The sequence below is a fragment of the Miniopterus natalensis genome, chromosome 13 (genome assembly GCF_054644295.1).
Source record: "Miniopterus natalensis isolate mMinNat1 chromosome 13, mMinNat1.hap1, whole genome shotgun sequence".
Taxonomy (NCBI): Eukaryota; Metazoa; Chordata; class Mammalia; order Chiroptera; family Miniopteridae; genus Miniopterus; species Miniopterus natalensis.
The window spans coordinates 63,013,766-63,084,987 of record NC_142093.1 but is presented as its reverse complement, the minus strand read 5'-3'; the positions used below and the strand labels follow the sequence as shown (position 1 = coordinate 63,084,987).

The 71,222-nt window shown below is 48.1% G+C and overlaps 1 protein-coding gene across 1 annotated transcript; it reads left to right on the top strand.

Moving 5' to 3' along the window:
- The first annotated feature begins 11,108 nt into the window (after positions 1-11,108).
- Positions 11,109-70,465, top strand: SLC9A4 (solute carrier family 9 member A4). Its single transcript, XM_087823798.1, has 13 exons — positions 11,109-11,394; positions 16,416-16,879; positions 34,218-34,477; positions 35,665-35,882; positions 38,589-38,791; positions 39,757-39,843; positions 43,164-43,234; positions 44,520-44,681; positions 51,839-51,935; positions 56,074-56,205; positions 56,913-56,997; positions 63,044-63,315; positions 69,602-70,465. The coding sequence occupies exons 1-13, from the start codon at positions 11,109-11,111 to the stop codon at positions 70,463-70,465; spliced, it is 3,201 nt and encodes a 1,066-aa protein (XP_087679924.1).
- The last annotated feature ends 757 nt before the right edge of the window (positions 70,466-71,222 follow it).

Sequence of the window (71,222 nt, the reverse complement as noted above, 5' to 3'; positions counted from 1 at the left end):
TGTAGGGCCCAGTGACTCTGTCTCACCAGTCACTTGAGCTGGGCTCCTATGTGCTCCCCTGTGTGGGCTGTGTGCACTGTCCTGTTGTAGTTGAGCCTTGGTTGTTATTGGTGTCCCTGGGAGGAATTGACGCCCAGGCCTATTGGCTGTGAAAACCAGCTGCAACTACAGCTGAAGAGCTGCTGTGCTGGAGACTCCCCTATGGAGTAGGATTTACTTCAGTGTAGCTTTGGTGTTCACCCAATGTGCCCCTTGAGTGTGTCACTTGTGGATGTGGTAGGGTTGTAATCCAGCATGGTTGAAGTTGACCACTGGGTGCACTGTCTCTGGGGCTTCCCAGGAGGTGCAAAGTCAGCCTCTGCCAGTGCCCTGTCCAGGGCCACCCAACATGAGCTACTCAGCAAACAGTAGATGGCTACTACTTGTGCTGGGCTTGGAGGTGTCCAGGAGAGGACAAGCTATGAATCAATGAAGGTTGCCACTAGTGCCAGGCCTGGGGCCAGTTATCGAGAGGTATGGGGCACACTGAGGCCAGCTCCTGCTTGCTTGAGAGGTTTTAGGAAGCATGAGGCTAAAGAGGCTACTTGCATAGAAAAGCCACTGGAAATGGCTTGGATGAGCTTGCAAGTAGGGAGGGGCAGGGTCTTTGGGAATCACCAGGGTGGGGTGAGAGGTGTGAGTCAGGTTGATGAAGATTCAGAGAAGGTGCTTGCCTGCTGGACCTGTTGGGGGAAGGCTCTTCAAAGACCAATGGCCTCTGCCTGCCCTTCTGTCTGGGAGAATGCTGCCCCTCCAGTTCTCACCCTGATTCCAGGCAAGTTAGTTCTTCCCTGAATGTCCCAGTTTCCTTTTAAGCTGCTGCCCCAGCACTGGTGCTCAGAGGGAGTGAGTCTGAGTAAGTCCATGCAATGGCCCTTTAAGAAGAATTGCCTGGGACTCCAGCAGCCTCTGCTCAGTAAACCAGAATCCCTGCTGGCTTTTACAGCCCAAAGCTGTGGGGACTTCTCTTCCCTGCATTGGAACCCTGGGCTGGGACCCGTTGCTCCTCTGGGAAACAACCATCAAGATATCTCTTCTGGTTTTAAACCATTGCACCAGGTATGGGACAGGGGTACGTCTCTGCAATTTAGCCCAGATTCTGCCCTGTGTCTCTGCCCCTCCTACAAGTTTGAATGTGTGTCTTCAGTTCCCTAGTTGTAGGACTTCTGTTCAGCTAGATTTCAAAAGGTTCTGAGTGATGGTTGTTCTGTATTTTAGTTGTAATTTTTATTACAACTAAATTTTAGTTACCTGCACAGTTATCTGTTGTCTCCCTCACAAACCTCTTTTTCTATGAACAACTATAGACAGGTAAGTGCCTAACATCCTGTGGTGCCTTGAGGCCTCATCAACTGATCTTTGTCAAGGAATTAAGTTAACCAATAAATATAATTTAGATCTTTTTACAATGTGGACATGTCAGGAAGAATTTGTTTTAATTAAACTATGAGGGTCTAACTAAAAGGCCCTTGGACCTCTCTAAAGGTCTGCATCTTCTTGGTCTAGTCAGGGAAACCTGCACATCCTAAAAAGTGTTCTTGAAACATTATATTCTCTTCCTGGCATATCTCTTCCTTCCTGTCATGCCCAGAAAATATGACAGTTAATGTTTCCTGTTTGTTGAATGAATGAGTAAAGACCCTCATCATCATCATTCTATCTTCTCTCCCTTTTCTTAAACAAATTCTTACTTAGTGTTTCTTATGTACCTGGAACTGTTCTGAGCACTTTATGAATATAAAGTCATTTAATTTTCAAAACACTTGTTTATTATTTTCCTTATATTACAAGTAAAGAAACCAAAGCACAGAAAGGTTATGTACATTTGCCAAGGTCACACAGACAGTAAATAGTACAGCTGGATTTGAACCTAGGTCTTCTGGCTCTAGAACCTGTGTTCTTAATCACATTTTGGTACTGTCTCACTAAGAAGCTTTCTCAAGATACAGCTTTTCCAGCAGGACTTATTAACTTGTCTTCCTTAGTTTTGACCCTCTGAAGAAAATAAGTTTGCTGTGAAACTTTGAAGTAGGAGTTTAATGTTTCCATACTGAGGAAATCAGATTGTGGGACAACTGAGGCTGGTGAGGAAAACTTTATTTCTGCATCTACCAGTCCAGGGCTGTCCTTTTGTGCCAGGCACTTCCTGGACACTGAAAATTTGAAGATAAGCATGATGGCTATGCTTTATGAGCTCACCACCTTGTGGGTAGAGACAGGTTAACATAAATTTGAGAAGCACTCTTCTGAGTGAAAGAAATTGAGATGCCTTTTTCCCAAGTCTCAAAGAACAAGAATGTATTGCACTGATGAAGGGCAGTGATAGGAGATAGAATTGGGCTATTCCGGTCAAAAGGAGCTGCATTTAAAATTGCGCAGGTTTAAAAAGGCTTCTCCCAGGAGGATTGGGAGAGTAGGTGGATCTCACCCACAGTGCCTCCCAGAACCAAACTGGAAATTACAACTAAATTGGGGAACAATCACCCTGAATTACCAAATGTAGACTATCTGAATAGGAGACTTTTAACCAAGGACTGGCAGAAGCCACCTTGAGACTGCTTCAGACAGGTTGCCAAGGGCAAGGTGTGGACAGCGTCTGGCATTGGCTTGCACCAGGGAACTTCACAGGAGGACTGGAACCAGCACACCAGGTGGTGGGCTTTGAACAGAATTGGGCAGGATCCAACAAGCTTCACAAACAGCATGCCCAAGGGGAGATCACAGCAGGCACTAAACTCTGCTGAGGCAAACTCAACCTTTTTTGAAAATTATTATTTTCTTTATCTTTTTCTTTTCAACTTTTTATGTGTTTTCTCTTTTTTCTTCTCTCTTTTGCTTCGTATTTATTTCTCTCATTTTCTAATTCCATTTTTTCTTTTTTATCTTTTTTCCCCATTTTCCTTTTCCTATTGCTTATTTCTTCTTCTTTTTTTTTTTTCCTTTTATATTCTTTTTTCCTTTTTTTCACTTATTCTTTTTTCTTCTGTCTTTTATTATTCTTTTGTTCTTTTTAATTTTCTTACTATTTGTTTGTTTGGTTAGGGTTGGTGTTTTTTTTTTTTTTGTTCTGTCTTGTTTTGTTCTATCAGCATCTGTATAACAGTTGGCACAAAGTGGTTAGGGTTGAACCACACAGTCAGCCTGAGAGTGAACCACAAGTCAGACAACAGCAATTAGGGCCCAATTACAACGTAGTGCACACAAAAGACTTTTCTGGAGCATCCAGTTCAGGAGATCAAGGAGACTGCATCACTGGGTCCTGCAGCACACCTACCTATGTACCTCTAAAGACATAAGGTCACACCAAGAAGCCTGGGAGTCACAGCACTTCTATCTAATGCATAGAAACAAACACAAAGATACAGTTAAAATGGGGAGACAAAAAAATAAGCTACAAATGAAAGAACAGAAGGAATCTCCAGAAAAAGATCTGAATGAAATAGAGGTAAGAAATTTATCAAAATAGAGTTCAAAGTAATGGTTGAAAGGATACTCAAGAACTGAGTGAGAGCTACAAGAAACTTAATGGGGCCAACAACAGCATGAATAAGAACATAAAACCATAAATAACAACCAGTCTGAAATGAAGAATACCATATTGGACATCAACAATACACTGGAAGGAACTGAAAAGCAGGTTGGATGAAGCAGAGGATTGAATCAGTTATTTGGAAACTAGGTAAAAAACCCACCCAATTAGAGTAGGAAACATGAAATGTAACAACATCCACATCATAGGGTTCCCAAAAAGAGTGAGCAAGAGATAGAGAGCAAGTTTGAAGAAATAATGGAAGAAAACTTCCCTAACATAGTAAAGGAAAATGTTATGCAAGTTCAGGAAGCACAGAGAGTCCCAAGAAAGATGAACCCAAAAAGATCCACACCAAGATACATCATAATTAAAATGGCAATGATTAAGAACAAAGAGGGACCCCTAAAGGCAGCAAGGGAGAAACAGTTATCTACAAGGGAGTTCCCACAAGGCTGGCAACTGATTTCTCAACAGAACCACTTTAGGCCAAAAGATATTAGCAGGAAGTATTTAAAGTAATGAAAAGCAAGGATATGAAACCAAGATTACTCTACCCAATGAGGCTATCATTTAAAATCGAAGGAAAAATCAAAAGATTCCTAGACCAAAAAAAAAAAAAAAGGCTAAAAGTGTTGATTACCATCAAATCAGCACTGCAAGAAATGTTAAAGGACTGCTTTAAGAAGAAGAAGAAATATATAGAGAGAAAAATATAGTTATAAAGAAAATACAGTAATAAATAAGTACCTATAATAATAACCTTAAATGTAAATGCTACAATCAAAAGACATAGGGTAGTAGGATGGATAAGAAAATATAACCAGTATATTTCTTGTCTACAAGAGACCCACCTAAGAACAAAAAATTCAGACAGGCTGAAAGTGAAAGGATGAAAAAAAATATTCCATGCAAATGGAAACAAAAAAGAAGCTGGAGTAGCAATACTTATACCTGACTAAATAGACTTCAAAACAAAGGTAATAACAAGAGACAAATAAGGTCACTACATAATACTAAAGGAATCTATCCAAGAGGATAGAACCCTGATAAACATATATGCACCCAATATAGGAGCACTTAAATATATATTTTTAAAAAACTCTTGGTGGATTTTAAGGGAGAGATTGACAAGCAATAAAATCATAGTAGGGAACTTTAACACCCCACTGTCATCACTAGGTAGACTTTCCAGACAAAAAGTCAACAAGGAAACAGAAACATTAAATGACACACTAGATCACGTGGATTTAATTAATATTTACAGAATATTTCATCCCAAAGTGGCAGAATATACATTCCTCTCAGTGCACATGGAACATTCTTAAGGATAGATCACATGTTAAGACACAAAATAAGTCTTAACAAATTCAAGAGGACTGAAATCATATCAAGCATCTTTGGATCACAGTAGCATAATTCTAGAAATCAACTACAATTTAAAAAATTCAAAAACATTCAACACATGGCAGCTAAATAGCATGTTATTAAACAATGAATGAGTTACCCATGAGAGCAAGAAAAAAATAAAAAATTACCTCGAAACCTATGAAAATGATCACACAACGACCCAAAATCAATAAAACACAGTGAAAGCCGTCCTGAGAGGGAAGTTCATAGCATTACAAGCCTACCTCAAGCAAGAAAAATCACAAATAAACAATCTAATCCTACACCTAAAAGAACAACAAGAAAAGCCCATAGTAATAGAAGGAAAGAAATAATGAAGATCAGAGCAAAAGTAGCTGACATTGAGACTAAAATGATATATGAAACATCAATGAAATCAAGAGCTGGTTCTTTGAAAAGGTAAACAAGATTGATGAACCTTTAGCCAGACTCACCAAGAAACAAAGAGAGAGGACCCACATAAATAAAATCAGAAATAAAAGAGAAGTAACAACTGGCATCACAGATATACAAATGATAGTAAGAAAATGCAATGCTGGGAGATTCCAAGATGGCAGCAAACAAATGGAAGCTACACCAACACTCTCCTGGGACCAAACTGGAATTACAACTAAAATATAGAAAAGCCATCCTGAATAATCAACTGAAGAGGAGCTGGAGAGCATCCTTATAACCAAGGATCTAACGTGAAGACCACGTAGAGACTGGTAGGAAGTGCAGGGCTGCGAGAGGTCTGGCTGGCCTCCCACAAGCAGCAGCTGAAGTTCCAGAGGAATATCGCAGCTGTGGGGGGTTCCCACTGAGAACTCTGGGGTCTAAACTCCTAGCTGGGCTCCCCAGCTCAGAGCACCAGAACTAGAAAGGTGCCCATATAACATCTGGCTGTGAAAACAGTGGAGCTTCTGTCTGCTAGGGAGAGATGGCTGGAAAGGCAGAAACACTCTTAAAGTGCCAAAGCACAAATTTTTGTGTGCAGTCACTAACTTTGAGCTCCTGAGGAAGGAGGGCAGAGTGGAGGAGAATCCAGGGTTGGAGGCTTTTGGGTAGAGCTCAGAATTCTGTGTTGAGTCATTCCCCTAGACTGCAGCAGACACCTTTCTTAGGCAGACCTTTATCATATAGGCAGCTTTGTCTGGTGAGGGGAGGGGGGAATTGCCTGACTCATTGAAAACCTCTCACCCCATGCTGTGGAGTTTACACCTTGCTGTGGTTTACAGCCTGAGGAGACTGTAAATCACAATCAGCCTCCAGATGTTTTGAGTCTTTGCCTGATCTTGCTTCTGGACCAGGGCTTGGAAAAACAGAACTTGGTGAGCATCTTAGTCCTTTCCAAATGCACCCATCCCCAGAGAGCAAGCCACAAGCTGTGGATCACTGGTAGCTCCAAACAGGATACTCAAGGCCAGTCACAAATGGCATCTGACATTGGCCTGAACCAGAGACCCTCCAAAAGGACTGAGAGCCCTAGCAGATCTACCTAATACATAGAAACAAACCCAAATAGGCAGCCAAAATAGGGAGACAAAAAGCAAGCCCCAAATGAAAGAACAAGAAAATTCTGAAATAAATGAATTTGAAGAGATCAATAAATTGGAGATAAGCAATCTATCAGATATAGAGATCAGAAACTGATTGTGAGAAGGCTCAACAGCATGAAAAAAGATATAGAAACTATGAAGGGAATTAAGAATGACATACCAAAAATAAATAATACATTGGAAGTAATAAACAGAAGATTAGGGGAAGCTGAGGATAAGATCAGCAAATTAGAAGACAAGGTAGAAAAAATCACTCAATCAGAGATCCAAAAAGAAAAACCAATTTAAAAACAAGCTGGACAGCTTAAGGGAGCTGTGGGACATAAAATGTAACAATATTCACATCATAGGTGCGCCAGAGGAAGTCGAAAGTAAGCAAGGGTTAGAGAACCTGTTTGAAGAAATAATGGCAGAAAACTTCCTGAACCTGGTGAAGGAGGCACAGAGAGTCCCAAGCAAGAAGAACCCAAAGAGGCCCACATCCAGACCCATCATAATTAAAATGCCAAGAATTCAAGACAAAGAAAGAATCTTAAAGGCAGTAAGAGAAAAGCAATCTGTTACCTATAAAGGAGCTCCCATAAGGCTGTCAATGGGCTTTGCATCAGAAACTCTACAGGCCAGAAGGGAATGGCATGAAGTATTCAAGATAATGCAAAACAAGGATCTGAAACCAAGACTACTCTATGCAGCAAGGCTATCATTCAAAATAGACAGTGAAATAAAGAGCTTCCCAGACAAAAAAAAAAAGGAGGGGGGGGGGCTAAAGGAGTTCATCATCATCAAACCAGGATTGCAGGAAATGTTAGAGACTGATATCACAAGAAGTTGAAATAAAGAGAACCAGAAACATAGGCATAAAGAAATAAAATGGCAATTGATAAGTACCTATTAATAATAACCTTAAATATAAACAGAATAAGTACCCCAATCAAAAGACATAGGGTAGCTGAATGGATTAGAAAACAAGATCCAACTATATGCTGTCTACAAGAGACCCACCTCAGAACAAAAAACTCACACAGGATGAGAGTGAAGAGATGGAAAAAAATTTTCCATGCAAATGGAAATGAAAAAAAATGAAGGCCACAGAAGAGACAAAGTAGGTCACTATATAATACTAAAGCGATCTTTCCAACAATAGGTAGAACCCTGGTAAACATATATGCACCCAATATAGGAGCACCTAAATATATTTTTAAAAGACTTCTGGGGGACTTTAAGGGAGAGACTGACAGCAATACAGTCATTGTAGGGGACTTTAACACCTCACTCACTTCCCTGAATAGATCTTCTAAACAAAAAAATCAACAAGGAAACAGTAACTCTAAATGACACACTAGATCAGATGGATTTATGAACTGCCATATGACCCAGTGATCCCACTTCTGGGAATATATCCTAAGAACCCCGAAACACCAATCATAAAGAACTTATGCACCCCTATGCTCATAGCAGCACAACTTATAAACAGCTAAGATCTGGAAACAGCCTAAGTGCCCATCAGTAGATGAGTGGATAAAAAGCTGTGGGACATTCACACCGTGGAATACTATGCAGCTGTAAAGAAAGGTCCCTTATCCTTTGCAACAGCATGGATGGACCTGGAGAATATTATGCTAAGTGAAATAAGCCAGGCAGAGAGAGACAAATATCATATGGTCTCACTTATATGTGGAATCTAGTGAACAAAATAATCTGACAAACAAAATAGGTCCAGAGACACAGAAGCATGGAGCAGACTGACAGGCAGAGTGGTGGATGGGTGGGAAGAGATTAACCAAAGAACTTATATCCCATGTGCCTTCTTATGAAGCCATGGCTGAGTCATAACAAATTATGACTGTCCTCTCTCACTTCCTAGTTTTTTAAACAGCTTTATTTGGATATAATTCTCTACAATTCACCCACTTAAAGTATACAATTCAGAGGTGTTTAGTATGCTCATAGAGCCGTGCAACCATAACCATGAATTTAGACTATTGCATCAACCCAAAGAAATCTTCCGAACAACACGTAGTCACTCTGCATCCCTCCCTCACTTCTCTGCCCCACCCCCACCCCAGGCCTAGACAACTAATCTCCATTCTGCTTCTAGAGATTTGCTGTTCTGGACTTGTCACAGAATTAGAGTCTTGCCGATGGTGGTCTTTTGGGACCATCTCCTTTCACTTAGCGTAAGTTACCATTGCTTTTCAAGTTCCCCCTTGTGGTGGCGCACATGCTTCCTCTCAGGTGTCGACGGTTCGCCTGCATTTGTCCATTCACCAGGCAGCGGGCGTATGGGTGGGTTTCACTTTTTGGCTGTTATGTATGATGCTACTGAAAGTAATCATGTACAGGTTTTTTCTTTTTCTTGGGCATAAATATGTGCAGATATACATATATATACACACACATGTATATAAGATTGCTGGGGTATGTGTTAATTCTTTCTTTAATATTTGAGAAACAGCCCAACTGTGCCATTTCGATTTCCACTGGCGTTTTAGAGTCCCAGTACACTCTTGCCTGCGTTGGTAGGATTGGTGTTTCCTGTCCTTTCGTTTGCTTGTTTGTTTGCTGCTTTAGCATCTTAGGATGTGAAGCAGTGTCCTGCTGTGGTTTTGATTTGCATCTCCTTAAGGACTAATGATGTGGAGCTTTTTTCATGTGTTTATTGACCATTTGTATATTTTTTGAGAAATGTCTGTTTACATTCTTTACTCGTTTTTTAATTGGGTTATTTATCTTTTGATCATTGAGTTGTAACAGTTCTTCATATATCCAGGATATTCATCCCTTATCAGATGTGTGATTTTCAATTTTTTCTGTTCTGTGGGGAATTTTACTTCCTTAATAATATAGTTTGGAGCAAAAATTTTTTTATTTTGATTTATCTATTCTCCCCTTTATTGGTTGTGGTTTTGTTGTATATGAGAAAAGGTTTTGACTAATCCATTTGTGAGCTTTTTAAAAAATATATCTTTATTGATTTCAGAGAGAGGAAGGGAGAGAGAGAGAGAGAAACATCAATGATGACAGAGTCATGGATCAGCTGCCTAGTGCACGCTCCCTACTGGGGATCAAGCCCTCAGCCCAGGCATGTGTCCTGACCAGGAATCAAACCTTGCTCTTCTGGCTCATAGGTTGATGCTCAACCACTGAGCCATGCCAGCCGGGCCCATTTGTGAGCTTTTAATTCTATTTTAGCCCCCTTAACCCTGCCTGCCTCGTTTTTCTAATGCTCTTTGTTGAGTTTGTTGAGGGGGAGTTATCTACACTCACTAATGTAAACTAAGAAAAGAAATGCAAGTCACCCTGCAGTCTGATATGAAGAGTGTTGAGATAGTGACACTGAATAAAACTTCTCATTTTCTATTGAGCACTCTTTGTCATCACAAGGGAGTTCTTATTTCTCATATAGAAAATGTGATTTAAAACAATAAAAGTTACCATTTATTAAGTGCCAGATAGGATGCCTGCATTACCTCATTTATACTGCTAGTCACCTGCTGAGGCAGCTATTACCCTACCCTCTCCACAGGAGGACACTCGGAAAGGTCGGGGACTGGCCATGTCACCTGGCTAGACACAGAGATAGCCAGGAGAGGGCCCAGGGGCCACACCTCAGCCTTCCTTCATAGACTTGCACTTCTTTTCAACAAAGAGACTTAGTAATAAAATCCTTTAAACTGAAACTTTGGACGTGCCGTGGGGTTTTTCAAAACTGGTTTTTACGTCTGTTCGTGGAGCTTGTGCTTCTGCTTATTTGTTTGTTTGTTTAATACTGTGAAAAGGTGACGGGGAACTAGAGCTTCACTCTTTCTTTGGGCTACTGCTCGCAGAACCCAGGGCTGAGCTATGCCTCCTCCTTCCCCCTCCCTCCTCTTCCTTCCCCACTTGGGGGTCCCATAGGACCCCGGGCGCAGACACTCCTGCTTTACACCGGTGGTCTGGCGCGTAGCGATGGCTTTTCCTCGCTCAAAAGTGCCCTGGTTCAGATGACGGCTACATGGTCGCCCTAGCGGCTTGTCACTGAGCCTGCCAAGGTGTCCTGTTGTGGCTGCCCACTAGGTGTCAGTCGTGTGAGCCCCAGAGAATCCTCGGGAGAGTCAAATCAGGGCAAATAATTAAGTGTGTTCAAGAGCAACCTGCAGCCTCGGGCACTGAGCGAGCGAGAGAGCGGGGAGGAGGGGGCAGGTGCAAGGCAGGCCCCGCGCTGGGCCGGCAGAGCGGGGAGGCCCCTGGGGGACGGCCTCCAGTGAGACCTGGGAAGGCACGTGGCGTTCGCACCCGCAGGATCAGCCCGGGTGCAGGGCAGTGAGGAGGCAGCTTTGACTTCAGGCGTATTTCGCCTTCACAATTTGCTCTTCAAATCCCAGCCACGTAAAGGTCGCACAGGTAGCTGAACAAACGCAGCGAATGACTGCGCCTGAGCCAGAAGCGGAGCTGCCTGAGCCCGAACCCTTCCAAGGCCGCCTGGAAGCATCTGCGTTCAGACCTCCATGCCCCACTCGGCCTCTGGGAAGGCCCGCGGGCCGCGCGCGTGTCGCTGCTGACCCGGTGGGCGCCTGAGCTCCGGGCCCCCCTCGCTGTGAGCGGTGCCCACAATGGCCCGCGGGGCGGGAGGAGCCCGCAGCGTGGCTTCTGCAGTGTTCGAGCCTTTTTGTCCTTGGAAGTGGCTGCTGTTGCTAGTAGCTGTCAAGTGCTCGGAAGCAACCTCTGATTTGAACAAACCCGCCAATTTCACCGCCCAGCATGGACCTGATGTTCGGCTCGCTGCTGCCGCCAGCTCAGGGCTAGAGGAGATCACCGTTTTCACGCTGGATTATGACTATGTGCAAATTCCTTACGAGGTCACCCTCTGGATACTTCTAGCATCCCTTGCAAAAATAGGTAAGTCCCAAACCCCGGGTTGTGCAAGGTGTTTTCCACATGAGATGCTGTATGTGGAAGCTCCTTGTAGAAAACGCCGTGAGCCAAGTGGATTGTGACTGTTACTGCTACGGCATCTACAGTCCTGTCCCTGGCTCCCGGGAAAGCCAGGCAGCTTCTTATAAAGCCACTTAAGGCTTCAGAAGTGTGCTTTGAAATTTAAAAGCATACCTTGGGTCCTCGGTTGTTTTGATGTCTTCTTATTTCAGTGTGACAACCATGTGACATTATTTGGTGTGCAAAAATCTCAAGGCTCTGTGCTTTAAAAATACTATAGAGTGAAACATGTAGACCTCAGCATGATGGCCATTGGGAATATCGGGAGCCATATAATGATTTTTCTGTAAAATATTTTTCCTTTATTCTTAGCCATGTAGCCAAGGGTTTCATCAATGGTTCCCACTGTTAATTCCTTAAAAGTGCTTGTCCTCCTTGAAAATTGACAGAAAGCAAGGAACAAGACAATCACAGGCGACTCCTATGTACCTGGGGGGTGGGGGGTGGGGGACATATGGATGATATCCGTCAGTAAAGTAATGCTTTACAACTGAGCCTAAAGAAGCCAGTGGGGCACCAGTGCTTTCCTTTGTGAAATAAAATGAATTCAAATTAACAATTAAATTCTGATCAAGGTCCTTCGTGCCAAAACCAATGTGACGGTTTACACTCTGAGACCATTTAATTCCTAACCTATTTGGGCCCTGGCCAGGTGGCCCAGTGGGTTGGAGCACCATCCCCTGCACCAAAAGGTTGCAGGTTTCACTCCCAGTCAGGGCACATGCCTAGGCTTCAGGTTCAGTCCCGGGTCAGGGTTCGTATGGAGGCACCTGATCAATGTTTCTCTTTCACATCAATGTCTCTCTCTCTCTCAAATCAATAGAAGCATATCCTCAGGTGAGAATTTTAAAAAGTAAAATAAAACCAGCTTATTCTAAAGTGCAAAACTGATACAATTATTTCAGTTATTGTGTATAACCTATACTTTGCCTTAGTTATGAAATTTGTTGAGTAGATAAGTTGCTGTATTAAAATCTATGGTGCTCATTTAAATTCTCCCTCTAAGGTGGTGTGAAATGTGGGTTGAGCCATGAGATCTGCCAAATGATCCTTGGGACTGTGGCATGTTAGGATGCCAGTGTATTAATCAGGTGCTCCTTCATAACCGCTATTCCTCTTGAGCTGGTAAGGTATGAAGATTAAACGGAAATTGTTAGCTTGAAGAAGCCTTGAGTCGTCTGTCAAATGATTAAATTATACAAAGGGTCTCACATCATCTCTAAGAACTGCTCAAGTAAAAATGGCTTTCTAAAGGGCTAATATTCTCAGTTCAGAGCTAGGGTCTAACACCTTTCAGACCACCACATGGACACGGAGAACTTTCCCGGTGGTCTTGTGTGGATCTTAGGTTATCCACTGTAAACGATGCTGGAGATCCTCCCTGCCTCGCCCCTTGCTCCTCGCGGGAACGGGTGGAGTTGTTCTGGGGTCAGGAGCTGGACTGCCAGTGGCTGGCGAGTCACTTTGTCTTTCTAAGTCTCAGTTTGTCTGTGAAATTATTTTTAAGACATCTTTTTGGTGCAAATAAGGAATTTTTTATAAAAAAGAGGCTTATGTTCTATGTCAGTAAACATCTCAATGCAGAAAGGATATACTTTATCTCAGTTTGATTTTAGCATAAAACAGATTTTTCTTTAGAGGTATCATCTGTGACCAGACTCACTATGTCTAGAAGTGTAGAGTGTTGTAGTGGTTTAAATGTTCTCGATTTTCAAGTTGATAGAATTCAATGTACTTTAGAAGAAGAAAATAACTTAAGTAGGCTTTTAGATGGATGATGAACATTCAAGTGCGATTTCATATTTGCTAGTCTTTAGGAATTCAGGTCATTTTTACATCGCACATGACAGGAAGGCCATGTTTATTGAATATATACTCGGTGCCACATACTGGGCTTGTAGGTTTATAGATAGTGGCTCATTCACCTGGGCCAAAAAAAAAAAGACATAAAACTTTAAGACAAAAAACCCATATAGATTCTTTTAGGTTCTATATTATGAAACTGGAATCAAAATATAATTAATAATTATTATTCATTCTTTTATTCAGTCATTCTGCCAAGCCACATTTATTGAGCACCCATGCAATATGTGGAAATGACCATGAGTCCCAGTGTCAAGGGATTTAGTTTAATGGGGAAGACAGGCACTGTGACAGAAAACATCACGACTCTCCCCAATCCTTTTTGTTTATTTATTTTTTTAAATATGTTTTTATTGATTTTAGAGAGAGAGGAAGGGAGAGGGAGAGAGACAAACATCGGTGAGAGAGAGAAACATCGATCAGCTGCCTCCTGCACAACCGCTACTGGGGATCGAGCCCAAAATCCTGGCATGTGCCCCGACCAGGAATCCAACAGGCGGCCTCCTGGTTCATGGGATGACACCCAACCAACTGAGCCACACTGGCCAGGGTTCCCCAATCCTTTTACAAAAAACACCCGCTGTGCATGTTGTAAGAGAATGATATTTTAGAACAAAGATAACACGAAGTCACTTCAGACTTTGCTATTTATCTTTTATTTCAGTTCCACTTCTTTTAACTTTCTAGAAGGATGTTCCTGAATCATTGGGCAGATGGAATGGAGGACTGTCTTTGATCTATAGGTAGGACTTGGTTATCTGTGGCCCTTTAAGTTTCAGTCACTGAAACTAAAAAATCTCTAAGTGGCTGACTCTTGCCCATCACGAGAGGGGTGAATAGCTGTGAGCATGAAGGGCGGCGGCACTGCCCTCTGTGGTGCCCTCCTCGCAGGCACGGGGCCTGTTTCTGCTGTTGCTACGTAGGCACAGCCTGGCACGTGGTGGCACATGTACGCATTTCAGGAAACTGGGTTCCGGGGAGCAGCTCCAAACTGGGGAGACACAGGGCCTGGTAAAAGTCTACTAAGGGCTCTTCCCCCTCTTTTACATTTTAAAAAGTTCAACGTGGTTGAAATAAGCACCACAAGGTGAAGACGAAGGTGGGGGAGGAGGAAGGGGAAGGGAAAGTTCTCGTTCAGAAACAGGGCGCGCAGGGCCTAGCAGGGGGCCTCGGGCTGGCTTGGAGCCGCCGGGCCGGTGCGTGGCCTGGGGCGCTGCCTCGATACTGATCGTGGGCCGGGTATGAGCCAGCCTGCTGTCGTGAATGAGAATTCAGGGCGATGGTCAGGGGAACCCGCAGGCTCTTTGGGTGGCTGACCCTGCAAAATGCCTCAGGAGACAGTCAATGGCCCCCAGGGTCCATGGGAGGAAACCTACGCTCCTTAACCTTGAATTCAAGGCCCTCGTTATTTGGCTCAAAATCATCTTCTAACCCCTTTTCCAGTGCTCTTCCCAGCCAGGTGGAGCCCCCCAGTGAATGTCGGAGAGACCAGGCTGGCCACTCCTGCCCCTTCCTCTTTCCCTTGGTGCTCAAGCCTAAAACGTCTTCCGTTCCGTTGCCTAACTATGTGAGCCCCGAGAGCTCTGCAACACCTGTTCAGCCTCTACCCCCGTGTAAAACCTTCTCTCGTGAACGTTTAACCTGCTCCTTCATTCTTTTATGCACACAAATTCTCCCAGCAAGTGGGCTGGCTGTTACCTAGCAGACAGCTTGCTAAGCGCTGTGGGAGATATGAAGACGTCTATCATTCCGCCTGGGCTTGAGTTCAGAATTAAGTACGGGAGATAAGTCACCCACAAAAATGGTAGAAAGAGATCATTGCTGTTAGACAGGTGCGGATAACATGTTATAATAATTCAGAGGAAGATGTATTATTTCTTTTTGCTTAGCCTCAAAGACTGAGCAGGACCAAAGCAGTGTGAGTAAAAGAACAATCCAGGCAGCAACAACAGGACATGCAGACAAGGGGCCTGCGGGGCGCTAAGGTGTGTGGCCGGCTCTGGTGCAGGAGCGTAAACACAGCCCCGCGCGACCGGGCTCTCACCCGCGACGGGACAGGACCGCCTCTCCTATCTGCCCGTGTGCTATGTGCATTTCCCTGCATGCTTACACATTTTATTGCTTTTGTCTTATTTGTTAACGTCTTGTTTCTAAAATGCTGGAACTGTAGAAAACACTGTCGGCCCCCCGCCTCCCAGTACTTCCCAGCGGGCTGGTAAGCAGGGAATTTTGACAAATACCCTCAGTTTAAAATCCGTGGGACGCTTTGTGTGCCTTCGTCGGTGGGGGATGAGACCATCGGACTCGCGTGGTGTAGAGACGTCATCTGGCGGCAGGATGTGGAGCGAACTGGGGGGTTGAGGGTGAGAGAGAAGGTCGGGAGGGCAACGCAGTGGTTAGAAGAAACGGGCAGTCCAAGTAAAGGTGGCGGCTGTAGAGTTGGACAGAAGGGGAGGGACTTCAGGGACAGCTAATGAGAGACGTTACTGACGAAATAAGGAGTTGATTGAATAAGGGGACACAGGTGATGGGGTCATGAGAATGAGACTTGATTTCCCTCTTCAGTGACTGACTGGATGACGATGTCATTGATTAAATAAGGGAAACAAAATACAGGCCTTTTAATTTTTGTTTCTTTGGAGGAGAGGGGAGTGAGGTAAGGTGAGCTTGGAACAAAGCTGGGCCGTAGGCGATGCTGAGAGACTCTGCATGAGCTTTACAGGTGCTTTTGCACGAGTGCAGACAGGCCCCCTCCTCTGCCCCCTTCCCTCCGGTGCCTCAGACCCTGTAAGATGGGGAAAGCAGGGCCAAGGAGGGGGGGCTGCTGCCTGGGAGCCCTGACTCTGCCACCCGCCCCGGGGCTGGCCTGCGAAGCACTTGGACCTGTGTAAGGCCCCCACAGCTCTTCCAGTTCCTGCCGCCCGGGGCGCTGAGGCTCGGAGAGCGCCCCAGCTTGCCCAAGGATCCCCCCGCATGGCTCTGAAAGAACCCTGTCCCCACCTGCTGCTATCTCGGTGCCGCATTATTAGCAAACAGCTAAATGTGGGTCTCTGCTCCCCCAGGCTTCCACCTTTACCGCAGACTGCCCGGCCTCATGCCTGAGAGCTGCCTCCTCATCACCGTTGGGGCTCTGGTGGGAGCCATCATCTTCGGCACCGATCACAAGTCGCCTCCGGTCATGGATTCGAACATTTACTTCTTGTACCTCCTTCCCCCCATCGTCCTGGAGGGCGGCTACTTCATGCCCACCCGGCCCTTCTTTGAGAACATCGGCTCCATCGTGTGGTGGGGGGGCCTGGGGGCCCTGATCAACGCCTTCGGCATCGGCCTCTCCCTCTACTTCATCTGCCAGATCGAGGCCTTTGGCCTCAGCGACGTCAACCTGCTCCAGAGCCTGCTGTTCGGCAGCCTGATCTCCGCGGTGGACCCGGTGGCCGTGCTGGCCGTGTTCGAGGAGGCCCGAGTGAACGAGCCGCTGTACATGATGATCTTCGGGGAGGCCCTTCTCAACGACGGCATTAGTGTGGTGAGATGTCAATGACAGGTCCCCGGGGAGCTGAGGGGTCCGTGGGGCAGGGGGCAGGGGACTGTTTCCAGGGCTAATGGAGAAGGCTGAGCAGGACCGAGCCACAGCAGGGCAGAGATTGGCTTTGGTCAATGCAGAGTAGCCCAAGTTTGGGTGACACTCCTTAGGATAATTGCTCACTAACATTGCTTGCCATTCAATACCCAACTAGCTTCAAAGAGTGGAAAATAACTGACAAAAATCATTCTGTAGTTAAACTCTGTTTGTCACTTCGCAAACAGAAACTGTTGCTAAAGGCTCCTCTGGGCTTGCACGTGGGGCCAAGCAGTAGCTTATGTGTTTATTCTCTCTCACCCATAGAACCTCACCCTCATTCCTTTTGGATGCTTATTAATTTTTTAACATGATGCATTAGATATGAAGTTAAATAAAAGATAAGGTTACTGAGAGAAGATGACAGAGGGCTTGTAAAAATGTTAGCTTATGTATCGGTCTCAATTGCACGACTCATGGGAAATGGGAAAAAGGGATTTTGGCTTAGGGGTCCCTCTGAGAGAAGCCGAGAAGGCCGTGCAGCTGATGCCCACAGCGTCGGGGCCCAGAAAATGCCTGTGGCAGGGCTAGGATATTCTGAACCAGCCTTCCCATTGCTCAGTTTCATTGCCTTACTGCCAACCTTCACCAGTTGTTAGCCTGAGATTTTTATGTATACTTTGAGACACTTTCTTATTTTAAAATTTATATCACATCACATAAAACTAGAGTGCATTTTCAGTGTAAAAGACTCAAATCAGACAAAATTATAAAGCAAAAGCCCACAAAAGCCTCCACTTGCCCCTCCTCTCACCCTCTATGAGACAGCCCAATGGATATGTAGATATATATTATCTTACATAAACTGGGTGAGATTACATTACATATATTGCTGAGAAGTAATGTGTTGGAATTATTTCTAAGTCTTTTCAACTGTTGCACAGTGTTCCATAGTTTAACTATAATTTATTTACCCATTTCCCAATAGATAAATATTCAAGCTGTTGCCAACTTTTTGCTTTTAAAAACAATGTCACAATGAATATTTTTGTTTCTGCAAGTTCTAGGAAGTGAAATTTCTGGGTTAAAAAGTAGGTACATTAAAAACTTTGAGAGACGTTTGAATCACCACGTCTCTATCCGACTGATGAGGGAGGGATCCCCGCTGCAGGGTTAGGGAGTGACAGCTGATACTGGACAGCGAGATCAGTAGCCGTGTATCGGTGCAGGCCCAGGGGAGGACACCATGCCGGGCCACATGGGGGCGCGCTCAGGAGCAGAGGAGCCGCTAGGGTGTGGAGGGCAGGCTGTGCGGCGCTGCGAGGATGAGGCGCCTCCCAGCTCCCACGGCGACGAGCTTGGTCTGTGTGAATGAGGCCACAGGCTGGCGGGGGCTGAAACCCACTGCTCAGGGTGAGCAGGGGCCCTGCCTGGCCCCCTTGCTAAGGAAGGGAATTGGCGAGGGGACTTCGTCCACAGGTCGGACTGGGGACAGAGCTTGCAGTTGCCTCACTCGAGACCCCCTGTTTTACCACATGTCAAGGAGAAGATAACACGACGTTAATTTTAGTTCTTACACCAAGGCCACAAATATGTTTCAGAACATCTCTGTGAGCTTATATTTCTATAGTATATTGAGTATCGCGTCAGTACACCTCCTGGTATCGCGTTGACAAGGGACACGTTTTTCTCAGTGTTTTCTGATCTAAGGAGCAAAGACGAATGACTCACGTCTGGTCTCACTTGCGTGGTGCTATCGAACAGCGGTCCAATGATGGTAATCACTAATGTTTCTCATGCTGCAGATTGGAGGCTCACATCCTTTTGGGGTTGCCAGACTTAAAAACAATACCCGAAACCCAGTTAAATTTGAATTTCATAAAAACTAGATACTTTTTTTATAAGTATGTCCCACTTATTGTAGGCAAATATCAAGTCTTGTCCATTTTTCTTGGGGACCACTTGTTCTTATTTTTAATAGATTTGCAGGAACTCATTAAATTACATTTTTAACTTCTAATTGTTGCATTAAAATCAAGTATTTTCTTCCATTCTGTGAAAAACTTTTTTAGATTATGGAATCTATTACCCTATACAAGTTTTAAATTTTTAGAGAGTGAAACCTAGCTAAAGCACTCTTTTATTGCCTCAGGGTTCTCATTTGCTTTGGGAGACTGTGCCTCACAAAAAGACAGGCAACCAAGATGTTTTCTATTTTCTCACCTTTTCCAATTAATTATTTAATTCGTCTGGCGCATAACATTTTGTCATGAGGATTTTGTGAAAAATGACAGTCAGAGCCCTTCCGGTGCGGCTCAGCGGCTGAGTGTCGACCCAGGGTCCAGGAGGTCACGGTTCGATTCCCGGTCGGGCACATGCCAGCTGTGGGCTTGACCCCCAGTGGGGGGCGTGCAGGAGGCGGCCGATCAATGACTCTCATCATCGATGTTTCTCTCGCGCTTTCCCTTCCTCTCTCTCTAAAAATCAATAAAAACATATTTTAAGAGAAGAGATGACATTTTGAAAAGAAGAAGGGAGGGAGGGAGGGAGGGAGGGAGGGAGGAAGGAAGGAAGGAAGGAAGGAAGGAAGGAAGGAAGGAAGGAAGGAAGGAAGGAAGGAAGGAAGGAAGGAAGGAAGGAGGAAGGAAGGAAGGAAGGAAGGAAGGAAGGGAAATGGGTAGCCAGAGGGAACGAAAGCTCTTGGAAAGCAATCCAAGACGTCGGGGTGGGTTCTGCAGGTGAAGGAGGCCACGCGTGATGCGGGAAGGAGTTATTTATTCACCGTCAGAGCCCTTAGCTGACGATCAGGCACTGGAGTCAGGGCCTGTGCACTTTTTCCCTCTGGCAACATCACGAAAAGCCAGGTTGCTGGCCAGCGGCGCCCAGACCCCAGACTGCCTGGGATCAGATATTCAGTGTCCCCGAGGGGGCCCTGGCTGCTGCCTCAGAAGCACCCTGCTGGGCTCGGTAGCTCCTCGGAGGCCCCGGCGCGCCCCAGGCTGCGGGCCCAGACTCCAGGAGGGAAACTGGGAACTGTGTCCCTAACAAGCACCCCAGACGATTGCTGACGTTTCAGAACTACTGGGGTTTTGCCTTTAGGCTGAGAGAAGTCGATGTCTCTTGATCCAAAATAAAGAAACGTGTAGAACGGGGGGCAGCCAGGGAGCCTCTGCCTCCCCGTTCTTTCTTTCGTCGTTTCCACATTTTCGACCTGTTACGATGGAGTGAGGGTCCTGGGCCGGGGTTTTTCACCGGCCGTGCTGTGTTCATTTCGTACTTAATCTCCCCGGCGCAGCCCTCCTTCACGCACGTCCGTGTTCCTCAGGGGGGCTTGTTCACTGGACCCCCGCCTCTGGCGATGCCACCGAGCGCGTCTGTGACCAGGCCGGGCCCCTCCTGGCAGCCAGCCCGCAGCAGCGTCAGCCTTTCCCTCGGGCGCTGTGAAGTGTGGACGTGGCCTCCCGAGCCCGCTTCGCTGTCACAGGGGCTCCTTCCCCACGGCGAGCTGGGCTCGGGACGGAGCCTTTGCTGGGGCTGGGCTGCAGCTGCCGGCGGAAGCCGAAGCCGCCCGGCTCCTCGAGGTGGGCGCCGCGAGCCCGGCGCAGGGGGCTCGGGTTGGTTTTTTCCCCAGCAACGTTTGTTTCGTTTTCCCAAAGTTTAATTGCTTCCACTTGGGCATTTTTTTTAAATGATACTTTCAAAATAAAATTATAATTATCAAGTGACCAAAGTATCTGCCCAGGACGCGCTCTGAGTCCCAGTGGGCGGAGCTGCCGTGTGTCCCTCCAGGGGTCGCCGCGTCACTCGTGTCCCCTGTGGTCACCATAGAGCAGAGATAGGAAGTGTGCGCTGGGCACTTCTGCGTTCCTGCGTGAAACCAGAGCAGCCCCAGGGCCAGATTTGGAAAGCAATTTGGGAGCAACTGGTAGTTAATGCGGTCTGGTATTTTGAGCTCAGGGCCTTGCCCTCACCCTTCACTGAGGAAGGAGCCTTCCCAAGGGCAGCAGTGAAAAGCGGGCTCTTTCCGCAGAAAGTCTGAGTCATCTAGACAGTGACCTGTGATCCGGGGGCTCCTCGTGACAAGTCCTCAGATCTGCCTGCAGGGAAGGGCTGCCTCCTCCCCGAGGAGAAGGGACTACCCCAGAACCGTCGGAATATTTATAAACCTGACTCTCCAGGTCCCTTGTCCCACTTGCTTCTCCTGTTGCTTAATATTTTAAGTTCTGACGCTTATCACAGAACAAACTCTTAATGGTGGGCAAAGGAGCAGCGGTAAAACCCAAACAGCTTTAACCCGTCGAGGACTTCGCTGAATTTCAGACAAAACCACAGCGGGAGAAAGTGCCTCCACTGCGGGCTGGCCCGTGTCGGGCCCTTTACATCTATTATGTTATTAAACATTTACATTTCACTCTGTGGAATGAATTAATACCCACATTTCACAGATGGAGAAAATAAGGCCAAGCAAATGAAAATAAACCGAACAAGGACATGCTTGCTAGCGAATGACGGGCTGAACGGGTGCGCTGGTCTGTCCTGTCCCAGTCCCTCCCCTTTTGTCCCTGCGCTTTGAATTTCCAGCTCGTGGAGCTGGCAGGGAACCCACGTGTTGCTGATACGGAGACGGGGCTCGTGTCCAGTTAGTGAAGCCAGTGATCTCTCCGTAAATCAGAACCGGCTGGCGGGGCCGAGTCCAGTGTGCTGGGACGATGCTGATGGTCCCTGTGCCTCGTTTCTGTGAAATCAAAGTGATGGTGTTATTTAGCTCGTGGGTCACTGGAAGATTCACATGCAGCTCCCAGTACAGTGGGGGGGCGAGTGCCCGCGGGCACCGGGCACGCCGAGCCAGCTGGGCGGCGGCCCCACCCGCTCCTGGGCGCGGGGCGGCCGGCTTCCTCTCAATGGGCACCTGCTGTTCAACACGGAACTGCGTCGCTTACCGGGGCAGACGGTTCTCGCCTTCCTTCTTGGTTTTCCTGGATCAGTTTGCTGAGCAGACGCAGGCAATGCCAGCAAGGTCTCCGTGAGCCCCGCCCCCGCCCCCCACTCCCCCTCTCCTGGGAGGTTCAAAAGGCAGGACGGGCAGGGGCCTGAGCCCAGCATCCTGCTGCAGACCCTCTGCTCCCGGCTGCTCCAGGCCGTCCCGCTCCCTCTCCCCTCCCACCCCCGTCCGGTTTCCCGCCTCCCGCCTGGCAGCGTCGTGTGCCATCTTGCTGCGACCGTAGCCCAGCTCTGAGAACGGAGTGAGTGAGAGCCGTGGAGGGTGCGAGAGAAAAGTTTGGAGCGCAGACCTGGGGCCAGTCGCACCGACGGCCCCACCTGTGTTCCCCTATTCGAGCCTCCTGAGGACCCAGTGCGCTTGGGATTGCGTCTGTTTTGTGACGGGACAGTGGGCAGTGGCTGAGAGCAGAGACCCTCTGCCCCAGGCCCCGGGGTCCACATCTCCGTTCTGGCCCTCCCGTCCCTGGGACCGCTCAGGTGTGTTACCAGCTCCCCAAGTGCCTGTTTCCTCACCGCTGGTTTGATTATAAAGACACAGACTGCCAGAGGAGTTATTTAGTTATTGAATATAACTTATTCTATGTAGCTCAATATCCAAGAGATACACTGAAAAGTGGTCCTCCCACTGCCTTTCGCAGCGAGCCACCCATCGCAAGCTCCACCTTCCACGGGCTCTGCCCCTCTTTGGCGCGCTCTTGCTGCTGGCATTAGACCCCGTTTCCCAGCCCCTTACGCGAGGGTTTCTTCACCCCGTATCCTCTCTCCCTCCATCCCCTTACCAGCCTAGTTGCTACCTAGCTGCCTGCTAAGCCTCGTGATTGTTCTCTGAGCAGCTCCCGCCTTCAGCCCGGGGCCCAGCGCCAGCCCGGAGTGTTGCAGGCGGTGCTGAGTAATCGCCGTAGAGCGGGGTGGGTGCTCCGGAAAGAGCAAACAGATGGCGAGAGACAGTGGCGGGCCTTAGCAGAGGCTCCGCAGAGGCTGTGCGCCTGGGGCTGGCCTGCGGCTCTGGCTGTCTCAGGGACCTCAGCCCTACTTCCCTAACCCCCAGGGGTGACACTCCGAATCTGGATTTGTCAGAGAAGCAGTGAGCAAACTGGGATGTTTTCCTTCTGAGAAAGTGCCACCACTGAACTTCAAACTGCTCCCTGAGCCTGAGTGCTGGGGGTGGGGTGTAAGTAGGGGCAGGCGGGGGACCAGAAGAGTACAGTGTCCTTTCTTCCCACCCCTGGTGGAGCACCTGCCCCCTGACGCCGTCCTAGGCGCCCAGGGCATGAAGGTGAGCCCGGTGGGCCTGGCATGCAGGCGACCACTGGGTGATGGAGGGAGCAGCTTGCCACGAAAGCTGCCTTGGCCTGGCCAGTGTGGTTCAGTGGTGAGCGCTGACCTGTGATCAGGGGGGCACAGTTGGATTCCTGGTCAGGGTTTCAGGCTCCATCCCCAGTGGGGGGGTGCAGGAGGCAGCCGATCCATGACTCTCATCATTGATGTTTCTGTCTCTCTCCCTTCCTCTCTCTGAAATCAATAAAAATTAAAATTAAAAAATTTAAAAAAGAAAGCTGCCTTTGATAAGAGAAAGATAAAATAAGTTCATCTGGGGGCAGATTTTCATTCAAAATTCTCTGTGGTTTATCTTTTCCTGCTTCGGAGGGGTCCTAGCTCCAGGAGCCTCCCATTCGAGGGGCAGGGAGGAAAGGCCACGGGGCCGAGCGCCACCTGCCTCAGGGCAGGCTCTGGCTCCACTGCTTGCAAGCTGTGTGGCTTCAGGGGAGTTACTTACCTCGGGGGCCTGTTTCCTCTGTGCTGCAGATTTGGCTGTGAGGGTCAAGTGAGCTGTTACATACGAAGCATTTAAAGCAGCACCTGGCACAGGGTGAGCAGAGTGAAGTGGTGGGTGGTGTTACTCTCAGGCGACCGTCGCTGGAGTCCACCTGTGTTGCCCTCTGAGCGGAGCTCTCCCCGAGTCCCACGTGACGCCGATCGTCGCGTCCGTCTGTCTGGAGTTCACGGCCTCCGGGCTGCTGGAGAAGCCCTGTGTGCAGAGTTGAGCAGACTCTGGAGGGAACAGTGGCAGGCAACTTTTCCTTGTCTTCCTTTTATCTTATTTCCTTCCACTTAATTCAGGCTCCTAGGGTAGGAGGTGGGAAGCTCCGGATGTCTTTATAAGGGGACAGTTTCCTCCGGCCAAGAATGCAGGAGCTCAGTGTTTAAGGGGAACTGGGACCCACAAGCTGTGTGATCTTGAGCGAGTGACTCCGTCCTTTTGTGCCGCAGGGTCTCACATGTAAATGGGGACAGTTAATCTAACCTCAGGGGGTGGATGGGAGACAGAGGTGAACTAAGACTCAGAGACGCCTGGCACATAGTAGGCGCCCTTCCAGGAAGTGAGAGGAAGTTCGACAGGAGAAGGCAATCTGGTTGGTGTCTGTCTGAAAGAAATGGGAGCGAGCCTAAAGCTCAGAAGAGCGGGGCCCTGCCGCCTGGCCAGGCCAGCCTCCGGGGCTGGGGAGGGCCCCCCGCCCAGCGAGGGCCCAGCAGGTGCCCCAGCTGTGGTGCCCCCCCCCCCCGGCTGCTCTGACTCACTGTGGGGAGGGCCGGCACGGGTGCCCACCGGGCATTGTCCTTCAGACCTGTACTCAGCCAGAGCTTTTGGAGGTTTGTCCGGTGCGCTTCTCCTGGGCCCACAGCGGCCACTGACAGTGAGAATGGTGCTGGCTGCCCGGGGCTGTGGGGGTGTCGGGAGTGTACAGGTGTGAGTGTGTGAGTGTGAGAGTGTGAGATACAACACAAACAGGCTGGGATGCTGCTGGACCAGGGTGGGGAGCTGGGAGAAGAGAGGACCCGGTGTTGGTGGGTTTCCATGAACGAGGGTATCGGAGGCGATGGAGGCCCACCTGCCTGGAGGACGTCTGACTCCTAATCTTCCCCCGCTGGCGACAGCTCTACCTCCACGTGCCTGGGCCTCAGCTGCAGGCGCCCTTTAACCAGCAGCCGCAGGTCCAGGCCTTAGGCCCGCGGTAGAAACTCAGAGACACGCGGCGGCCAGGGCAGCCGCTGCCCCACTGGAACGCCTCAGTGTGACCCGTGAGCACCCAGTGGGTTTGTATTCTTCCTCCCGAAGGAACAGAATGATTGCAGCTTGAATTACACAAACCGGTTTTCAACCAGCCTACGCCACTTAGTGATGGTGAGAACGCACCCCACCTTCAAGAACAAGAAAAAGGGCAAAGCCCCGCTGGTACCGAGCTGGCCCTCCTTCGGGAAGTGGGGGTGAGCAGCTGCGGAAATGTATTTGAAAAGCCACGTAAGGAGAAGAGCCAGCTATCTGAAAGCTTTCGGGAGCCATCGGAACGGGCACAGCGAAGCCCGTGAAAGCGGCTGTCCCGAAGCGGCGGGGCCCCTGCACACCACCGCACGGGGCCGGGGGCCCCACCAGGGGGACAGCTTCGTGCCTGCCCCGCGGAGCCACCTGGAACACGGCACTTTCCTCTTTACGTCTGTAAATTCTCCCTCCCCTACAGTCACGGAAGGACCTATTCTTCTGTGTTTTCTGATAGTCCTTTCAAGCCGTAGAGATTTCCTGGGAGGTTACACAATACATGAATAGAACCACTGACGGAGAAGAGCCGAGACCTGCAAACAGGCCGTGTTTCCTAGGTCAGCGGCTGTCAGCAGCGCCCTCCCCGACAGCACGTGTGCCCACATTCTCGCGGCTGTGGCGGGTGTGCTGGGCCTCACTATGGAAAAATAGGCTCAGAATTACGTGAAAAGCCCCATAAGCTGGCTCTTCGGGAAGAGCTACTTGGCAAGTAGTTCCTCTATAGCTTTCTCGGTGATGGTGTGGAATGAACGATATGCAGCAGAACCAGTTCTCCAGGCCCGCTCGGTACCATCGCTCCCAGGCCATGGGTCAGAGGCAGAGCCTCTGTGGTCGCCTGTATGCCACTCCTTACCGCCCAGGATTAGTGATACTAAACAAGCAGCGTGGGAGGAAACTGAAGTCATGACCTCCAGCTCCCTCATATCAAAGGCTCAGTTTGAGCCTGAGCTCAATTTTTTTATTTATTCATTCTTCATTTATTTGTTCATAAAAATATTCCTGAGCAGCTACTTTCTATCGCAAAGTGCTCTTTCCACAGTGCCAGGATGGCTGTCTCAGACGCAGCAGGTCAGCAAGCTGGTCTTCAGTGAACCTGAGTCTACTGGTCACAACTGCCACATGCTTTTATAGTTAGAAAAGTGCTGATGTTCAAGAGGCTCTTCTGTTCGTAGGTGTACTAACACCAACAGTGAAAGACGGTCCCATGGGCATTTGCTCAAAGTTGGCGTGGGGGTGGCAAAGGGGAAAGACCCGGGGCGTGAGGCTTGGGCAGTTCCTTGGGGACATCATGGATGGGGAACAGGGGTTGGATGTGGGTAGGAGATTATTGTCAGGTTAGTTTTGAGCTACTGAATTTGAGACCTACAGGCCACTGAAAAGAATTTTTCAACAGTTTCAGAAACAGGAGTCCAGAGCCTGGGGGAAAGCACAGTGGGAAGGCATATTCGGCCTTCGTAGAAAGCAGGTGGTAATGCCAGCTGGGACACTGGGCAGTCCTCCGCCCTACCATTCTTCAAGCTGAGAAGACTTTTCCAACTTTGTAAATTGAAAATGAGTTTGTTTTTTAATTCTCACCCAAGGACATGTTCTTATTGATTTTAGAGAGAGAGGGATGGAGAGAGAAAGAGAGAGAATCATCAATGTGAGAGAGAAACATCGATTGGCTGCCTCTCACTTGCACCCCGACCAAGGATTGAACCTGAGGCCTAGGTATGCGCCCTGACCGGGAATCGAACCCGCATCTTTCTTTGGTGTGCAGGACAGCGCTCCAACCAGCTGAGCCACCCTGCCGGGCTGAAATGAATTCTTTAAGGGAATGTCTTTGCAGTTCTCTAAGTCAATAAAATGCGGCCACTGACACCTCGCTCGCCTTTGTTAAAATGCCTGGCATCTGTTCTGCTCACCGCCCTGGCCTCGGCTCCCTGAGGCTCTGCTCAATGCCTGTTCGGGGAGGAGCCCGAGCAGAGCTGGTGGGTCCCGCGCCTTATCGCTCTTCTGCCCTGGGCTGTGGGAGGGAAGGCTTCCCGCTCCCGCCTTGTACGTCAGTTTGTAGTGCCTGCTGGGTAATGGCTTGTTTCTTAGATGATTTTCTTTAACAGTCAGAGCAAGCAGCTGTCAAGGAGCCGGTTTACAGCTAAATTTAAAGTGCCAGTGCCCCTACATACAAAATGGGTTTATTATTTCATCTCCCGTGTAAGACTGATGACTGCAGTTCTTCACGATATTCTCTGTGTCTTCATAGTATGTGACATACAGGAAAGATCGCTTTTACATTCTCTGTTGTAACTGAACTTCCAGTGCTTTCTGCACGTGTGTAGGGTCAGTAATTAGTTCGGCTTTTCTTTTAGGAACTGGGTTTATGGCAAGCTCAAGTCATAGGGATGAGTTAAAAGATGCACAGGGCAATCAGGAAGACAGAGCCTTCGTTAATCTATGAGGGCTGCCATGCAAAATGCCACAGACGGGGCAGCTTTGTTATCAGTGGGGTGCTCCCTGTGTCCCCCCCGTTACCGGTGGAAGTAGACTTCTTGTGATGTCACAACTTAAGGAATTCCTGAGACCCGAGTGGGAGAAAGAGTGACCTTTATTTGTGTGGAGTGAAACCCCTGGGTTTGCAAGGTCCCACCTCCCTCCCTCCCAACATGACAGAGGCCCAGCCGTGTCCTCAGCAGGGCTGGAGTCGAGGCCACTGCCCAAAGTCCCTGCTCCACAGTAAAGCACAGTCCAGCCCAGCGTCTGGCTCGCTTAGCTTGTGCTCCCCGCTGCGGCCCCTTACACGTGGGGCCTGCAGGGTCAGGGGCCACGCGGCTGCTTGAGGCCCACGTCGGACTCTTGCCCGGGCGAGTGGAGGCCACAGAGCAAGCGAGCAGCAGGAGCACGAGAGCAACAAGCAGGAGAGAGGCTCTGGGGTTGTAACTAGGAGCTCAGCCAATGCAGCCTTGGGCGTTCCCTGCGCTCGCAGCCGCTCACTCCCTAGCCAGTCATCCTTCCCAGGTTAGGCTGACAAGCTCCTGCCCTAGTCCCGGGCCTCACTGCGCATGCGCCCGCTCCCCCTTTGTTGGACCCCTTCCCTAGTGATTTGTGGGGAATGGACGGGTGGTTCCCTGGGGAGTGTAAAGTTGTAGCTTCCTGGTGAAGCTGCCCAGATGACATGCCTGTAATATTTGGCCTTCCCGTTTGCAATTTTCCTGTTATTAATAACTAGGTTAATCACAACAGTGTCATTGGGAGCCGTGAACCAGAAACCCTGGGAAAGGCCAAATATATGTGAGAAATATATTTTGGCCACATGAATGACCAAATATGTATTTCTTATAAATCACAGTACCACAGGGAGTGATTACTTTCCAACTAACATTATGAGGCCAGCTTTGCCCTGATACCAAAACCAGGCAAAGATAATCCAAAGAAATGAAAGTAAAGAACAGTGTTCTCATAAATATGGACCAAAAGTGCTTAAAATATTAGCCCATCAAAACCAACAATATAGCCCAGCCGGGCGTGGCTCAGCGGCTGAGCGTCGACCTAGGATCCAGGTGATCAGGGTTCGATTCCCCGTTCAGGGCACATGCCTGGGTTGTGGGCTGCAGCCAATCAATGACTCTCTCATCATTGATGTTTCTATCTCTCTCTCTCCCTCTCCCTTCCTCTCTCTGAAATCAGTAAAAAAGATATATTTTTTTAAAAATTAACAATATAGAACAAGGCTAATAAATCATGACCACATAAGGTACATCTTAGAAATACAAGTTCTTTTAACACTGGAAGAAAAGCTATCAATGTAATTTATAATGTATATAAAATAAATGATTGTATCAATGGATGCAGAAAACCATTTGAAAAAATTCAACACCATTTATACTAAAAAACCTCTAGCAAGGTAGGAAGAGTAAGTGTCTTCTTCAACCTGATAAAGGATATTTATGAAAAACCTACAGCTAAACTTAAAGAAAGCAAAAGACAGAAAAAAAGACAAACAATGAAAGGAAAAAGGTAATACACTGGATTTTATAAAGAGAATAAATTTTGCTCTTCAAAAAAGCCAGCCACGATGGGAGAATGTGTTCACTACGCATATATCTTACAAAAGACTTACATCCAGGATACACTTATAACTCAATACATGTAATAGGAACACAAACAACTCAGAAATGGGTAAAAGATTTGAACCTGAGAGATGGTGTACAAGTATCAATTAGCACACGAAAATATGCTCAACATCTTTAGTTATAAGGAAAATGCAAATTAAAATCACAATAAAATACCACTACACACTCATTAGAGTAGCTAGAACTAAAAAAACTGACAACATAAAGTGTTGACAAGGATATTGCACAACTGAAAGTCTCATACATTTCTGGTAGGAATGGAAAAAGATCCAATAACTTTGGAAAATAACCTGGCAGTTGGTATGGACTGAATGTTTGTGTACCCAAAATTCATAGGTTGAAACTTAATCTTTAATCTGATAGTATTTGGAAGTGGGGCTTTTAAAAGGTGATTAGGTCCTGAGAGTGGAGCCCTTATAAAAGAGGCCCCAGAGAGCTCCCTTTCCCCTTCGGCCACGTGAGGACACCGTGAGAAGACAGCTATGTGAGAAGCAGGGAATGGGCCTTTAACAGACACTGAATCTACCAATGACTTGATCTTGGACTCATCAACCTTCAGAACTCTGAGAAATAAGCATCTGTTGTTTATAAGCCACCCAGTCTATGATATTCTGTTAGAGCAGCCCGAATGGACTAAGACAGCAGTTTCTTAAAATTTTAGCTTGCATCTGTCATACTACTTAGCAATTCTAGTCAAAGGTATATATCAAAGAAAAGTGAAAACATGAGTCTACATAAAAGACTTACGAGTATTCATAGCGGCAATATTTCAATAGCAAAACTAGCTGGTGGGGGAAGCAGGGAGCTATAGCCATAATGGAATATATAAAGAAGGCAAGGCAGGAGTCACAAATACGGGTCACAATATGGGTAAATCCCCAAAACATTATACTCAGTTGAAGTAACCAGACACACAAGAGCACGTACTTTATTATTCAATTATATAAAATACAAATTAATCTGTAGTGACAATAACAGATCAGTGGATTCTTGAGGTTGGGTTAGGGAAAGGGACAGAAGAGCCTTTCTGGGTTCATGGAATTATTCCAGATCTTGACTATGGTGGTGATTTTATAGGTGTGTACAACTGTCAGAATTCATTCGTTTTAGATGCAGTTTATCATAAGTAAATTATTCCTCAATAAATTGACAGAAAATATCTCGTCACATTGATATCAACTCTCCTCTGCTAAGCCTTGGTTGGTGGGCTGGCATCTTCAGTTGTTGCTCTTGTTGAAAAGGCTTTGCTGTTATTGTGATCTTGGGGGCTTGGTGAGCTCCTTAAAGGAACGCATTTCCTGACACACCTCTGAACTGTTTTTTGTTTACAACATCACTTCTCATGCCAAATGTGTGGGTGCTTTCTCCCCTATCAACCAATTCTCCAGACAAAATTCAATTCATTTCTGACAGTAACTATCCAGAATTACCAGGCGTCACAGGTGAGATCTTAGTTGCACACAACTGCCTCCACTTCGGACACCAGCCGTAATCTGCGCCACGCATGCTTCTAACCAACAGGCTATAAAATTGGGGGTTCCCGCAGTCCCCTCCTCAGGCTTGATAATTTGCTAGAACAGCTGACAGAACGCAAAAAAGCAGTTTACGTCCTGTCACTGGTTTTTTATCAAGGACTCAGCTCAGAAACAGCCTGGGATGCACAGGGCAAGGGGCGGGGGAGGGGCACAGAACTCTCTCCAGTCGCACCCCCCTCCCAGGACCAACTGGAAGTTTTCTGAAAACCATCTTTTAGGGTTTTTACAGAAGTTTTAGTACATGGGCATAATCAACTAAATCATTGGCCATTGATTATTGAACTTAACCTTCAGCTCATCTCTTCTCCCTGGAGGTCAGGGGCGGGAGGGGGGACAGGAGGGGGGTTAAAAATGACAACCTTCTAATCACATAATTGGATTCTCTGGCCACCAGCCCCCATCCTGAAGCTCCCTTGGGCCAGCCGGTACCTCATTAGCGTAAACTCGGGTGAGATTGAAAAGCCCTCTTTATACATAACAAAAGGTGCTCCTCTCAGGCCAGCACTCCGGGGTGGCGAGGTTTGCCCTGGCCCGTGTGGCTCAGTTGGCTGGAGGTTGTCAGTACGCGGACGGGTGGTGGGCTGATTCCCAGTCCGGGCACATGCCCAGGTTGCGGGCTTAATCCCTGGTTGGGGCGCATACAGGAGGCAACTGAGCAATGTTTCTCTCTCACACATCGATGTTTCTCTCTCTAAAATCAATGGAAAACATATCGCCGGGTGGGGATTTTTTAAAAAAGAACAAATCAGAAGGTTTTTTTAGGTCCTGGGAGGGTGCCGAGGGTGGTGTGACTGGAGAGGGCATGGAAGCTTGGCACCCCGCCCCCATCCCTGGCCCTATGCCTTCAGGGTGTTTCTGAGTTGAATCCTTTATTTAAAAACAAACAAACAAACAAAAAACAGTGATAGGAAGGGAACTGCATTTCTGTCTGTGTCAGGAGACAGACAAAATTATATATAGGGTGCAGCAAAAGTAGGTTTGCAGTTGTACCTGATTTTGCCACACCCTGTATTTTACACATATATATCTACACACACATATGTATACATATATATATAATATATCTTCTTACGTCACATGTCACACCCTCACGCTGAGTTAACAGGGTAAGTAACCTGGCTTTCCATTAGTGCTGTGGGCTGGCGTGAGGTGCAGCGCTGGCTGCTTCACCTCCAGTGTGCGAAAAACGCATGACCATTCCTGTGACTCAAAATGAGTCCGAGACGACCTTTACTAAACATAATGACATCCAGAGCCAGGTAATTTGAAAGATAAGAATTGTGTTTTACATAGTCAGTGTGCATGGTGTCCATAAATGTAGTTGTCTTCTGAAACCGCGGTGGCACCTTCCGGGCAGGGCACCCGGTCCAGGGGCAGGCTGGCCTGAACGGCTCGTCCAGGCCCCGGGAACACACCGGGAGCTACTTATAACCTGGAGCGCCACGCAAAAGAGGTTTGTTTGTGGCAGCAACATGCAAATCTTTGAGTCTCAGTGTAATTCCCTGAGTTTTCTCTGAGTTTGAGAGTCAAACGCCCAGGTCCCACCCGAATGCATTCAGACCTGCCTTGTCTGGGTCTTGTGCAAACATCTGGCCCCTCATCTTGGTTTAACTCCCTGGAAAGTGAGCACAACGCCGAAGGTGCAACACCCAGGGCCTCTGAGACCCAGGGGTGGGTTGCCCTGAGGTCAGGCCGAAGGGTAAATTGGACTAAACAAACTCTCTGGGTTGGGATACAACCACTAAATTTCTTTTGGATTTGTTTTGAAGCCATAAGTCACAATTTTTTTTTATACAGCCAAGATTTTTCTTAAAACATGGCTTCATTTTGCTTAAATAAAATAGACCAGTATTATAGCCATTTTGTGAAATATGGTTGATACATAAACAGACGATCATTGACCCCATTTCCTTGAGTTTTAGCGTGTGCCCCACCTGATTGTTTTATTTGTCATAGGGTAAGAGGCAAAGGCTAGTAGGTGTGTGCTATGAGTTCCCAGGACTCTGTCAGGCCGATGTCCTCACGGGTCTTTATTTTCCGCAGAGCTCTGACCTCATTTCTTTTATGTGTCTCATTAACTGCCACTTCGCAGAAGTTCAGTTTAAGTTCTGGACTTGCCCAGTGACATGAAACAGAGATCGATGGATCACTGCAACTTCATAGAAATGTTGAAATAAGCAGAGAAATAGTAGAAACATTGGGAGTATGCATCACATGGGCGAGAGATTTGTGGGAGTGGGGGTGTCAGTGAGATGACCTATATGGAAAGAGTAGCCAGGGGGCTCGGTCAGCAAAGAGAAACCACAAGTAGGATAAACAGTGGATTCTCTTTCCTGACTGTACCCCACTGGCATATATGAACCCTAATGAACAAAATAAACTAACCAACGAAATAGAAACAGACTCAAAGATACAGACAGCAGGCTGACAGCTGTTAGAGGGGAGGGGAGTTGGGGAGCCGGGTGAAGAAGGTGAAGGGATTAAGCAAAAACCCCAAAAAACCCCAAATCTTATAAACACAGACAATACTATGGTGATTACCAGAGAGAAAGGCTGGGGGTGCAGGGGAGGTAAGGCGGGATAAATGGCGATAGCAGGGGGCTTGACTTTGGGTGGTGGGCACACAGTAAAATGTACAACGTATTATAGAATTGTACAGCTGAAACCGATATAATTTTATTAACCATATCACCTCAATAAATTCAATGAAAATTTAAGAAATAAGTTAATTAGCTACATGAAAGGAAGTGCTATAAGATACGAGGAACTGTCTATGGCTGCCTACAGAAACGGAGAAGCTTCGCAGGGGTTTCGGTCTCACTGGACAGGGGGAGGCTGCTGGTTTAGCCAGGCTGGAGCTGGTTTGGGGTTACAGTAGACCAGCCCCGAAGGCAGGCAGGGAGCCGTCGGTGGAGCACCAGCCGCAGCAGGATCCCGGTCTTGGGAGGCGAGTAGAGCCGGTCGCACCGTGGGGCTTGGGGGGGTTGTCCCAGTGGACCCTGGGGCCCCAGGCCTGCTGCAGGGGGGGCCTGCTGGGGCTTCCCCCCCCCCCGTGTGTCACCAGGCCAAAGATGGGAAGCTGCAGAGGGGCCCCATGTGGGCCCGTGGCTCGGGCAGCATTCACCAGGGGTCCGCATTCCCGCCTGGCTGGCCCGCCCCAGGCCCCGGGGAAGCCGCAGGAAGCCCCTGCTCCCGCGTGCCCTTCTGCTGAGAGAGCTTAAGGGTGCCCGCCTGAAAGGAGGGACACGGAAGGGAAGTTCACGGTTTACTGCAGAGCCCGTGCTGAAGGGCCCATCTGGGGCCAGAGGAAATAAATTGATAATGACAGAGCTTAGCAAGAGACTGGCACACGGTAGGTGCTCAGTGTTGGAAAGCTGTGAAGATGATGCTTATTCAGAAAAACTAAATAAATTTAAATTAGTTGGAATACATTGAAAAAGTAAGCAGCTGTGTTACTATTGTTGTGTATCATTTAACTAGACACAAAGTTAAGAATCTGTATGTAAAATATTTCTCACTTCTAATCATGTTTCTTTTCTTTTTTTAATTTTCTTCTTGTCCAGGTCTTATACAATATATTAATTGCCTTCACAAAGATGCACAAATTTGAAAGTATAGAGCCCGTCGACATTTTGGCTGGATGTGCCCGATTCATTATTGTGGGGGTTGGAGGCGTATTTTTCGGCATCATTTTTGGATTCATTTCTGCGTTTATCACACGTTTCACTCAGAACATCTCTGCGATTGAACCGCTCATCGTCTTCATGTTCAGCTATTTGTCTTACTTAGCCGCGGAGACCCTCTATCTCTCTGGCATCCTGGCGTGAGTACAAACAACGAAGGAGAGCTTAGGGCCGCATCTTGGGGCCAGCGTCCGGCAACGGCTGGACGGCCGGCGCAGACTCTCAAAGGCCTTGCAGGGCTCGGGTCCATCAGACACACGTGGAATCTGACTCAGGTCCTCCACCAAACACTCCTTCCAGCGTTTCTGTTTGCTCTCTGCTCGTGATTGCCCGAGGAGAGCGTAGCAGTTATAAGGCATTTAAAAATGATCAGAAAAGCTGCTGCAGACAAATGTGGGAGAACTTCCAGGTTAAAGTCTTGTCTCAGTATTTTTTTCTTTGGAAAATTCACTATCCTAAAGTTGAGGAGAGGTGTGCCAGAGGGACTGTCTTCTGCTCTTGGGCTCTGCCTTCTGCGTTTCCTTCAAACCACATCACAGCTCCAGGGCTCTGCAGTGCAGAGGGAAACGAGGGAGATGGGATTAGACTGCAAGTCCAGACTTCTTTTTTCTTAATGAAAGTATTTTTTTAAACATTTATCCTTGTGTAGATCTTGGAATGAGGCTTCTCAACTTGGCTCATTATATCTGGGCATGTTGTTCTCATACTCAGCTACTCAAGTTAATTTCCTTGTACAGAGATAACTATTTTAGTTAAATATAATAGTGTAAAAGCTAAACACTCATTATTTTCCCACCTTAAAAATGATCTGAGCTACTAAGACAAGGCAAAGGTCTTTCTCCACCCACACGCTTCCTAATTGGATCTAGACCAGAAATATTTTAAATGAAAATTGTCTCATTAAATTATTGTAAGAAATATTGCTCCGGTGGAGAAAATGGGGCCCTTGTTGAATTGGTTTTCCTAGGTAACTGCAATGGATTTATTTTGGTTTAAAAGGTGGAGTGACGTAGAGAGTGAGAGGGGCCTTGACAAAGCTCTTGATGAAGGAGGGCGGGATGGGAAGAGTTCGCTTCCAGTTCCGCCTGAGCCACCTGCCGCTTTGCTGTGGGAAGGCCATGGCACCCTCCTTCCCCCCACTCAAACCCCTTGGGGAGGGAGAAAAGGCGGAAAGAAAGCCTGTGGGATAGCTGCAGCCAGAGAGAGTGGAGGAGGTGCTCTCTCTGGGTAAAAACAGGATCCCTGTATCTGTGGCATCAGCAAGAAGGTGGGTGGGGGGCAGGGGCAGGATCTTGTGCTTCTCTCTGAGACTCGGCTCCTTCTGCAGGATCACGGCCTGCGCGGTGACCATGAAGAAGTATGTGGAGGAAAACGTGTCCCAGACTTCCTACACGACCATCAAGTATTTCATGAAGATGCTGAGCAGTGTCAGCGAGACCCTGATCTTCATCTTCATGGGCGTGTCCACCGTGGGGAAGAACCACGAGTGGAACTGGGCCTTCGTGTGCTTCACCCTGGCCTTCTGCCTGATCTGGAGAGCCATCAGTAAGGGACAGCAGGGCCCCCAAGACTCCTGCCTGCTGCTCTTAAATGTTTTCCTTATTCCTTCTGCCCTGTAAGAACATAGCAGTGAGGTGATAAAAACTGGTTTTACTGGTTGGGGGAGTCTGGGCACCTTGTGGTGACCAGGAATGTTCTGTTTACTTTCTCAATCAGTTCAAAGTCCTTAGTGGCTGATAAGGTTCTGCCCAGAGCAAGGAACATTATTTTTTAGTTGAAGAGAGAACTTTCACATTTACACATTTAAATATAACAGGAAATTTCTCCCTTGCTCTTCACTTCTGGTGTTAGTTTGTCCCCTCTTGCACCTTAAATCAGATATAGACTATGAGCTGCAGGCAATTACAGGGAAAGTGAGATGTCACAAATTGTATTCTATGTAAGGCAGGTACTGTTAAAATTTTTTCCTAAATAATATAGATGGTTTCCGTTGAGGTTTGAGAGTGATGTACAGAAATCAAGGACCAGGGAGTGAGTCTTTACTTTTAAGAAGTGCTTAGTATTAATTAGTAAAGCCAACTCTATACATAACTCAAGTGGCATCACCCCTAAAAAATGAGATGTCAGATGGCTGCTGATTTATCTTGTTTTATGTTTCTGGACCTAGAAAAACCATTAAGTACTGAACTACAATATATGTGTTGTCTTTTGACTAGAAGCAATTATCTTTTTCAACGATTTCACTAATATTTGAAGCATTTTAAATGACTGCTTAATATTGTCAAACCAATTACTCAAAGAGAAATTAAGAGAAATGGCAGAGAACTTATTGAGCATATCAATTCTAAATTAATTTAGGATGGGCTTTAGGATCTCTGAAAGAATAAGTGAAGAAATATTAAAATATTCATAAACCTTACTCTGAATATATGTGCCTATTGCATCCCCAGGAGAAAGAATTAAGGAAACTGTGATAGAAAGTTATAATCCCACATCAAATGCTGGCACTGTAACTGACTAGCATTCAACCTCGGACAGATATTTAACTACGCGAAATACTCCTCCTCACCACAAACTGGTGGTGGGGCAAATCTCCAAGTTCCCTTTCCCTCCTGACACTGCAGGAGTCCCCAGGGTTAGGAAGGCTGACGCCAAGAGAAGTCGCACTGCAGAGCTTCAGGCCGGCCGAGAGCAGGAACCACCTAGGAGGGGATGGATACCGTGGGCCCCCCAACAGCTCTAACCCTCGGCGACCGCCCAGCCCGGCCCCCATCTTCCAGCTGAGGGCACAGTCACAGGAGCAGGGCTCCTCGCCCACATCCAGGGATGGGCAGGGCCAGGTGTCGGGCCCAGGCCTCCCCTCCAGCCTGCCCTCTTCCTCGCCTGGCTCATTACAGCTAATAGCAGTCCACGTCATGAACCATGCGACAAATTGTCTATAGTTATGAAATTAATTTCAACCTCACATCCACCTTCTGAAGGAAATACTCTCATTACCTCCATTAAGCAGGCGAGGGCTTTGAGGACATGACAAGATTAAGAGCCTTGCCCGAGGTCACAGGACTACTAAGTAGGTGGAGGAGCCGGGACAAACCGCAGGAAATGGGAAACTGACACACCTGCGGCCGCGGAGGCTGCCTGCGGCAGGCCCTGTGAGGAGACGAATATTCTGCTGCGAGGCTTCTGTAGTCAGCACGTCAATGAAGGCACCTGTCGCCGTGGTGGTGGGTCCTGGGGGTCACCCCGGGATGGAAAATCAGTGTGGTAGAAAGTACTTGTGTTTTAGATGAGCTCCCACCTGCCCCCTCCGCTTACTGACAGCAAGGAGCCCTCCTCTTGAACTCCTGCCGGCATCCTTTCTTCTTTGCACTGAGTCTCAAGAAGAACCAAGCCAACCACAAAAGCCTTGCTCACCCCGCAGGGACCAGAGTCACCGAGAAGGCGCCTTCACGCTGACAATTACACACCCCCTTTGGCTACTCAGTGCGCACGTGAGGTGGTAGGAGCGCTTGGACTCCCCGGCCGATGGCCTTGCTCTGCCTTGGCCTTGGCCATTGAAAGGCAGAGCAAAAGTTATGAGTCTAGACAGAAGGTATCTGCCATTTCTCATGTCAAAAAGCATCAAGACTTTATTACCTTAAATACACACGTAGAGGACTTGAGGGAGCCACTGGTGTGCAGAAGCGCTCTTTGGGACAGGCAGGCAGGGTGGCTGGGACTAGGACGCCTGGCTTCGAATTCGGGTGCCTGGCTTTGAGTTCGGGCGCCTGGCTTTGAATTCGGGCCCCTGGCTTTGAGTTCGGGCGCCTGGCTTCGAATTCGGGCCCCTGGCTTTGAGTTCGGGCGCCTGGCTTTGAATTCGGGCCCCTGGCTTTGAGTTAGGGCGCCTGGCCTAGAGTTAGGGCGCCTGGCTTTGAATTCGGGCCCCTGGCCTTGAGTTAGGGCGCCTGGCCTAGAGTTAGGGCGCCTGGCTTTGAATTCGGGGCCCCTGGCTTTGAGTTAGGGCGCCTGGCCTAGAGTTAGGGCGCCTGGCTTTGAATTCGGGGCCCCTGGCTTTGAGTTAGGGCGCCTGGCCTAGAGTTAGGGCGCCTGGCTTTGAATTCGGGGCCCCTGGCTTTGAGTTAGGGCGCCTGGCCTAGAGTTAGGGTGCCTGGCCTTGAGTTCGGGCTCCTGGCCTTGACGGCTTTGCTCGGGTCTGGGGCCTCTGACCTGCACCCACTCACTGCGACCTCTGCTCTCCCCGTCCCCCAGGCGTGTTCGCGCTCTTCGCCGTCAGCAACCGGTTCCGGACCTTCCCCTTCTCGGGCAAGGACCAGTGCGTCATCTTCTACAGCGGCGTCCGCGGAGCAGGAAGCTTCTCGCTCGCGTTTTTGCTGCCTCTGTCCCTTTTCCCCAGGAAGAACATGTTTGTCACTGCGACTCTGGTAGTCATATACTTTACTGTATTTATTCAGGTTGGTGGACTTGTAATTTTCAGGTTGAAAATTACACACCCTCTTTGGTTACTCAGTGAGAACATGAGATGATGGAAATGCTTTGCCTCCCCAGGCAATGCCCTTTGACTCATACACACTTATTAGAAATAAGTAGGTTCTTTCAGGATTATGTATTAAATCACTATAATTCCAAAAAAAGTACAGTTTATTTGATGCTCAGACATGATTTTCTATCTTTATATCCTCTGTCTATTATTTTGAGAAATTAGATAATATACCCAAATTAAATTCCCAAATATTTCTAGATCATGTTTGTGGTATCTCTCAACCTCTAAAATATGTTGGCTTTTAATCAGTAAAACATATTAATCAAAATATTCCTGGGAAACATGAATTATAGCTACTCTCCTGTGTATTGCTAAAAATGAGATTCCAATTAGTACTCGATAGCACAAATTTTTATTTTAGCTTGAGCTACCTTTCAGCAAACTAATGAGAGGTTGTTTTAAGGCAGGGGTGGGGATCCTGTTTTCTGTGAAGAGCCATTTGGATTTATAACATCATTCAAGGGCCATACAAAATAATCGACTTAAAAATTCGCCTGCTCTATTTGGTCAAACATTTAATTAACTCCCCCCTAATGTGACGGCTGGAGCTGCTTCTCTTTAGGGAAGCCTTGGCAGGGCCAGGCCAGATGATTTCCCGGGCTGTATATGGCCCATGGGCCAGAATTTCCCCATCCTTGTTTTAAGGGATGAAACCAAACTCCTGCTTTAAAATATAGACATAATGCCTATTTTTTATTACTGAGTTTAAAAGAATTAAATAAAAACTAAACTAAACTGACGCATTTAACCAGTAGAAGCTAGTACAAAACAAAGACATAAAAATTGGAAGTCCTAATAGTTTTGCTAATAGGTCTGTTCTCTACAGTGACAAACTTCACTACAACAAAACCCTTTATTTTGTTACTTATGATCTAGGGAATCACAATTGGCCCTCTGGTCAGGTACCTGGATGTTAAAAAAACCAATAAGAAAGAATCCATCAACGAAGAGCTTCACATCCGTGTAAGTTATGTCTTTGTCATAATTAGTAAGTTAACAAAATGCTCCCCATTTGCCACCCATGGGAGTAGTCTAGGGCTTTGATGAGATGTGTGCACATGTCCCTAGACATAGCCTCTTTCCTCTCCAGCTTCACCAAGAGTGACTGTACTAGGTCCCTATTGCTGCTGTAGGGAACTACTACAGCCGGCCAGCGTGGCTCAGTGGTGGAGCGTCCACCTATGAACCAGAGGTCATGGTTCGATTCCCGGTCAGGGCACATGCCCAGGTTGCGGGCTTGATCCCCAGTCGGGGGCGTGCAGGAGGCAGCCGATCAATGACTCTCATCATTGATGTTTCTCTCTCTCTCCCTCTCCCTTCCTCTCTCTGAACTCAATAAAAAATCACATATTTAAAACAAACAAAGAAATTACTACAAACTCAGTGGTTTAAAAAACAGCAAGTTATTACCTTATATTTCTGGAAGTCAGAAATTCAAAACGGGCCTTGCCGGGCTAGAATCAAGATGTCGGACGGCACTGCTCTCGGGGGTTTCAGGGAAGACTCTGTTTCCCTGCCCCTTCCAGCGGCTGGAAGCTGCTGGCATTCCCTGGCCCCCGGGCCCCTCCGCCCTCGTCTCCAGCGGTGCCCAGGCAGGTCTCTCTCATGCGGCATCACCCGCATACTCACTCCTCTGCCTTCCTCTTCCATATTAAAGACTTTTATGATTATATTGGGTCCATGTGGATAATTCAGGATATTCTATCTTAAAGTCAGCTGACTGGCATAGCTGTCTTAATTCATCTCATATAATTAACATGTTCACAGGTTCTGGGTATTAGGACAGGGGCACCTTTGGAGGCTGTTATTCTGCCTTCCTCAAAGATTCATGTCTGTTCCACATGCAAAGTACATTAACTCCATCCCAACATCCTGAAAGTTTCAATTCATTATAATATTAACTCAAAGACCAAAAATCTCATCTAAATCTTATCAGTTCACAAGTCCCAAGTATGATCAATCATCTAAATCAGGCATGGCTGGGCCACTGGGTATAATACATCCTGAGGCCAAGTTCCTCTCCAGTTCCGAATCTGTGACACTCAAGAAACAAGTTATGTGCTCCCAAAGCACACTGGCAGGCCAGCCACGGGACAATAGCTATAGATACTCACTTTCAAAGGAAGGGGAATGGAAGGAAAAAAGGAGTCATCTATCCCAAGCATACTTCTCAGCTCACCTGGGAAAACCATTTGGTTTCAAGGCCCAAGAACAATCTTCTATGATTCTTTGTTCCACTTCTTGTTCTAAACTCCACCGTTTGAGTCATACTTCCTTTCCCATCGAAGGTTGCAGGTTTGGAGCACAGTAATTTAATCAGCCTGTTTCTTGCCTGGAGAGTTTTGGGGATCAAAAAGCCTTCTTTCATTTGTCTTCTCTCTGTCCCTTTTGGTCCAAGCTGGCAGTGTTTCTGAGAAGAAAAGCAGGACCAGTAGACAACATATATTAAGAGCTTTGTTACAAGAAATTGGCTTGCCTACTGTGGGGACTGGCTAGGCATGTCCAAAATCTGTAAACAGGTCATTAAGAAGGGTGGACTGGAACTCAGGCATGAGCTACAGCTGCTGTGCACAACTGGCGGGCTCAGCTCTCCTCTTTAGGCCTTGCAACTGACCAAATCAGGCCCTCCCAAATTTTCTAGAATAGTCTCCCTTACTTAAAGTAACTGACTCGGGACTTTAATCATATCTGCAAAATGCCTTTACTGCAGTATCTAGATTAGTGTTATAATAACTGGGGACTTTCCTAAATAATTTGACACTTAAAAAAACTCTCACTGTGACTAATGTTGAGAGTTGTCCTACTTTGTTCTAAAACCTTTGTTCCAATGGCGTGTGGGATCCTCTGCCCTTCTGAACTTTTAACTGGAAGGGGTAAAGGCTTCTACTACTGCAGACAAGGCCTCGTGGCAGTTTTCAGTGAAAATATCCAAGTCTGACAAAGATGAGAATGAAGTTGAATATGGTTTCTACCTGTTTGTTTTATTTAAATTCAATACAATATTGAAGGGATGTCATTCTGAAAGGCTCCAAGAAATAAAACTGAGAACTAATGTTTAGCAGATGTAAGGAGACAGGCTTCAGCTCAGTTAACAAGGAGCATTCTGACTTGTCTCATATGGCACACCCGAAGCTGAAATGGGCGGGTGCTAGTAACCACTGGGAACACTTGGCCTAGATACTGTGCAGGAGGCTTGGAGGGGATGATTGACTCAGATAATCTTTAGGTTTCTTTTATCCTTGCGAATTCATGTTTCTGAAGCTGGAGAGACTGCTGAAATCATTCAAAATCAGCCCTGAATTTCATGGCTAAGGTCACCTGAGGAAATAAAGCAATTAAACTTCAGGAAACCCAAAACAAAAATTTTCAAGGTCATTTAAAGATATTCAATAGATGAAGATACGGAGTGAACATTTTAAAATAAGTAATGTTTTAACCTAATTAAAAATTTTGTCTCCATCTTTCTCCCCTCTGCTCGTAACTTTGAGAAATTAGAGATTACATATCTAAGGCAATAGAAATTGGATATTTCCTTCTTTCTTATTTATTTTTCTCAAAAAAGTTATAATTATTAGTAGAATATTCAGCAATTAAGTATTTCAGAATTAATTTAATATTTTAATCTATATTGCAAAAAAATTTAGAAGCTAGTATGAACCTTACTGATCATAAATTTAAATTATAGGAAGACTAAGTTATAAATTTTGAAGAGATTGTGCTTTTCCCCTAAATTTCTATGAACAATTTTTATAAATCAAATGTAGTATTATTGGCTTGGATGATGAAATGTAAATACTGAGACAAAATGTCAGATAAAGAAATTAGGCATGTAGGTAAAGTGTATTGTTGTATTGTTATTATGACAGAATATTTATAGTATTATATTTTAGAAACTATAAATTGAACAGTGACATTATCTTTTTTTTTGCAATGAAATTAAAAGTAACAGCTAATTATTATGCTTTATATCCACATGATTTCAGTAATGAGATATTTTCTAGATCATTCTGGAAAAGTATTATTCAAAGGAAATGGCAAGTACCCTGTTTTCATTGCAAGTTATGTGCATTATTAATGAACTTTTTTCTGCAGAGTCTTTCAATTATGAAGTTAAATTACTATGAAAAGAATGACAAGTTTCATTTACATGAAGACAGTGAGAAAAAAGAAGCAATGCTCCAGGAAACCAAGGCATCCTTTGTTCCCTGAGCTGCATGGATTTCCCTGTGTCTTTCAGAGTTAACGTTTCACTGGCAATCATTTCCTTGTGTTTGGTTTGGCAGCTGATGGATCACTTGAAGGCGGGAATTGAAGACGTGTGTGGGCAGTGGAGCCACTACCAAGTGAGAGACAAGTAAGGAGACAGGGCTTCAGTCTCTAGAAAGGATGTTGATGGCACAGGGAACCTCAAAAGGTTACATTGAAGATGGCATAAAACTAGAAAGAATCTAGAGGAAGGGGACCAGGAGATAAAGGGCCTGGGAGCCATGGCATACAAGAAGCAGGTGGGAAGTAAGAATGACCCTCAGATTTCCAGGTAGGGAGTGTATGGAGATTCCAATGTCATGGTAAATTTATACACTGTCGACAAATGTTTAGAATTAAATATAGATTCTGCCTAAGGTGTCTCAAATGTATATTCAGCCCCCTTTTGGAATTTAGTCTCAGTTTAAGAGGAAAATCAGGGCTGAGATAAAGGTTGTGACTTGCCAGAGTGTTTGGTAACCGAAGCCACAGGCACGGGTGAGGTCACTACAAGAGTGTGAGGAGGGGAAGGTGGCCGAGGACAGGACTCAGGAGCCCTCATCTACGGGACAGTAAGGAAGAGAAAGGGCGGGGAGACTCAAAGGAAGTGGTTAGGGAGCTGGAAGGGAAGCTAGTGTCAGTGAGGGGGGCGGGGGGAAATGCCCAGCGGTGCATTGGAAAGCCACATGGCAGTGGGCAAGGAGAGTGGCAACAAGCAAAGCAGGCAGACTGATTTCTTCCTGAACATAAAATGATCGGAAGTGTCGAAAATTTCTACTCCAAACAAATGGCCAGCTCCGAAGGCCTCAACACATAGGCTCACGACAGTCAGCTGCCATCAGCAGCCCGCCTGAGAGTCCCCGTCATTCAGCCTGTCAAGGTGTAGGTGGGTCTCACCACCCCTCCCGTCCTCCCTTAACTGGCAGGACTGAAAGTGATCTGCGGCGTAACCACGGGCCACTTACACTCGCCAGGTTTTGGCGGACAGGCCGGCGTTGCTGCAGGCACAGCGGCCGCGAGCTGTTAGAATGAAGCACCTGCTCAAAAGCCTCGGCACCCTCAGTTCTTCTCTTACGACTGGAGCTGAGCTAGGCTGGGCCTCCCTGCTCCCCGCTTATGCACACTTTTTGTTCTGATTGCTTGTCCCTTCCTTTTGTTTAGTTGATTTTCAATGTATTCAGGACAGTAATCCATTCTTTCTTTATTTTAAAAGATGTTTTAATTTTATGATTATAAAAAAATTTTTTAAATGTGCTCAACAGCTATGAGTTCCAGGCACTGTCCTGGTGTTCCTCAGACTAAAAGTTAAGTAGTAATTTGTTTTAAGAAAAATACATAGTTGTATAACACATACAGAAAATAAACATTTCCAAAATGTTGGTTTTCATTTTTAGGTTTAAGAAGTTTGACCATAAATATTTACGGAAAATCCTAATCCGAAAGAACCTGCCAAAATCTAGCATTGTTTCTTTGTACAAGAAGCTGGAAATGAAACAAGCTCTTGAGATGGTAGAGACTGGGCTCCTAAGTTCTACAGCGTTTTCCATGCCCCATCAGTAAGTCATATCTGCTCTCCGATCTAGATTATTTTTTCATATTTAATTTTTTTTTAATTGCAGGCTACTTTCAATAATATTGTGTTAGTTTCAGGGGTACAGCATAGTGGTTGGACAATCTTATACTTTACAAAGTGGTCCACTGATATTTCAAGTACCCACCTGACACCGGGCATAGATATTATATTACTGACTATGTTCCTTGTGCTGTACTTCACATCCCCGGGACTATTCTGTAACCACCTATTTGTACTTTTTAATCCCTTCCCCTTTTCCCCTCAGTCCCCAACCATCCTCCCCTCCGGCAACCATTGATGTAGACTCTTAACGTCAGGATTCCAAGGGGCCCTAATGCATTGGTTTACTTATGGATAATACAGGGAGTGAAGAGGCACGAATATGAGGAATTGTGAAAAAAGATTACCTAGCCCGGCCAGCTTGGTTCAGTGGTTGAGCATCGGCCTAGGATCTAGGAGATCGCGGTTCGATTCCCTGTCAGGGCACAGGCCTGGGTTGCTGGCTCCATCCCCAGTCGGGGGCGTGCAGGAGGCAGCTGATCAACGACTCTCATCATTGATGTTTCTCTCTCTCTCCCTCTCCCTTCCTCTCTCTGAAAAAAATAATGACATACTTAAAAAAAAAAAAGGTGATCTAAGTCTTGGCATTTTGTAGCTTGGCCATGATCCACCTGTTTCACCTAGTTCGTGAAAATTACTTTCTAGCAAAAGTCGCCTTCTTTGGAAGGGAGGGGCAAGTGAATTTTTTGAAACCGAGCATATTTTACAAGACTTTCTCTTTTTAATTAGAAATCTCTACCCTTTAACCCCGTTCATTTGATTCTGCATTCCTCCCAGGAGTCATTTCTTTCCACTCTTGTGTGAGGAGAGACTGGGTCAGCATCTGAGATGCTAACTTAAATTTGGGGGTGAGTAGGGGGAGCAAGAGGTGTGGTGGTTGGTGGGCTATTTTAAAAGAAAGCTGTGTTTGTCATTGTGTCTAAGGCCAAAAAATCTGTGTGAGATTTGCCCGGAGTCTGTGTGAGACTAGCTTGGAGTAGGACCAGGGAGGGGACTGGCTTTCTGTGGGACACAGGGCCTTAGGGCACCGGTGCAGGGGCAGGGTGTAGGGAGGGCGAGACCCATCGACGCCTGTCATTCCTCGATGACTCCCTCTGAAGCACGGCGCTTGGGAAACCACTTATCCTAAGAGCTGGCTCAATATTTTTTAAAGCTTCTCTAACTCTGACATTTCACTAGAGTCCCTTTAATAAATATCACAAAAATTAATTTACTCCCCAAAGATGCACAATTTTCTTCCAAGACATGCTTTATGCGTCCAGCAGGTCAATCGGAACGTTATTAGGGATGAGGGACGCCAACCCTCCGTCCTGTTTTGCTCAGTGGTGAGGACACTTGATCACCTGCTTTAACAATGTCCTCAGGTTTGAAATCAGCTGAGAGAAGAGCTAAGAGTAGATATTAGCAAAGTTGTCACTAGTGTCTGGGTGCTTTCTGTCATCCGTCACCTGCTCATGAGCCGGAGACCGCGGCCCCTCTCCCATGCCTGGGGGAGCCCCGGGCGCATCCCTGAGTGGGCCGGGCAGCGGGAGCTGTCTGCGGGCCTTGCGGAGAGACGGCCGTTGCGGTTGGTTCGTTTGTTCTGGTGCTGCCCCTTGCATGGCCTTAAGGGAGCTCTGGAAGCTGAATCGGGGGCGAGCTAACAAGTACTTACTGAGAGGCCGCCCAGAGCCGCACAGCGCCTGACGCAGAAGGAAAACTCTGTGACATGGATCAGCCCTTGTTCCAGACTTGATCGTTTATTCAGCGTGGATGATTTGCACTGACCTCGTGGATGTTATTTCCTGAAGCATTGCGTTCAGATCCTATGTAGCTTGATTCCTGACCCGTGGTGCAGAGAGGCAGGGAGCCCCGTCTGTGCCTCCCTTGGCGCCCTCTCACAAGAGCCCGCTGCCTCCCTCGCCTCGCTTCGGGCTCAGCCCTGTTCCTCGGGACCTGCGGCGTGAGAGCAGACACAGTCTGTCCTGCTGGAGCTGGGTCCTGACATTAATGCAGAAGCTTCTATTAATAAAGACGAAGGTCACAAACATGTAATTCTGAAGTGTAGGGAGCTGCGAGAGCGGAAGATGTAAAGCTCACCTGGTCCCCAGGAACCTGAGCTGCTCGCTGCAGGGTGACGGCTGCTCAGCGCACAGGCCCGGGCTCGGTCAGGCACGCTGGGCCCTAGGTGCAGGGTGACGGCTGCTCAGGGCACACAGGCCCGGGCTCGGTCAGGCACGCTGGGCCCTAGGTGCAGGGTGACGGCTGCTCAGGGCACACAGGCCCGGGCTCGGTCAGGCACGCTGGGCCCTAGGTGCAGGGTGACGGCTGCTCAGGGCACACAGGCCCGGGCTCGGTCAGGCACGCTGGGCCCTAGGTGCAGGGTGACGGCTGCTCAGGGCGCCCGGGGCCGGGCTCGGTCAGGCCTTGCTGGGCCCCAGGTGCAGGGTGACGGCTGCTCAGGGTGCACAGGGCCAGCAGGGTCAGGCACACTGGGCCCTAGGTGCAGGGTGACGGCTGCTCAGGGCACACAGGGCCGGCTCGGTCAGGCACGCTGGGCCCTAGGTGCAGGGTGACTGCTGCTCAGGGCGCACAGGGCCAGCAGGGTGAGGCACGCTGGGCCCTTAGGTGCAGGGTGACGGCTGCTCAGGGCGCACAGGGCCAGCAGGGTGAGGCACGCTGGGCCCTTAGGTGCAGGGTGACGGCTGCTCAGGGTGCACAGGGCCAGCAGGGTGAGGCACGCTGGGCCCTTAGGTGCAGGGTGACGGCTGCTCAGGGTGCACAGGGCCAGCAGGGTCAGGCACGCTGGGCCCTTAGGTGCAGGGTGACGGCTGCTCAGGGCGCACAGGGCCAGCAGGGTGAGGCACGCTGGGCCCTTAGGTGCAGGGTGACGGCTGCTCAGGGTGCACAGGGCCAGCAGGGTCAGGCACGCTGGGCCCTTAGGTGCAGGGTGACGGCTGCTCAGGGTGCACAGGGCCAGCAGGGTCAGGCACGCTGGGCCCTTAGGTGCAGGGTGACAGCTGCTCAGGGCGCACAGGGCCGGCTCGGTCAGGCACGCTGGGCCCTAGGTGCAGGGTGACGGCTGCTCAGGGCACACAGGCCCGGGCTCGGTCAGGCACGCTGGGCCCTAGGTGCAGGGTGACGGCTGCTCAGGGCGCACAGGGCCGGCTCGGTCAGGCACGCTGGGCCCTAGGTGCAGGGTGACGGCTGCTCAGGGCGCACAGGGCCAGCAGGGTCAGGCACACTGGGCCCTTAGGTGCAGGGTGACGGCTGCTCAGGGCGCACAGGGCCGGCTCGGTCAGGCACGCTGGGCCCTAGGTGCGCTGGGGGCCGTGTGAGCCCTCGGTCTAGGAATGTGGGCGCGCTTATCTCTGATGGCGATCAGCTGATCCTGCACTGACAGCATTTGAGTCTCTGTGTGACTTGGCGTTGGTCATGAACCGTTGCCCAGTTTCTGACCTCAAGGAATTTTTAAGCCAGCTTTACCTGGGGGGGGGGGCGGGGGGCTCTGCTGCTTCAATTATTTTTTTCAGACAGTTTGAACACATTGATTCAAGATTAGTAAGAGAGCCTTATAGGGGAGAGACAAGGTTTTTCCATCTGTTGTCCTAACGGGTGGAGAGGAAAATTTCTAAACGTATACTTAACTCAAGTTTAGTAGTTAAGTCCTAGGCAGGTTTGCCTGGTGGTTAGAGCATCAGCCTGCAGACTGAAGGGTCTCGGGTTCAACTCCGGTCAAGGGCACCTGCCTCAGCTGCAGGCTGGATCCCCAGCACCGCTGGGCGTGTGCGGGAGGCAACCAATCAATGTCTCATATCAATGTTTCTCTCTCTCTCTTCCATCCACACTCTCTGAAAAGCAATGGAAAAAATATCCTCCAGTGAGGATTAAAAAAAAAAAAAGTTTAGTAGTTAAATTGCATTTATTTGATCTTATCAGAAATATGTAGGACATCAAGCAAAAAGGAATTCCCCTCCTTAGATCAAAGCAGCTAATTTCTTAATAAATAAACTTTCATACAATAATAGGAAAAAGAAGTGTGTATTCAGCTCACTTTTTATTCTGTGTAAAATAAAAACAGCAAAGTGCACATATATTTTTTTCTTTAGAAGTTTAAGCAATTGTTCTACAAGAGGTTTAGATCTGCACACTCCATGACCTTCAGAGCCCCTGCCACCAAGGCCGCCTGTGTGCAGTGGGCGCTGCTACGGAGCGGCATTGGCTTTACGCGCATTCTTCCATTTGGACCTCAAAACAGCCCAATGGACTAGGTAGAGCATGTGCTTCAATTATTATTTTAAGTCTGAGGCATCTCATTTTACCAGGGAGTAATAAGCTCTTAGAAATACCAGAGGATAGAGGCTCAAATTGATTAAAATGTAGAAGCTTTAAAAAATATTTGGTTAATATTTTTAAAATATTAAAATATTTATAAATTATAAGCATAGCAAACAACTATACAACTTCAAAATATTATATTTAAAAACTCCCAAATAATTTTAATATGTTGTTTATAAAAAGTATAAATGTCTTACAGATTAAAGTTTTTTATTTGATCGCATATTGACAGGTCTAAGATTAGCTCTTGCATTCTTATGCCAAAGGCTCTGGCATGAAGACTCCGATGCCATTTTCATTCCATGATGGAAATGGTGTTGTGGGGAGTCCAGCTTCTCTGCCACTCTCCACTTATTCTAAACCTTGTCCATCGAGGAGACCTTCCTAAAATTTCACCCCAATAAATTTAATGGGAGGTAGGCACTGAGCAAACACACTCACAGAGGAGCTGTGGGGCACATTGCCCGCACCGTGGGCATGGCCTTGAGCCACCGCACCGTATATTTCTCTTGGGTTTCATGTGTAAAGGTGTTAAATGAGGATGGGTTCCTCTGAATGAATCGGGGTGTGACATTTAACGTGTGGGAATTAACATTACGGCACGAATATAACATCTACCAGATTTTATATCTATATTGTTTGGAATTGAAGCCTCTTTTTACATGATTATAGCATCTCATTTTTTAAAAAATTAAGATAAGTGTGAACCTTTTATTCAAATACATTTAGATTCACACTTTCCTGTTTGATTTCAACAGCCATGAAATTTCCACAGGATTTTTATTTAATGTGACAGAGATCTCTTTTATGGATGATGAATGAAGCTTCCAATGACAAAGGTCTTTCAGTTTATAATTTTCCTCTTTTTGACCAAGAAATTATTTTCATTTTTCTAAAGATTGTGTCTTTCCCATGTTTGTGATATGATTATTTCAGGGGTGATTCTGCTAGTCGAGTAGCATGTGGAAACTCCAGGCGTCACCTCGCCCAGGTAAACAGTGTGCCCGTGTCACTTCCTAGCTGTAGCCTCTGTGTGGCTCAGGGGAGACGGTGCCTGGGGGTGCCGTATCACACAGCCAGCCAGCAGCCTGAGCGGACCTTCCGTTAAGCTTGGCGCTTCCTAAAGGGTCAGTTATAAACCAAGGAGTTCGCCACGTTACATCTACTGCTACCTGAAGTTTAACTTTAACGTGCCCTTTACCAGTGGTTTTCCCATTGGTTGTTTTATTACGCATACAGAAAATGGACTGTTTGATCAGCTGTTTTTTCTGCTTAGCAATAGATTACTTCCACCATAATAAAGGAGTGTATTCAGATTGTGGGAATGTGTGGGTGTATCTGAATCAGAATACATTTTATTTGAAGGACATTTGAGCAGTGAAGGTGAAATGCCTTTATGATAATATTCAGTTCACCAAGGGTGGTAACTGGGTCTCCATAGTGTTGACATTTGTAGCTCTAAGATATGGAAACTCTGATTTCAGTGATCGTATAGAAAGGGTATTAATCAGTGTGCAGATAGCATTGCTAAATAAACCCTGGCATACTGTGATAGCTAGTCCTCACGGCCTTAAACATCTTCTGCCAACTGTACATTACTTACAGAATGTCCTTGCTATTTATGGCTGTATTGCTACCAATGCTTGGGAAAAATACTTTCAGAGTGGCCTGTATGGAAACTAGTAACTACGCATCAATCTGATCAGTTATCCTGAGACCTTCGCAGGCAGATGCTAGCACAGCAGTGCCCCTGTGTATGCAGAAGAGCCGCAGCTAGAGAGGGGGAAAAACCAAGGCTCTGTAAGGGTTTACACTGAGATGTTAAGAGAGGCAATAGTATTAAAAGGTGAGTTTAATTTCTTTAGTTCTGTTTTTGTTTTATGTTCTACAGCGAACATACATTACTCATGCAACAGTAATAGACATTACCTGCATGAAATTCAAATGATTGAAATCAAATACATCTGTCAATGCAAATTCTGCACATAGCAATGTCATGACTTTGAAATCTCCAGAGCACAATTGTGCATTGACTGTTAACCTGGGCATGACTTGGTTTTTGAACCCTTTGAGGGGGGACAGTGATGAAGGAAAATGTGGGGAGCTGGCCAGTGCAGAGGCAGTGGGCAGTCAGCTGTTTCTAGACTCTCACAGAGTTCCCACTGTCTCAGAACTGGGTTGGCCTTTCTCATGATGAAAATGTTCCAATTCTCCTTGTAAATTACGATACTAGTTTCTTACAATATTCTTCAACCAAAGATAAAATCCCTAAAGGAACAATCCCACAGTAGCTGTATTCATGAAAGTACCCATAGAACTGTAATACTCTTAGCTGAATGCTAGTGAACGTGTGGTGGGTGAGGAGCCGTCTATGAGCTGTTGGGCTTCACATGGTACACAGAGACCTGACCAAGAGTCAGCCTTCACTGGGGAGTCTTATTTCTGTTTAATCTAATAGTAAAACATTTGGTCAGCGTTTTATAGTATTTTTTATTTTATTTTCTAATAATTGACTTTTATTTTATTTTACAAACATGTTTGATCACAGCAGATATGAAAGGAATAAAATGAGTTATATTTTCAACATAAAAGCTAAAGGCAAAGAAACTATATTTTCAAAATGGGAGTCAAGACGTGTACTGACTTTTCACAGTAGGAAAGATTATGAAAAACAGGGGCTCCGGAACTTAGAACCCCCACGGGTCCCGGCACTCTTGCCAAGATGGAAAAATAATGCTTGTCTTTCTCCAATGATGCTTCCAGGGCCCAGAGGACACAAGGAATCAAAAGGCTGTCCCCCGAAGATGTGGAGTCCATGCGGGACATCCTGACACGCAACATGTACCAAGTTCGGCGGAGGGTGGGTATAAGCCGGCTGGCTCGTCCCTGTGGGAGCCAGTCCTTCGGGAACCAGCTCCTGCTCACGCCACGCTCTCTAAAGCAGCCTCTTTGCTGGACAATCCCTCCCTGCTTAGTCTGGAGAACAGAAGGTTAATTGTTATGTTTGTGCTGCAAAATGGGCACCTGTGGTATAAAAAGAAATGCAAATCCCCTTGCTGGCCCTAGGGGTCAGGCTGCCCTAGCCCTGCAACCTGCTGCTTCCCAGCACCAGCAGCCTCCCGGTCCCTCCAGAGGACAAGCGGGGAGCTCATCGCTGCCCCAGGCGCCGAGCGAGCGGAGCTTCCCGATCCGCTGGCTGTAGCAGAGCTCGGGAAACTGAGCCGGTTTCGGTTAGAAGGCAGAAACTACTATGCTGAAAGCCTTAACGAAAGGTGGAAAGAGGTACCTTTTTCCAAAAAACAATACCAGCACTATACCAGCACTTAGGAACTGGTCCAAAGTGCAGAGGAAGGACATTTCTTGAGTCAGTGGGTGAGTCATTCTGGAGCTTTGACTGTGTCCAATGTTATGTAAACTCAGGTCCTCTAATTAGGAGTTTAAGTTTGAGGATTCCATTGAACTTCCCAATTCTTGAGTATGATTGTAAGTGAATTGTTTATGAGGGCCTTGGTTTTTGTGACTATGTCATAAATCAGTCTTGATGGGCCCCAAAAATTATCTACTCAGAAGTCTTCATTTTCAAGTAGAAAAGGCTGAGGTTAGGGGAGTTGTTTATCTGACTTAAGGTCACTAAACAAACACATGAGCCCAGGTCTTCCAGCTGCCTGTCCGGAGCTCTCTCTGTGACTGTATTCACGGGATGCAGTGAAAGTGAATGTCCCCAGCTCCCTGTTTTGGAAAGGTCAGTGATCAAGGGGAATGTGTCATGGAAAGTCTCTGCACCTGCTGAAGGAATATAGGTCAGCGGCCACCCTAGCTCACGCGGAGTGAAGGCAACAGCTTTCAAATCATTCCAAGTGAAACTGTTTCGGGCAGATTATCGCCCTCGGCCTTAGCCAGAGTGAGGAACTCCCTGGCTTCAGGAATGTGGGCTGCCTTAGCGAGGGCCTGAGCCCGAGGTGCCTGCTACTCAGCCTTTCCCCATGTTGACGAAGGTTGAATTTAGGGAGGCGTCCAGACGTGGAGCTAGAGATCCTGGGTCTCTAGCCCCTTCTAAAACGAGCTCACTGCCCGTCCTCTCACTGTTTCTTTTATGCAGTTATCCAGGCAGCCACCTCTCCTCTTTACTGGTCGCCTATCCAGTCTGTCCTCGAGGTTTCTCCCTTCGAAGCTATGCGGTAGCCCCCTTCCCCCAAATAAGCAGATGGGTTATGGAAAGTCACATGGGGAGAACACAGATAATACACAGAGGGGAGTTCCAAGCCTCTGAGATGGCTTCTGCCTCCGCTTTGTGCAGCTTTCAGAGAGCAGAGCTCACTAGCTCTCCCCTCCTGTCTTTCCTGTCTCACTGGCTTCCTCAGAGGCCATGGCTCCAAACCTCACCACGTCCTCTTGCTCTCTCCAAGGAAATGCAGCTCTGCAGATGCCACCCAGGACAGCCATCTGACTGCTTTGGTTCTAGTGGGCAATCTACAGTTTTGAGGACTGTCACAAAAGGTGACCTCTGCAGTCCTCTAGTCTGGGTGTTAGGTCACTAGACCTCCCACGGTGGTTGGGACATTTCTCAGTCCACATCTTGGAAAAGGCCATCTTGGGAGTCAGGAGTCACGTCAGGGCAAGGCTGGAATGAGCGCAGGGTTTGACCGGAGGTCCTAATACATAGTTGATCTGAAACTGAGCTGGCCCTGTGGGGTCTCTTCTACCTGGGGGGGCTCCAGCAACTCCTGTTTGAAGCTGTACCGCTCAGCACATCTGGAACAAAGTCTTCACTGGTGGGGAAGCTGAAGAGCTCACCTCTGGAGGTTCTCAATGGGACGACCAGAGCAGGAGCGCTTCAGAACGCAGTGGGGTGGAGATGAGAAACACTCCAAACCTACACGAGGGGAGACCAGCCTTCGCCCAGATGCTGAGGATAAGTCCGAGCTGATGGGCACCCCTGGGGCTGCCTAGATGATAGGGTCACACTCAGAATTTCCATATACTTTCAAAGGAAAACAATTCATTTAACTTCCGTTCCCTTCATCAAGGATTTAATGCACATCTAGAATGCACTTCTTTAGCCCATAGAGCTCAAGTTTTAGTGGGAAATACAGGTTTTAAACAGTTCCCTCATTAAAAGGCAGAAAAGGAGGAAGGAAAGGAAAGAAACTTAAATATACATTATGTGCATAGGACCTACTATGCTCCCTTCAGACAGGCAAGCACATGAGTCATGCAGTATGAGGCAAAATAGAAAAAAAAAGTGTCTGAATTTTTGTTAAAGTACAACCTTCCCTCAAATCAAGGTGTAGGAAATCCCTACTAGCAACATATGTATATATACACACACACATATGTATACACATATGTATATGTGGTAAACACACACAAAGTTCAGCTATGCATGAATTTAACATTGATAAAAATTATAAAAGTTCGTCTCAGTATTCCAGATGCTCACGTCTTAGATATTTTTAGGATAGTGTCATATGTCACTCTTTAATGTTTCAGTGTATAAAATATATGTAGGTTGAGATCCATCATTAGTGATGGTGGGTAAAAGTCCATATTTCAAACTGTCTTCAAAATTCAGATTTTTGGACAAGTTCTTGTCAGATTGGTTAATTTGTCAAGCGTGCCTGTCAAAGGTCTCCCAGCAGCAGAAAGAGAAAGTTGGCTTTGCTAATTCACCTTTGTTTCCTGGATCCCCAACTTATGCCTTCTTTATGGAACTATTTTCAGACAGTTGCCATTTTGTGAGGATTAGTTAACTGTTATTGAGTTAATAGATGATAAAGGCCACAAATGTACTTACCTGGATGTGTATACACTAAAATGCAAACAGTGAATGAGCGATGTGTGCCCTCGGCCTGTCCACCGTAACTCCCCGCAGACCCCGGCACCCATCACTTACCTGCGCACATAACAGTATATGCGTATCTGTAACTCCCCCAGTAGACTATAAGCTTTTTGAAGATCATAATTCTAATGTGTCCATTGTTTAAAACCCCACGTCTGCCATGGTGTCTGGAGCATAGAGCATTTGCTCTCTTGCTGTTGAACTGAATGTCCTTACTAAAGCACCCGTTAACCTAGAGGGACGCGTCTGCAGCCTTGACCCACAGGAAACAGGACACTCCCTGGTGAACCTCGAGTGAAAAGAAGGGAGAGACGCTCCAGTTATGCACTTTGTAAGCATCTGAGGACTGATATTGGTCTGTCGTTCAAGACAGGTTTTCACTGGCCTTGGTCAGAACAAGGAAGAAACTTTTCATAAAGCTAAATTTTATTCAATTCAAAGGACTGTTCTTTACCCGAGATGATGTATTTGGGTGATTTTTTAAATGTACCTTTAGTGGGCAAAATTTAAAAATAGCAACCTTATAGAAATTCCCAAAGTAGTTCTGACAGTTTCCTGATTCATTATATTCAGTAACCACTAGCTTAGTATGAAAAACACAACCTAGGCTCTGGCCGGTGTGGCTCAACCTGTGCGTGGAAAGGTTGCCGGTTCAATGCCCCGTCAGGGCGTGTGCTCAAGGTGTGGGCTCAGTCCCCGAGGGGGCGTGCAGGAGGCAGCTAATCGATGTTCTGCTTTCACATCAATATTTCTCTCTCTCTCTCCTTCTCTCTTCTTCTCTTTCTAAAAGAAATCAATTTTTAAAAATCTTTAAAAGAAGCAAAGCCTAGGAAAGAAAGTGTGTATATGGGGCAGCCCAGGTCTGTGGGTGTCGGGGGACCTGCAGGGTGGACAGAGGGACGGGAGGCTGGCGAGCACTGCTCTGTGAGCCAGGAAGCACCAGCTCCAACCGCAGGTCTGTCCCAGTAGCGGTGGCCTCGGTCACAGGCCTTTCTTCTTGGGGCCACAGCCTGCTCCCCTGTAATTAAGGAAAATGCTCAGACGACTTCATGGTGTCTTCTTGCTCTAGTCGTCTTAATCCGTGATATTTTCCTGGCCTCCTGAGCTTGGTAGTTATACCCGAGATTCCTTTCGTGTTTGACGTCTCGTCTTTCCGCAGACACCATCCTACAACAAATACAACCTCAACCCCCAAACAATTGAGAAGCAGGCTAAAGAGATTCTGATCCGCCGCCAGAACACCCTCCGAGAGAGCCTGAGGAAAGGCCACAGCCTGCCGTGGGGACAGCCGGTAAGGAGGGGCCTGCGGACACAACGAGGGCTGGGCCCGTCCCTGGGCAGGGCCTCCGCAGGTGACGCCCCCTGATACTTAAACGAACGAGCAAAACCACTGCCCTGCTGACAGAGAAATACAAAAGCAATGGGTGTAGGACACCATCCTTAGATATCCCTTCTGGGGCCCAGGGCCTTAGGGGCTCAAGGGCCCTCTCCTTCGGGGTGCGTCAGGGACTGCAGCGCACTCACGGCACGGTGAGTCTAGACCGGGCGCCACGGTGCCAGGCCCTGCCCCGCCGGGCCTGCGGGAACCCCGGCCCTTGGCTCCAGGAGGCCTACGGCTCCCAGTGAGAAAGCCCCTTTAGCCGCGACCCTCGGACCTTCTTGCCCATCACCCGTGTGCATCCGAGCTGTTCTATCTGAGGCCACAGCAAGCCGGTCCTCCTGGGACTGGGGGACGGAGGTTGGGCCGGGGAGGCCCTCTGCCCACCCGGTCGCGGTGTGGCTGGGGGAGTAACTGGGAGGTTTCCAGGGCATATTTTACCATGACAAGGAGAGCGAATACACATGAAAGGCGAGGCAGCCTGTTGTTTCAAACAAAAGTAGCTGAAAACCAGGAATTCGAACAAGAAGCCGCGGTGCAGCCTGTGTCCTCCGCTTCGAGTGCGGGGTGAAGCTGAACCGCGGTAGCTAACTCTGCTTCCATTCCTGCTCGCTCCGCAGGCCGGCGCCAAAAACATCCGCTACCTCTCCTTCCCCGGCGGCGCCCCTCGAGCACCGAGAGGCACGCGGGCTGCCGGCCGCACAGGTGACCGCCCGGGCCGCGCGTCCTCTGCTCTGTCCAGGGCCGGTGGTACGTGTTTTGGGGGTGGGAGGCCAAAATGAAAAATCACGAATATTATACAGGCATTTCTACGACAGAGAGAGGGAGAGAGAGGGAGAGAGGGAGAGAACAACTTTTTTATTAATCTAATTCAAAAATTTATTGATGGGCACTGAAATTTGAATTTTTTATCATTTTACTTGTCATGAAATATTCTTCTTTTAATTTTTTTCAGCCATTTAAAAATGTAACAACCATTCTTAGTTCACAGGCCATACAAAAAGAAGAGGCAGCCCAAAGGTCCTAATTTGCTGAGTCCTGTCTAAAAGAATCAAAAAATGGGCACATTTTTGAAGTCCCAGAATTCACCCATGGTTTAAAATTTTCCAGAATTCTCCCAAGTTGGTTAAATTTTGCTAAAATAATTTCATCAAATTTACTGTTTAAATGTTTCCTTTTTAATATCTACACATACACATACACACACACATGCATGCATGATATCAATTTAAATTTTCCTAAAATTTCAAGACTTTAAATCACATTTAAAATTCAAATAAACTAAACACCTAAGACTTTAGAATTAAATCTTTGAAAAGTGAGTATATTATTCTTTAAAATTAAACTTTTTCTTTCTGACTTAAAAACTTGCTTGATATAGAAACAAAATCTACCAATATTGAAAAGCATAAAAAGAAAGTTAAAAGTACTTGATGAAACCCCCAAATGCAGATATAACCACTATAGAATGTTCTATTAGGAATCCTCCTATAATTCTCTCTATACCTCTTGATCCCTTCCCTACCCATACCTCCACACCTGATACAAAAAAAAAAAATCACAAACACACCAGCATCATATTATACATAAAACCATAATGTAGTCATTGTTTTGTAACTTTTATAAATTGCCTAGTTAACTCAACCATAGGTTGCAGACATATTTCTATGTGAATAGATATGAACCTTTTGATAATTGTTAATGACTTAATAAGAATCAATTATATAAAAGCACCATGGTTTATTTAGCTAAATCTTTATTGACAAACATTTACGGGATTTCCAATTTTGAATGAATATAAGCAATGATCTATAACAAATGCCTTGGATCACATGTGATTGATTTTTGCACAAATATGCATTTCCTTAGAATTTTTTCCTGGCAGTAAAATTTTTAGGTCAAGAATTATATACATTTAAATTTATGTACACCAACAGTCTGTGAGAATGGTCATTGCTGAACACTTCTACCATCACTGGCTATTGTCAGATTTTTGAGTAATCTATGATGTGATAGCATAAATTTTAATTTTCCTATTAGTCTTTTTATTTTAACATCTTCTCATAATTTTAGAGACATCTGTCTTTCTTTTGAGGAAGTTTCTGTTTTTCCTTGGCCCACTTTTATTTTATTTGGTTGCTCGTTTCCTTAAACTGAATTTGAAGAACATTCTATAACAAAGATATCGTCTATTGTCTCATATTTGTTGTTAATGATTTTTTCTCATTTCATATTTATCTTTTAGTTTTTAGACATACTTGCCATTCAGATTCTGATGAATCAAATCTGCTTGATCTTCCACAGAAAAATTAGAAAATAATTGTACCCAATATTTTTCATCTAGAACTTTAACAGTTTGACTTTCTCATATAAATTTCAAATCACCTGAGACTTACCTTGGTGCAGATTAAGACAGAGATTATTTTGAATGGCTATGTTCCTGTCCCGACACCATGTTTCTCGTGAAGATGAAATGCCATCTTTGTTGTTCTAAAGCTGTGCTCATCCCGAGAGGGTTTTGGACTCTCAGTTCCATCTCCTTGGTCTAGTCATCTCTTCTCAGATCACAGTCCTGTGACTGGTATTATTTTATGTTACTAAAGAGGTATCCCACAAACAAAAGCAAACACAAAAAGAGCACCGTTTACAGGGTGCACAATAGATTAATTTAAAAAACCTTCCTGCTCTGACTCACCCGGTGCTATTTATGCTGTTCGAGTGAACAGAAAACATGAAAGTCTCACAGTCATTTCCCATGAGACGAGCCCATTATCACAGGCCGAGGGAGCAGAGAACAGCTCCCCTGAGACTAACGCACAAATCTTAAGCAAAACACTGTACACAAAATGCGGCAGAACAGTGAAGGAGGACCGTGCCTCGGGAAGGGGACTCCTTCCAGACGTGTGCTATTTAGCGTTTGGCAATGCGTTTATATTATTCAGCAGGTTATCAGGTCGAAAGATCCTACCCTTTCAGTGGATGCCCTAGAAGGCATCTCACTCACATTTTCAGTAAAAATCATAAAAAGTGTTGCTCTGACATGAAGCCAACCAGTTCACAGAAAGCTCTCAGAACAGTGCCTGGAGCCGAGCAAATGGCAGCAAATATTACCTATTATTATTATTATTATTATTATTATTATTATTACTGTTACTATTGAGGGAGATCAGAGGCGACATGGCAGATGGAGGTGCTTGGGAAAGGAAGACAACACATAGGGAACATCAGCTCTACCTGAATCGATCTAGAAATGAAGTCTTTGTCCCAATGATTTTTTTCTTTCAAATGTGCTCAACTGGTCCTAAATTTCATTAAGTGAGTGAAAAGAGTGGTAAATCTAGAAATCTGAGAAGGAAAAGCAGTGAAGTGGGACTTACCCTTAATAAGTTTTAAAGAATTACAGTAACCGTCCCGGGGAGACTGCGATCGCCCTCAGCGTGAATCTGGGCACAATCACGTAAACCCGTGAAGTCTTTCTGCCCCAGAACAAGGTTAGGAAATGGCCCGAGGGGCCCTGGGGAGAACGCAGGGCCGGTCCACCGCGGGAACCCGGGGGACCAGGCTGCCGCCCGCAAAGCACTTGCCTTCCTCACTCGCCTTTGCCTTCCAGGGGCAGAAGCCCTCATGCTAGATGCCTGGGAGCTCCTGCTGGTTGAGGGGTCTCCACACTCTCTTCCAAGGCTCCTTTGGCCTTGGGGTTCACCTGGTGCCCCGAGCTCAGAGGTCCTGCCTGGACGCCCCCGGTGCCCTGAGCCTGCTGAGAACCCGGGTGGGTCGGGGGACGGAGGCAGCGGGGCGGGCGAGTGCCCTTGGCGCCCCGGGCCTGTGCGCTTCAAATGGTGAATGTGAAAAACACGCTGAAATGTTACGTGCAGTTTACTGCAACTGAAACAAAACAGACCCGTGCGGAGGGCGTGGGGAGGGCAGGCTGGAGTCTGGGCCCGGACCAGGCCGTCCGCCTTGACCCCGGGTGCCGGCTCTGCGGCCCCGAGGGAGCCCTGTCCCTGCTTGCGCTCACTCTGCCCCGGGCGCGTGTCCAGAGCTGCGGCCTCGCCGGTGGCAGCTGGACCAGGTTCGGGTTTTGCTGCCGAGGGCTCTGCTGTCGCCCTGGACCCTGCTGCCTGGGGCCGCCGGGAGGGTGGCTGTGCCAGCGGGACAGAGCGGGCCCCCTCCTCTGCTTTCCAGGGCGCGCCCTCCCACTCAGGGCAGATCTGCCGGTTTAAGTTGCAAGTCGCCTGCCCGAGCCTTCTTCTGGTGACCAGGCCCCGCCTCTTAATGACCAGGAGTGGCCAGGAAGGGGGACTAGCGTCTGGGGGAAGCCCGGCCGGAGGAGCAGTGGGGACCGGGCACGGGGAGGGCGGCTCTGGGGGGCCTCGGCCCTGCTGTCTCAGGTGGTGCTCAGGGGGTGTTCCCAGGGCCCAAGCATGGGGGCTCTGCTCCAGGCCTGACCTCAGGGCAGGTGCTCAGGGGGTGTTCCCAGGGCCCAAGCATGGGGGCTCTGCTCCAGGCCCGACCTCAGGGCAGCTGCTCAGGGGGTGTTCCCAGGGCCCAAGCATGGGGGCTCTGCTCCAGGCCTGACCTCAGGGCAGGTGCTCAGGGGGTGTTCCCAGGGCCCAAGCATGGGGGCTCTGCTCCAGGCCCGACCTCAGGGCAGCTGCTCAGGGGGTGTTCCCAGGGCCCAAGCATGGGGGCTCTGCTCCAGGCCTGACCTCAGGGCAGGTGCTCAGGGGGTGTTCCCAGGGCCCGAGCATGGGGGCTCTGCTCCAGGCCCGACCTCAGGGCAGCTGCTCAGGGGGTGTTCCCAGGGCCTGGGCATGGGGGGCTCTGCTCCAGGCCCGACCTCAGGGCAGGTGCTCAGGGGGTGTTCCCAGGGCCCAAGCATGGGGGGCTCTGCTCCAGGCCTGACCTCAGGGCAGGTGCTCAGGGGGTGTTCCCAGGGCCTGGGCATGGGGGGCTCTGCTCCAGGCCCGACCTCAGGGCAGGTGCTCAGGGAGTGTTCCCAGGGCCTGGGCATGGGGGCTCTGCTCCAGGCCCGACCTCAGGGCACAACCTCAGGGAAGTCATGACAACATGGGCAAGTAATATACTATGTTTTCTTCATCCAAAGCATTGATTCCAGCCTCTGCCCCCTCAGCTTCCAGCCACCTTCTCAGGATAAGTTGGTGGCACTTTGGAAAAAGCATTCTTGAGAAAGACATTTTATGGCTTTGTGATGTCTCGTATCCTAGGCACATCTTGCCAAGTGTAACCAGTGTGCACGTTAGCTCTAGCCCTGGGGGTTTGGGTTTCTGTTTTGCTTTTTTAGGAGGCAGAAGAAAGTGGGAGAAAGAACTGGCTTTCAGATTTAAATTAAAGGCCTTAAAAATACCTAAATTCTCAGGAGAATATTTAAAGAGAAAATAAATTTATGAGGTTAAAACATTGAGGAAATAAGAATCAAAGAGCTTGTGAAAAATACTCCTCCGGGGATGTGTGCAGAGGGGAGGAAAGGCAACGTCCTGGGGGTGGCGTAGCTATTCGGACGGTCACCCAAGAGGGGCCGACACAGATGCCCAGTGGCCCTCCTGCTCTCTGGGCGCAGCCGTCCTGACCTGCGCGACGCGTGTGCAGCAGCCGGCGGAGGGTGTGAGCAGCTGGACGGGCTCTGCCCAGGCTCCAGTCCTGTCTTCAGCGTGATGCTGAAAGTCACTCCTTGAAACCTGCCCCTATGAAAGGAGCATCGTGCCTGTCCTCATCACAGAGGGTCACAAGGGTTAAATGACTCAACAGATGTAGAGCGATTAGCACAGTGACGGGCACTGACTACGTTCCAGCGAGTGGCCTTTCTCCGGTGTCGTCGCCACGGTGCCCCGGCCCCAGTCTGTTCATCCTGTCTCTTCTGAAATGAGAGCATCGAGACGTGATGATTTTGCCACACGCGGCTCTCTGCTGTGCCCACCCCCCACCCCTGTACCTCCAAAAGTGGCTAGTTCAAGGGTAAAAGGAGAGAAACTTCAGATGTAATGCTTTCTGGTAACCACTGGTTAAAAAACAAACTTAGATAAAAACAGCCATTTTCGCCTCACAGGACCAGTAACCGTCAGTGTAGCTTTGGTCTTTGACAGCACAAAGCATCTTTGTGCCTTAAGGCCAGTTGTTCTGATTCTGTGAAGAGCACCCCCTGCTTACCTGGAAGCCACCAGCTTGATACGCGTTTCTGTGCATTTCCATTTATTTGGTACCCTGCACAGCAGCTTCTATAGTTGGTCCTTGAACAACACAGGTTTGAACTGCGTGGTCCACTTATATGTGGATTTTTAAAATAACCACGTACAGTACTGTAAATGTATTTTCTTCTCCTTATGACTTTTAATGACATTTTACCTTCTCTAGCTTACTCTACTGTGAAACTACAGTTCTGGAAATACATCTAACGTGCACAATATGTGGTAATAGGCTGTTTATGTTAGCAGGAAGCCTTCCAGTCAGCAGTAGGCTATCAGTAAAGTTTTGGGGGAGTCAAAAGTTAGATGCAGACATTTGACTGTGCAAGGAGTTGGTAGCCCTAATCCCATGTTGTTCAAGGGCCAACTGTATTCCACTCTCCCGCTGGGGCAGCAAACTTGAAAAGAGAAAATCACGCTGATAAGAGTGTTGCGTGTTAGAGCTGGAGCCTCAGAAAGGACTGTTTCCTTGGAGCCCTGGCCATCTGGATATTGTCTTCTCTCTGATCTCAGGCCTTGCTCTCACCTCTCTCGTCATCATCTCCTAGGCGAGGACGGCAGTGACTCAGAGCTGTCCTTCCTCATGTTCAGCGCACACCCGCCAACGAGGTCGCTTCAAGACGGACAACTGGCTCAACAAACAGCCGCAACGCAGAGTTCCAACAGAGGAGGGAAGCCACCCAGCTCTGGGTATCAGACAAGGACAAGCCAGGAGGAGCCTGCCGGCGGAGGCCGGAGGGTGATATTAAGGCCCAAGCCGCTGTTTCACGCAGTACAGGAGGATGAGTCGGGGGAGGAGAGCGGGGAAGGGGCCTCCGCAGTCGGGCCCAGGCCCAGAAGGGAGCGCCACGGGTCCCACGGCCGTTTGCTCCAAAGAAAGTAGTTTTACTGTGCACAGGATTGTTTATGTGCTTCTCAAGAGCCCGTCTCCCTATTGTTATGAAAGAAAGGTTTTAGAGCTGAAGGAACCTATCGCGCTTACTTCTTTTGAAGCTATTGGGCATGAGTCTGTAAGAGGCGGGGGATACCCTGGAGGACTGGGGGCACTAACTTGTGGGCGGTGCCATATTCTTAGCTGTGTACTTTGTAGATAATTCCCTGTGAGGGACAGACATTTATCACCCCAGAAATTATTCACTAAGAATTTCTAAGAGTGTGTAATCCATTTATTTTATTGAGATACAACGTGATTGGTAATTCACCTTGACAATATGCATGTGCAACTTATAATCAAGGTAGACCTAAGGGGAGCCCTAGAAATATCCTGACCCAACCCCATGAGGTCACAAATGAGGACATCTTGCCCAATGTCCCCTGGTGGGTTCTGAGCTTCACAAGCTAATTGACCTCCCTCCCAAGAGAATGCATTTGATTTTGATTTTGATTTTGGTATGCACCATTCAATAAATATGGAGAGAGGTAAAATTTGTCATAATGGCTATATTTAATCAGTAGCAACAATAGACAGATGTGATACAGACTAAAGAACTAACCTGTAAACAATGAACGTGTCTATATTATAATTGGAATATTTAGTTTCCAAACAAAATAGCCATAATCGGGCTTTAAGTAGCAATGGCATACACAACAGGTATTTATTGGACGTGCATTTGTAGCTTGTGATATTTTGCCCTAAGGATCGAAACTATTTTCCAATTTAATTTTCCATCTTCTTAGTCCCCAAACTTGACCCTGAACCTCACGCTCCGGCTCACCGACTTTGCTAGGTGACTTCACCTTCCTCCCTCTTTCTCTCTCTTCCTCCTCTCTCTTCTGGACACCTATGGACTTCACACTTATTACTATTCATTGTGTCAATTGCTGCTCTATTAATGAATTAACCATGATGCCCGTTCTTGTTGCTATTTTTGACATCTCTGATCATCCCCAACTGGTTTAACCCTACACATCTTTAAAGGTCACAGTCCGACTCACCCAGCTCCCTAGGCCTGCCTCGATCCCCTCGGAGCCCCCCACACCACTTTGACGTGTTACGAAACTTACCTGGAAACTATACTTACACACACATATGTGTGTCTATTTCTATGTCCATGGTCTAACAGACGGAGAGGAGAGTTTATTCACTTTTAATTTTATCCATTTATCGGTTGTGTCTTTTATCTCCTGGCTTTCCCTTTTTTCTATTTGCTTTAGCTTCTGTTGTTATTATAGCGCCTTGTACATGGTAGATGATAAATGAAGTGATGATGACATTTTGGAGCTGGAAAACATGTTAAAGATGTCAGGCATTCCTATTTTCTACGTGACAAAATGAAGTCTCGAGAAACAACCTGGTGCCAGTTCAGGGTCTGCTTTCTCTTGAAGGATGTGGGCTTGTCCTCTGGTATTACCCATGGGTGCCATTGATAAAAAATATATGACTTTCCACGAATTTATAATTTGTGAGTGGCATGCACTCAGGTTCCTGTTGCAGTGGTAGGAATGGCAAAGGAGCCACTTGTCTTTCTTCTTCTCAATCTAAAATATAAGACTGCTTCCAAGTTGTCTAAATATTTGGATTCTAATAAAATTGTATACTGCCACATAATAGCAGTCGGCCCAAAAGGACAGAAGAAGGGACAGAAGCACTCATAAAACCCAGGGATCTCTGGGCTTTGCTTTTCTTTTAATCAACCCAGCAGTCAAAGCCACGGAGAAAAACTATGGCCTTGGGGAGGGAGTCAGTGAGTCGTTATCTGTAAACTATAGGGACAGAGAGCGGTCATCAGAAAGCACCTTTCCCAATCCATATGCAAAGCTGATTCTTTAAAAAAAAAATGTTTTTATTGATTTCAGAGAGAGGAAGGGAGAGGGACAGAGAGATAGAAACAACAATATGAGAAAGTTGTTGATCTGATGCCTCCTTCAAGCCACTCAGCCACTGAGCCACCCGGCCAGGCGCTAAGCTGGGTCTTGAGAGGCGGAGAGCGCTGCCATCCCGCACTGGGCCTCCTGCATAACACCAGCAATCCAAACTGTGGCGGCCCCTTCCCAGAGCAGCCGGCACAGTCTAAGGAGGAGTGGGCGTCGTCTAACTCTCCTGGTTTCTGAGAGGCTGGATCCGCCTGGGGAGGGGGCGGTGGTAGGATTAGTGAGCAGGCTGGAACTGTCTCCTTCAGCTGGTAGAAGCCGTGATGGAGCTGTTTCCCCAAGGACTCTGTTCCTCTAGACACTGCCTGGTCAGGGCTGCCCGAGTCTGAGGAGCAGTCCTGGGCCTGCCTGAGAAGGCGGGCAGGTGGAGGGCACAGGCGGTCCTGGTAGGCGTGGGGAGCTCGGGTGGAAATGCCCTCGTTCTTTATCGCCAAGACTGTTTCACAGTGCAGCCTGACCTGCATTCCCTTCATGACTCTGGGGATTACTTGAGGGTGTAATAGGTGCCTGCGGGGTGTTCTAGGGGGATCGGTTTCACATGAGGTTTCGTGTGACAGGTTTTGCGAGCAGGCGCTTTGCCATTCAGCGGAGCCAGTTTCCTCCGGCTTGCTGAGGAGGCCCCGGTTCTTCTCCCTTCCCGGCTTTAGGGGGGCTGCAGCCCCATAAGGGTGTTCTCCTGGCCTGGCTGCTGGTCCGCTGCAGGGCACCTGCTCTGCCAGTGGCAGAATGTGCCCTTTGATCTTTAACCTCAAAAAACCGGACACGCAGCATACAGAATCTTATTTTTCCTCTGTAAGTTTTTTGTTTTGCTCTTTTGTTTTCTCAGCCTATTTACTTGCTTAGGCTGAATGGCTATGTCTCCCTGAATTCTGAAGCTGGGTAAAGCAGCATTTCAGTGTGTTCGTCCTGCACAGAGCTTTCCCCCTTAAGGGTTTCCGCACGTACCTGGTGTTGGGGATGTGGTAAGTGTTCTGTTCGTCTTCCTGGGCCTGGAGCTAGCGCCAGGGGCACCTCTCTTGTCTCGAATCAATCTGCTGAAAGAGAAGCCTTGGCCACTGGCTGCAGAAGGGGACCTGCTATGACAGAGTGGAGATGAGGTTCTGGACACTTTACTACGCTTCCTCCATGCTTTGCTCTCGCTCATGAAGGCCATATACTTCTGTGTCTCTCTTCTTGGAAATGTTGAAGGGTCGTGGGAAGCAGGGCTAGAGTTACCTCCTGAATTCAGTGATAGAATTACCATTGCTGTGGAACAGGTGACTTCCATGGCCGGTGTGTGCAGAACTCAGCCCTCAGCCACGGGGAAGCCCCAGAGGACCTCCTTGCCTGGGTGTGCCCGCCACTCTGATCACTTAGATTTTAAAGTCAGTGTGATTAGTTCAGAGCTCAGACTCTGAAGTCAGACTACTTGTAGCTGTAGGATCTTGGGCAACTTAATTATCTTCCTTAAGCTGAAATTTACTGATTAATAGTCTAAGGTATTAATTTTATCTACATCATAAAATGATAACAAGGATTAAATAAGATAACGTGAAATTCTTAGCTTTGTGCTTGTTTTATGGTAAGAGCTGGGTTACTAACAGCTATAATCATTTAGGCTAAAAATATGTATTCATGAGAAAAGACATACATGGGGTGGGTGACGTGAAGAGGCATAGATAACAGAGCTCTGAGGCTTTTCTGAGAGGCCACCTGATTTTCATAATAAAGGATGCTTGGGGGCATGGTGAGAGGATGTGACAGAAACAGAGAGCATTGAAACATGGTCACAGCTCCACCTGGCCCTGTCTCCACCCAGCACCCATTAGCTGATAGCAAAACCAGAGATAAGGTCTGCATATGGACTCGTGATTTTCAATCACAGCTTGTTTATTTTTGCATAATTCCCCCCAAAATCATTGCATTTCCTACTTTGGGGACAGTTACGTTGGTGTCCAATTCTAATCATAGTACATTTTCAAAGAGACAACGAGCTTGGGAGCTCTGCGTCTGCCACCACGGCCAGCCTAGTGAAGCAGGGAACTTACAGTGTGGTCTACCTTCTCAGCTTTGAAGCTTTTCTATAAGAAACCTTCCCTCAAAAGAAGTGATTCCTTTAACTTGTGAACATAAACTAGAGAGAGAGAAGTGCTCAAGAATTTTCAGCATGGAAAAAAATAGTTTCTAGATATGTTCCATAACATTCTAATGTTAGGAAAAGTAATTTTTCAAAAAGGAAAGTCAATAAGTATGTGTTGGTGTTGTCTAAGGTTTTTACAAGTATATTTTACCCACAAATGACAGAGGTGGTTTACTGTAGACTTTAATTTTTTCCTGACTAAGCTCTGTCAAGCATCTTATTTCTAACTCCTCCTGAGAAAACCCAGGAGGGCAGACAAAAAGCGTCCTTTCAGGACATCAGTCACTGTTCATTGTTAATTGAGCCATAAGCCAAGGGGAATAAAAGAGATGCCTGCCTCAGTGCTAGCCTCTCCTTTCATTAGTAGGTGATATGTTGTTTCATCTGTGCACAATATTTGATTAATAAATTATTTTTGTCTCTGAGGCTCTAATGAGCTTCCAAGCCAGGGGTGCTCAAGTCAGTATGAAAGGTTAGAATAAAAATTTCCATTGCCTGGCCTTCAGGTTAGGGTTTGTTCAGCAGAGTAAGCGGAACCATGCTGTAAACTGAACCAAGATGACCACTGCTGTTTCCAGGCAGTGACACAGGTCTCAGATGGAACTGGGTGGTCCTGCCATCGAGGTGTATACTCTGTGTTCCGGGAGATCAGTCTTGACTAGAGCAGTAGTAACAGCCAGCATTTAGAGAGTGCTTACTCTATGCCAGGCGTTATTCAAAACGCTTTCCCTACGTAATGCAGCACCACCATCCTAAATGAAAAGAGGCCGGTTTAGAGATTAAGCAGCAGGCCCAAGGTCACCCCGCCACCAAGGAAGACCTTGGAAGTGAGGTTTGTCTGGTCATAACCACCAGCCTAACCTTTCTCCCTGAGACCTGGGAATGCAGTGACTCAAGCCCACACAGCTCTCTTTCTCGCTTGCAAAAGGACCAGTGGGAGAAACAGAGAAACTCCCTCCTACCAGGAAAGAACTTGGCTTAGAATGGACAGGTCAACGCAGTTCATGATGATGAGAGTTTGAAAATCTGTTTTTACAGACTTCATGGATGACCTAAAAATTAGGTGATGACTGGGATTGATCATTTGTGTCATTAATACTATTTTTGAAGACAAATAAAATGCACTGTGTCTGATTTTATTTATTTATTTAATTAAATTTCCTGGGTGGCACTGATTAATAAATTATGTAGTTTCAAGGTCCCGCTTTTAGTGCGCCGGCTGTGCGGGTGACAGGCTTTCAGGGAACTCAGCTCTGGCCGGCAGCGGCCTCCCGCCCGCAGGCCCGCGGTCCTGGGCCTCCCGCAGCGCCGCGGTGGGAACACGGACACCCGCGGACGGGGCGGGGGGGGGGGGGGGGGGCGTGGCGCGAGGAGCCCCCGGACAGTGCGGGACATCCCGGGTCAGCGCGGCCGTCCGTTGGAAGCGCGCCTCGTGCCTGCCTTTTGCTAAGAGCTTTGCCTGCCCAGGTGCTTGGAGACAGTCAGCGCCCGGAGCAGTTAGGGCAGATGGCGAACCACCGGGGCAGCCCCCAGGGCGCACCGCTGCCAGCTCCCACGGAGGGCACCGAGCGGCCTGCGCTCACTCAGGCGCCCCACCCCGGCCCTCACCGCGCCCCCAGCTGCTGCCGAGCGCCCAGCGCCCCGGGGCGCCGCCCTGCCGGCCGCCCCATCCGCTCGCCCAGTCGGGTGGCAGCCGGGGTCCCGCCCGGGCACCGCCTCTGCGGCCTCCCTTCTGTGTCACTGGACACTGCAGTGCCCGCTGAGACAGTGCCCGCTGAGACAGAGACCACTGAGGCAGTGCCCACTCAGTGCCCGCTGAGACAGTGCCCGCTGAGACAGTGCCCGCTGAGACAGAGACCACTGAGGCAGTGCCCGCTGAGACAGTGCCCACTCAGGCAGTGCCCGCTGAGACAGAGACCACTGAGACAGTGCCCGCTGAGACAGAGACCACTGAGGCAGTGCCCGCTGAGACAGAGACCACTGAGGCAGTGCCCGCTGAGACAGTGCCCACTCAGGCAGTGCCCGCTGAGACAGAGACCACTGAGGCAGTGCCCGCTGAGACAGAGACCACTCAGGCAGTGCCCACTCAGTGCCCGCTGAGACAGTGCCCACTCAGGCAGTGCCCGCTGAGACAGTGCCCACTCAGGCAGTGCCCGCTGAGACAGAGACCACTGAGACAGTACCCGCTGAGACAGAGACCACTGAGGCAGTGCCCGCTGAGACAGAGACCACTGAGGCAGTGCCCGCTGAGACAGTGCCCACTCAGGCAGTGCCCGCTGAGACAGTGCCCACTCAGGCAGTGCCCGCCGAGACAGAGACCACTGAGGCAGTGCCCGCTGAGACAGTGCCTGCTGAGACAGTGCCCACTGAGACAGAGACCGCTGAGACAGTGCCCACTGAGACAGAGACCATTGAGGCAGTGCCCGCTGAGACAGTGCCCGCTGAGACAGTGCCCGCTGAGACAGAGACCACTGAGGCAGTGCCCACTCAGGCAGTGCCCGCTGAGACAGTGCCCACTCAGGCAGTGCCCGCCGAGACAGAGACCACTGAGGCAGTGCCCGCTGAGACAGTGCCCGCTGAGACAGTGCCCGCTGAGACAGAGACCACTGAGGCAGTGCCCGCTGAGACAGTGCCTGCTGAGACAGTGCCCACTGAGACAGAGACCACTGAGGCAGTGCCCGCTGAGACAGTGCCCGCTGAGACAGTGCCCACTCAGGCAGTGCCCGCTGAGACAGAGACCACTGAGGCAGTGCCCGCTGAGACAGAGACCACTCAGGCAGTGCCCGCTGAGACAGTGCCCGCCGAGACAGTGCCCACTCAGGCAGTGCCCGCCGAGACAGTGCCCGCCGAGACAGTGCCCACTCAGACAGTGCCCTCTGAGACAGAGACCACTGAGGCAGTGCCCGCTGAGACAGTGCCCACTCAGGCAGCGCCCACTCGGGCAGCGCCCACTGAGGCGGGAGCGTGGGCAGGTCACTGACGCGGGTCCGCGTCTCGGGTTAAGTCTGAGGACATGAGAAGCTTCACTCCAGCCCATTTTCATTAATGTTTCGGCGTCTTTACGGGTTGGGGAGGCGCTGGGAGGGAGACGCCTCGGGGGAGCCTGCCCGCCCCCTGCCGCCCCGGGAGCCGGGCACGTGCCCTGCCCCGAGTCCAGCCGCGATCCCGGGTCCCAGGGGGACGCTGGGCCGCTGGGCCCGCCCCGGGCCGGCCGAGTTTTCAGAAAGTCGGTGTTTCCATCGCTGCTGGTTCATCTCCGAACTAATGGGACCGAACCAGTCGGTTAGAGACTCAAAATCCCGGGGCGCCGGCCCCAGGGCCCCGGCGCAGCGCGGGGGGAAGGAGGGGGGGAGGGAGGCCCGCAGCCGCCGCCTCGGTCCCTCGGGGTTTCTCGGGCGCGGGGCGGGCGGGGCGGGGCGGGGCGGGGCGGGGCGGGGCCGGGCCGGGCCTGGGGGTGCCTGGCGAGCGGGGCGCGTCCCGCAGCGTCCGGGAGGCGGCGGTCGCTGGGCCCCGCGCGCCGGCGGCGAGGGCGCGGCTCCGAGTGGTGAACGCGGGCGCTCAGAGGCAGCCGTCGGAAGGAATCGTATTTGGTCCCCTTAAAAGGGGACATTCTTAAAAGAAGGGGACAAAGGACAGGCTGCGACCCGGGAAACGCCCAGGACAGCCGCGCGGAGCAGGGCAGGGCGGGGCCGGGGCGGGGCAGGGAGAGCGGGGCGGGGCCTGGCCAGCGGGGCGGG

Coding starts and splice junctions, on each gene's coding strand:
- SLC9A4 (XM_087823798.1), top strand. CDS start 11,109: ATGGCCCGCGGGGCGGGAGGAGCCCGCAGCGTGGCTTCTGCAGTGTTC. Junction 38,792..39,756: donor ACTTTACTGTATTTATTCAG/GTTGGTGGACTT, acceptor CTTATGATCTAG/GGAATCACAATTGGCCCTCT. Junction 39,844..43,163: donor ACGAAGAGCTTCACATCCGT/GTAAGTTATGTC, acceptor TTGGTTTGGCAG/CTGATGGATCACTTGAAGGC.